Source organism: Pinus tabuliformis, chromosome 1_2 (assembly GCF_031772625.1).
Source record: "Pinus tabuliformis cultivar Carrire ecotype Pingquan chromosome 1_2, CPIR1, whole genome shotgun sequence".
NCBI classification, from domain to species: Eukaryota; Viridiplantae; Streptophyta; class Pinopsida; order Pinales; family Pinaceae; genus Pinus; species Pinus tabuliformis.
The window spans coordinates 1264478540-1264550628 of record NC_142298.1 but is presented as its reverse complement, the minus strand read 5'-3'; positions in this window follow the sequence as shown (position 1 = coordinate 1264550628).

Below are 72089 nucleotides of genomic sequence, written 5' to 3'. Positions count from 1 at the left end.
TGCTAAAAATAGTAAATTGTGCTAAAATTAAGGAAACTGAAAAAAAGAAATAAACAATGGTGGGAGTCCAAGTGGAATTGGTGGGTGGCCACCAATATCCACCTAGATCATTCCTCCCCTTTAGGAAGAAATGGTCCCCATTGCGTTGAGTTCCTCCATGAGATGAGGAAACTTCTGTTGAACTTGGTCCCTAGTGAGCCACTTGCCCTAGTGAAGGAGTTGGCCTGCTTTGACAACTCGATACAATTGGATCTTCTGCTAGTGAGTGTGCTTGATCTATGTGTCCATGATCTGATCATTTGCAGCTTGTTCCATGTAATCTGGATTTTACTCTGTTGGTGTGAGTTGTTCTACCATGTCGGATGTGTCTAGTAATGGTGGAAAGTATGGCCGCAGGCGATCAACATTGAACACTGGGTGTAGGCCAAGGAATGGGTGTTATAGATATATTTGGGCACTACAACCTCAATTTTATATTTCGATAAACCAAGGGATTTTTAACCCCTAAAACTGTTGTTTCATACCCTAAAGGATCATGGTCAACTGATTACATCATTCCCCAAAAGTTCCACCTAAAAAACCACTCAGAACTGGCCCAAACTGGACCATACTGACTACTTCACTATCAGGGTGCGATGCATACTGACTGCTCCACTAGCCAGGTGCAATGCATACTAAAGAATCCTTCTGTGGGGTGTGATGAGGGAGAATGAACAAATGTCTGAGATAGTTTGCTAAGTGGATGCTCATGGAATCTTCTAGAAACTTCTCCTTTGACACTTGCCTCTCTGAATTTGCCTATGGATGATTAAGAGATCCAAGAAATATCCAAGTGGGACTAAGAACTACAAGTGGAATGAAACTAATCAAAAACCCAGAGATGACTCACACCTTTGCAGACATCTACAAATGGATCCCTCACCTTAGAGATCTAGAGGCTGTAATTTTGTAATTTGTCAGGAAGTGTTGATAGTTTGTCTTTGAAAAGAAGCATTATGTTGTTGGGTGATCTTGCTTTTCATGAGGTGAAGAGGGCTTTGATGCTGGATCAGGCAACTGGGTTGTAATTATCCCTTCTATTTTAATAAAGTTCTTTTAATTTTCCTCCATACAATCATGTACTTGTGAATATTGTTATTTGTGAATGCCATTGTATGTTCAATGTATTTATGATTCTACATTGTTTATGATATAATAGATCGAGATGCTTTGATGGTGTTTTGTTACTTTGTTTCTACAGGTATTCTCTAAGCGGGACAAATAGGAGAGGAGTTGAAAGCTCTATCAAGAGGTAGAGAAATCAAGCAAGGAGTCAAGCTGAAGATCCAGGTTGGTCCCTTTGCTTCTCTCTTATCTATCATACATAGAGGAAATCACAAATTGTTTTGATTGTTTGTTTCTAGGATAGCTGCCAATCCTAGTGGGACTAGCAGATCGAAAAGACACTGGTTTTCTCGGAAACAAAATGGCGACTCCACTAGTGAGCGAATAGTTTGTTTGTTTTTTATTGATTGTTTGTTTTATAAACTATAGACGGAGCCTGAAGTTAGCCAGATAGACTTCGAACTACTCTTGCTCTACAATTGCAAAGTAGATGAATGCTTCTTTAGTCAATCTCCAGTTTGGTTTATGAGTCAAACATCTGACTTACAAACCTTCTAGATGCCCTTTTGGTAGCTCAATAACCTCCCAAGATCATTCCTCTGTACTTTTCTCTTTACTGTCCATCATAGCTCAGCTTAACTCACTCAAATCGGCTGCAAAATGGAGCCAAAACCCATCTCAGTTGCGCTCCCTAGCCCATTGCATTGTCTGTCACTAGAAGCCAGTATGCATCACACTTCCCAAGTGTAGTAGGTGAGATACTTCCTTTTTTCTGTGAAGCATGGGTGTGATGACTGAGTAATCCTATTTCTCTCCTTGAAATTTGTGGTTTTTGTCCTTGTTTTCAGCTCTGTTTAATTATTTTTTGCTGCTTATGAACACTATCTCATTGTTGCAGCCTCCTTGCTTTACATAGTTCAACCTCCATTGATTAGGATTAGTAAATGTTTTTATGTATTTTTCCATCATTTATAGTCCTTTTTCGAAACGTTGCTTGAATCGATTTGTCGTTTTGGTACAAAAGTGTCGTAACTATTGTTTTGTGTCAAAAAGAGGAGTGTTGTAAAGTCTTCCTTCTCTAGAAAGTTGATTGAACTTTTTGTTGTGTATTTGATTTTATTTGTTGATATTTGAAGTGTCGAAAGCATCTTCTATTCGAAATTGAAAAGTGTCATTTAATTCTTCCTTTCATTTTGAAAAAGAAATTGTTGAAATGTCACTTTGAAGAAAATATTTCAGATCTCTAATTAGTTTTCCTTTTTGGCACTCTTCACATTAAGGGGAACGAAAAAAAATACATGCATTTGCATTTGCATTTAGACTATGTGCGAAAAATGATTTAGGAAAAGTGCATTTAGTGTGTGCTCTTTGTTCTTTGTTTGAAAGAATCGTAATCTTCTTTCCTTAGTAGCTAGGATTTTCATTGCTAAAAAGTAAACAACGATTGTTTATCATTTTAGATTGCATATTTAGGAATTTTACATATACATCACGCTGTGAACCTTGAAAGGCAAACTTCTAAACAATATCAACTCTAAAAAAAATTTCAATGAAATTAACAATGCTTTGGAACCTAACGCAACACAATTAGATAACTAGACTAGAGACATGTTCCGGCGTCGTAAAATCTAGTAACTATCGTTTTCATCGAAGGTTGGGTGATTCCTCCTCTTTGATACAACAAGTGCTCGCACGGACTTGTGCTTCCCACACCATCGAGTATATATTGGGACACCACAATAGGCTTATATCCTTTATCCATAGGAAGTCGTGTCTGTCGCCCTATCGATCGCAATGCACTGAACACAACATTCGGGAAGATTGATTGTCATACATAAGTCCATGGTAATTTCTCTTTAATTTATCACCAAGGTCTATATTGCAGTTTTGTGATTGGTTTGGTAATTCATCTGTCTAGATTTCCAGAGTTGTCACTTTCGTTCCTTTTCGACTCGTTAAAGAAAAGGTCCATTTGAGCACTTGTCACTTCAGGCTCATTAAAAATCGAAGGGGACTAGAGTCATCTTTAGCTTTTTCTCGACTCTTAAAAATTGAAAAAGCAAAGTTGTGTCAAAGCATCACTAAAATTTATTAAATTCAGAATAACATCATTTCCCTTTAATTTTGAGTTGATCAAGTAATCCGTAATCATGGAAGAAAGTCAATCAAAACCCCGTCGTTCGTGGAGACTAGTGAGTCAACCATCTTTGACTCTGGAAACGAAACCATTCCGGGCAAAACGGTCTCATTTAACTGAGTCCAATTCACCTGGTTTATTTGAAACTTTGGTTTCAACATCATCAGAGACTACAGTTACTCCAATCATTTCCGGTAAATCTGCCTTTAGAGGAGAAGTTCTACAGTTGCAAGGGGACATTAGAATTGATCTTATAGTAATGGTAGACACTTCTATACTTGAAAAAGCTCTAGCTAGAGCTGATCCAGGGACTGAAGTTCACTTACATGAACATCTGTAAGTTGAGTTCTAGAATTCAGAAGGTGTCACCCCTCTAGTATCTGTCACTGCAGAATAAATACCTTCTTCGGCTCTAGAAATATTTTACGGACCTGACGGTCTACCTCTTCCACCTGCACTGATTGCTATAAAGGAGATAGTAGAGGATCTTCCATCCAATACCCCATTACATTTTGGAACTGGGATCCACTTATATCCTTGTACTACTGAAGTCACTGCTTTTAATCATCCTTCATCGCAAGTTCCTATCGAATCACTAGGAAATCTTTTGGATAGACTAAATATGTCTGAGCAACCATCAACCTCTAGGACTGCGACATCTGATACAGCCATAGCAGAAATTTCTGTTGCCATTCCTATGATGTTTGCTAGTATACCATCCATCCCAACTAGTTGCCAATCACTAGCTATAGTCCACTCAGGGACTGTTTCAACGACATATTCTGTTCCTATTTGTTCATCCAGAATTCCATCTGGTATTTCTTATGTTGAAACTCAACAAGTTGATCCTGCATGCTAGTATCAATTTGGGCAAACTAGTCTTCAAATAACAATATATCCTTTGAACACTGGATTGCCGCCATATGGAGGGCAATATGGTTTCTCATTGTTCCCTCCTGGAGAACAACAATATGAGAGTTCACAACAAAATTCAGGTCAAACTAGAATTATATCTAGTGGTTGGGTACCAATACTCCCTCAACAACCAAGGGTTGTATATTCAATGCAACCAGTCTCACCTGTGTCTAATATTCCCACTAACCTGCTATTGTGACTTTATCACAAGTACAAGCACTACCCGTTGTGTGTCAAACTCAAGTCTTTCAGGTTGCCATACAACAACCTCTTGTCTCTACGGCTAAATCACAACCTCAGGTTAGTGCTTCCTTACCTGGAATGACTCAGGCTCAAACAGGTACTATCACTCTGCATCTTGGTCAATCATCCAATATTGGGCAACAACAAATGGTCCAACAACCATGGATGGTACAATATCAACAACCATAATTCCAGCAAACTTACGGAGGACCTGAGCAACAAGGTTTTGTAGGTAATGGACAACCGCATTTTCAAAACGGTTATCAACAACCATACTATAATGGTTATGTCCAAAAACCTTATCAAAGTTACCAGCATCAGATACATTATGCCAGTATGCAAAGACCTACTGCTCAGGCGATCCCATCTTATCCTGGATATGCTTCGCCAAACCTAAATCAATGGTTGCCTTTTGTAGCAACTCTAGAATTACCAGATTTGAACCGGCTAACAAATGATCCAATTGCATATGCCCCTTGGTGGCCAGCGATTCCTCATAAGATTCCCTCTTATATTCCTAAATTCAATGGAAATCTAGGTGAAGATCCATTGAATCATGTAATGACTTGTAATTTGTGGTGCTCATTTAACACCCTAAATTATGATTCGATTAGGCTTCACCTTTTTCAGAGAATGCTCATTGGTCCAGCAGCAAAATGGTATATTGAATTACCTAGAGCTTCGTTTGACAACTTTAGTGCCCTTGCCACTAATTTTCTAACCCTCTTTTAGCTACCCATAAGGTACGAAATGGGAACAGAACTCCCTACCAACTTTAAACAAACAATATCCACTCACATATCTGATCATATTCATGAGTGGCGACATCATCGTCGAATGGTAAAGACGTATGTCCCTAATCAGCTTCTAGCTGAGTGGTTTATTAAGTCATTATTGCCTTCCATTACTGAATATGTGGTGATGGGAGGAGTTTTCACTGAAGAGCAAGTCATTGCTCGTGCTCAAAATTTAGATTTAATCTATACTCAGTCTGGCACACTCTACGATAAAATCCCTGCTGCTTCTAGACTAGAATTTTATGTTCCTCCCCCTCCTAAATCGAATAGGGACTCTCACGCCGGTGATGGCATGATCGATACCTCAAGTACACAAACCGTAAAGGCTCCATCTGGTAAAGCCCTTGTAGTTTCTAGTCAAAAAGCAAATGACAAACCTCTTGCCTCGAAGATTAATGCCGTGTCATCTGGCAAGGAAAAGAAAATAAAGCAACCAGGGGGCAAGAAAAAAGGGAAAAATAATCAGAAGAAACAGAAAAATTCAACTCCTGAAAAATCTTCTGAGAACCCTACTAGGCAAAAGAAACCTCATGATCCACGTTACATTTGTAATGAGGACCATTTCACGAAGAATTGTCCACATCGAGTTGAGGTTATGAAATTTTTGAAGACTTCAACTACCTTAGCGGTGTTGACTGATCCATTTCCAAACCCAGAAACTAACCTAGTTGCTATCGATCATGCTTCCACATCCCAAGTGCTTATGCTATCCATATCGAAACAACAAAATGATGCTTTGATATTGACAAGGAATAAATATTATGGGAATCCACAGTCGTTGAACAATAGAGCTATAGATCAACCCCATAGTTCGACAACAACTTTGCCAGAAGTTGTTCCACCCATCATTCTTGAATTAACTATAAAGCCGCCAAAGGGAGTAGTACATAATTTGAAATTTAATCCTCATGCTCGAGTAGCACATAATTATAATATAATGGAGGATCTGGCTCAATCGCCATCCGCTATGTCAACACTTGAAGTACTACAAAATTTCCCCTCCCAAATACAGGCTTTGTTATCAGCAATAGGTGGGATTGATCCAGCAGATTCCAACCTTGTGGTATTTAACCATAAAAGATACGAACCTCAGTTACTGGCCCAACTCCCTTTCCTTATATAGGTAAAATCCCTCTATTCATTGAACAATCATTAATGAGGGGGCATCTAGCTATATTATGTCAATGAGTTGTTGGAAAAATTTAGCCTCACCACCCTTGTCACGATCATCAATGACATTAAAATCATTCGATGGAAGAACATACACACCATGTGGGATATTAAGTAACTTGCAAGTTTAATTGGGGGGCAAGACAATAGAAATTGAAGTCGAGGTCATTGATGGAAACCTTGACTACAATATCTTACTGGGAAGGCCCTAGATTTATGCTATGGTTGCTGTTGTGTCAACATATTTTAGAAAGATTTCATTTCCCTTCCAAGGTGGAATTACAATCGTTGACCAACTAACCTTTTTCCCCAATAGTTCACAAGCTACTGGAAGCATTCCATTGATCCATGGAAGTTCTCAATCGCTTCAAAATGTCGGAGTAGGTCTCCTAAAAGACCCTTCCTTAATGGGTACTTTTTCCCTCCCGCCTCCAACTAATGTGGCGGAAGTGGCCACAATGGAAACCTGTCATATGATATCTTCTACATCATCAAAGATTAAGAAGAACTCTGACCATTTTGATAGTGTGGATCATCGCGAGGTGTTGCTCCCAATCCCCATAGAATCTTTGTATCCATCAATTTTTTGGGCCTAGGTAGTGAACCCAAATCAACACTCAGTGAGTGTTTGGATAGATAGGTCTGTAGAGTATGGTACCTCTTCCGATCCTTGGTCTCATATACATTCTACAGACGAAGGAATCATTCAATCGATGATGATAGGAGAGACACCGTGGGAAGATTACCACCATCATTTCCACCTTCAAGATAACAATGAAGATTATTCAAGTGACCTTAATCATCCTTCAGTTTTTTATTTTCTATCAAATATTGTAAATATATTGGATTCCGAGCGAATCTATCCAATATTGAGAAAACTATCGCCATTAATATCTCAACCAAACCTAATGTTGTATAGAATATTCATGTTGGCAAATCTTGTTCTCCTTCAGAACTGGAAATATACTGCGCTCTCTTTCATGAATTCAGAGATGTCTTTGCATGGTCATACGAAGAAATGCTAGGCATTGACTTGAGCATCATTGAACATGAAAATATGTATCCAGATGTCAAACCAGTACGACAACGGCTTTGACCAGTTCACCCGAAGAAAGCCGCTACCATTAAAGCAGAAGTTGAAAAACTTTTGCATGCTGGTTTCATTTACCCTATTCCTCTCACTGATTGGGTATCGAATATTGTTCCTATGATGAAAAAGAAAGGAATGACTAGAGTGTGTGTCGATTATAGGGATGTAAATCAAGCGTGTCCAAAGGACAACTACCCTACAACCTTCATCGACCAGATAATTGATGAATGTGCCGGATGCGAAATATTTTCGTTCATGGATGGATTTTCCAGGTACAACCAAATGAATATCTGCCCACAGGACTAGTCGAAGACTACATTTATATGTCCATGGGGCACATTCACGTACCGTAAACTACATTTCAGTTTGAAGAACGCAGGGGCAACCTTTCAGAGGGCAATGAACTATGCCTTCCATGACATCAAGCACATCGTTCAACTGTATCTCGACGATCTACCAGCTCATTCGCAAAAACAAATTGATCATCCGTAGCATTTTAGAGCCATATTTCTATGTTGTCGACATTACAACATACAACTCAATCCACATAAGTGCTTGTTTTGTGTTGGTTCTGGTCGATTACTTGGTTTCGTAGTTTCTAAGGACGAAATTCGACTTGACCCATTTAAGGTTTAGGCAATCCTTGACATGCCTCCACCTTCAAATTTGCTTCAGATTTAGAAACTCCAAAAAAGAAAACTTTCTAAGGAGGTTCAATCCAAATTACACCAAACTCACTAAAGGTTATATGCGTCTTTTGAAAAAAGAAGTCCCTTCAACTGGGATCAGGTTGCGCAAGCTTCCTTTGATGCTTTAAAAGGTTCCGTAGTAAAAGCATCATTAATGTATGCTCCTGACTATCAAAAAGACTTTAACCTCTATCTAGCCGCCACAAATACAACCATCGCCATGGTTTTAGTGGAAGAAGACAATGGAATAGAACATCCTATCTATTATTTAAGCCACAACTTAAATGATACAGAAAGCAGGTACACCTCTGTTGAAAAGCTGGCTTTAGCAGTTGTTCAAGCAATACAGAGATTTCAACACTATATTCTCTTTCGCAAAACTACCACTTTATAAGATTGCAATCCTATGACCTACATTCTGTTGCGTCAATTACTAGGGGCAAATATTCCAAATGAATAGCCATTTTGCAAGAGTTTTATCTGGAATTCACCAAATCCAAATCAAAGAAATATCTCGTATTAACAGAGTTACTTTGTGACCTCCCATCATCGTCCAACGATTTAACATCTAAAGCATCAATCATGGATGAGACTCTGTGTCTGATATCATCAAGCGATCCATGGTACATAGATATACTAACCTATCTCCAAACCCAAAACTTCATGCCTAACAACTCTTGCTCTGAACAGCGGCATATTCGATACCAACCCAAAGACTACATGATCGTCGATGATACACTTTATCGCCACGGTGTCGATACAGTTCTGTGAAGGTGCCTCACACATGAGGAGGCCGAAAAAGTCCTAAATGAATGTCATTTAGGTATGTGTGGGGGGCATCTATCTGGTTACACTACTGCACAAAAGATCTTACGAGCTGGCTACTTCTGGCCCACTATATTAAAAGATTGCATAATTGTAGTGAGAAGTTGTCATTCTTGTCAGATTTTTTATCGCAAAACCAAATTACCACCTGCACTACTGCATCCAATAGTTGCTGTTGGGTAATTCGCTAAATGGGGCATTGACTTCATGTCATGTAACCCCACCTCGGCTAGGGGGCATGCGTATATTATAGTTGTTGTCGACTATTTTACAAAATGGGCTGAGGTGATGCCTACATTAAACAACAACAATGAAATGGCTGCTCTTTTCTTTTTTAATCATGTAGTCTTTAGATTTGGTGTTCCACATGTTATAGTCATAGATCATGGATCGCATTTTTGCAATCACATGATGGTTGAATTCACTGACAAATTAGGACTGTCCCACGATAGTTCTACTCAATAATATCCGCAAGCTAACGGATAGGTTGAGGCAATCAACAAAGTCCTGAAGCACATGCTACAAAGAATGATTAGAGTCCACAAACAGAATTGGCATTTAATCATGTACTCAACACTATGGGCATATATGACATCAATGAGAAATGCGATCGGATTTACGCCCTTTCAGTTGGTGTATGGTATGGAAGTTGTCTTACCAATTCATGCAAAATTTCATCTATCAAGCTCGCAATTGATCTGCTTCCTAAAACTTCGGAGGAAGAGGCTCGTTTCTTGGAACTAATCCACCTGGATGAAACCCATCATGATGGCACGCTAGCTAACGAAGCACATAAGAAACGTATCAAGGCACAATTTGACAAAAATGTCAAGCCACGTGTCTTCTCGGAAGGTGACCTGGTCTTGCTCTACGATCAGGACTCTGATAAATTGGGAGCGGGTAAGTTCGAACCATTATGGATGGGCCCCTACGTTGTTAAACGGGTATTGAGAAAAGGAGCCTATGAGCTGATCGATTATGATGGAATTCCACTCTCGCAACCCCGAAATGGGTTGTATATTAAACATTACTATGCTCTATTAAGTGTAGTACGCTCTTTGTATATATGCTTTTGTTACATTTTTGTTTTCTTTTAGAGTTGTCATTTTGTTTAGGTAATCCACTTTGCATTTTTTGCATATGTAAAACTTTTTGGAACCATTTGTTGGGTATGTTGATGGAGCTAGTCATAGTATGCAGAGCCTAACTTCTGCAGCCTAGGCCATTTCGCTCCAAGCGGAAAGTTAGTAAGTTTTATGGGGATATGTATTGGTCAATCAACGAACAACATCGTTGAGTATAGCGCATTGATTGAGCTTCTCTCTGACGCCATTTGGCATGCCATACGTGAACTCATTGTCAGGCTAGATTCTCAACTCGTCATTCTACAGCTTACTGGCGTTTATTCCGTTTAGAACCCAGCTATTTATCACATGTTCCTAAGAGTCATGATTTTAGAAAGACAGTTTGATTCAATTCCACATTTCCAGAAACTTAAACACATTAACTTATTCATTAGCAAATTATGTGTTAGATAGACATTTGCAGCATTTGTAAAGAAAGCATTTTACATTAAACATTTGCATTAGGATTGCATAACTTAACCAAGATAAAAATCTGAAAATCAAAAATATATAACTGTTTATAGTTTTTACAAAATGTTTTGTGTCCAAGACAAAATTGGTCACATGACCTAGAAACTCAAAATTAATGCAAAAAGCATCCTAGACTAATGATGTTGGTGATAACATGTCACCACCTGTGCAATCATGTGCAAAAGCTGGGTCCATAGACTCGGCACACCAGTGGTATGGCATGTAACCTCAAGGGTAACTCATTGGTCCTAACATCCTGAATACCAAGAGTGAGGCCGTCGATCTGATCTTATAGCACTGCTAGGGTCTCTGATATGTCCAGATCTCGAAGGATGGCCCTCCCTACAACCTCTCCTGCTGGAGTGTCAGCTGCCACCTATGGGCATGCCGCTGGTCGCAATGGCCGAATATCTGCACACACATAGAGTTCAATTAGTCTTGATAACATTTAAAAACACAAAAACATTGGTGTACTACATGTAAGATCTGTTGGCCAAGTGAAGAGCCGCGCTGCCATCCAATCTAGCAGAGGTAAATAAAATGGTCCTCAAGGGCCAATCAGTGACATCTCGGATATTGATCTTGCCATCCCCGCTGGACTGAGATCCATCTCTACAAAACTGGCGAATATAATCTCTCACAGATTCACCCCCATGGGCAGATCCTGATAGTGAGAGAGGGGAATCACGCCTCGATAACCCCGTCAGAAAGTAGATATCCTCGACTATCAATGGAATGGGTTTTCCTATAATCTAGAATACCTGGTTGATTGGATCCCAAGCATCGAGAAAATACTACAACAAACTGATTTATTGCCTCATGCTGGATATGCAGAAGAATTTGAGCAAACCACAGTTTCATAATGCATTAACTGTGCCCTGATCGTGTAAAGAAATCATGTCCTCTTCTTCATGTTTGTGTTCACGCCATGTGACGACCATCTTGATCCAACAAATATTTGAAACACAGACAAAATACGAATTAGGATCCAAATTTGAGAAAGAACAGGCAAAAATTTCATGAAAAATCACTGTGTAAAGTTTCCCTTTTGCGCCCATCGCACATTGCCTTTGAGCAAGGTGAGATGCATATTTACTGGCCAGTGTGCAACTCAGTATGCATCACCCCTTTCGATGTAATCCAGGTGCGATCATGGGAGAACGAATTCTTCAAACCCCAGGGGCCCAGAAGAATGGGAAAACTTGCTCAAAATCAAGAAAGGATGGAATGAAAATGAATAGCTCAGGGTTAGCTCCTACCTGGTCCTGACAGTGCGAAGAATAGGCCACCAGATCTTCTGAAATCAACTGATGAAATTTGAGGGGGAAAACCACTCCAAAGCTCCAAAATCCCAAGTTTAAAATGAAATGATGAAAGTGAAAGCTAAAAATACTTTTTATGTTACTATTCACGTACTTCAAGTAAAATGTTAGTTTCTTAATTCATTTTTCATGTGTATATATGTATTCCTAATCAATTTGATGGAGTGATTGAGCAGGTTGAGTGACTGATGAAAGAATATAATATACTAAACAGTGAATTGAACATTTTTGGCCATTATAATGAGCAATGTTTCTGCAAGGTTCAAGCTCGTTAAAAAATAAACCCGTCGCTGAGCATATGTTCCCCCAGAGTTCAAGCTCGTTAAAAAATGAACCCACCTTTGATAAATAACCTTTTTTATTGCAATTCTATAAGCCTTTTGAACCTTGGTTGTGTTCTTGCCATCACCTCCATTCTTTTGGCCGATCATACACTTCCACTTGATTGTTTACCTTTTTGAGGAATAGCTACGATGAGTGGTCCTATTAGCCACCCTCTTCACATCACCATGTTTTGAGAAGTTCCAAGATTACCCGGAACCAGTAAATACCCTAAACGCCACTTGTTCATCACAAAATGAGTCTACTTTAAACTCTTTCCAATCTCGCTAAATATGAAAATATTGTCGAGCTATTGGCCTTTCCAGCTCACTAAAGTGATTGGAAGTGTCATCCCTCCTGTATATTTTAATCTTTTCAAACATGAGGGATTATCTCATGAAAACGTTTGAGCGCTTGTCTTTTCAGCTTGCTAAAGCTATAAAAAACTCATCCCGTTCATATTATTTTATTCTTTTTCGGACTTAAGGGATTATGCTACGAAAAAGAATTGTTGGAGTTTCCGTTTTGTCCCTTTTCAAACTCTCTAAACATGAAAAGGACCAAGTTATCCTTGTCGTTAAACTTGTTAAAGCAATAGCGACAAACTTGTCCACCCAGACAAGAATGAGTTTCACTATCGCTAGGCTCGCCAAAACATAGTGACAGGTTTTCCCGAAGGGAAAATTATAGAAAAATCATATGTTATCTTCCTCAAGCTTGACAAAAATAAAGAGGTACTGGTCAGCAATGACTGGTGAAAAATGGAAGAAAACGTGAAGAATTTATTGGTAGCAGGTTTCTCTTGAACATGACACTTTCACTCCATCACCATGATTGAGTCAGGTTGGGTTATTTCATTCATCGGTCATATAACCATTGGTCCTCCATACCATCCATATTTTGGGGTTAACGATACCAATCCATCCCAGTGTCACCAATATGTTCATGAGAAGTCATTCAAAGAATTCACCATCCAGTTAATGCCTCATCAACTGCAATACCTTCACCCTCCATTTTTCATGACCGCCATTCCTGAACCTTGTATCATCAGATCGTTTTCACCTCCAGAAAATCATTTGCTTCGTTTCGTGTCGTAGATGTGGGATACATTAAGGCCCTCCTATGACGGGTCACTTCTTGTCAACATCAGCTCATTATCCAAGAAGTTGACTTAGAAACAACTCTTTCAGTACTTTGAAGCTTGCATGCCTCAATGGCAAGTTTCTCACTTTCGACGACAGGTTTACATCAATGGCCTTTGACTGAAAGATTTTGCATGGTGTTCGACATCAGATCATATATTCACACCACGTGAATTGTACTGCAACACCTTGAGGGTCATTATCATTATCGGTGATTCCTCTCGTGCCTGTTAACAACTTACATCATTGGCTAGTAATCAGGTGATGTCTTTCCATGTTCGACTTCAGGACATCTTTTCACGTGGATTGACTTGTACATCAGGCGAATATTGAACAAGTTTGAAGACCCCAAATCTAGTTTCATCCATCCGGGTTGCCATATCTTTAGGAATATAAAGACATCAAATGTACACAGATGTTGCACAGATGATCATCCAAGCTAGGGATGATGACTCTACACATAAAGAATCACCAGTCTGCAACTGCAGATGATTATTTGTCCTATGTACATGAAAATGAATTTATAAAACTGAGCATGGGAATGCTTGCCTCAGCTATATCATGAAAATAATATGATGATGATGTATTGTATTGTACCTTATACAGGTCACCTTCTAGTTTGAATACCTCGGATCCTCATAATAAAGCATTTCACCCGACATCTAAATATTTACGACTTCATGCTTTAGGGGGCAACTATTATAGACATATTTGGCCATTACAACCTCAATATTATATGTCAATCAACCAAGGGTTTTTTAACCCCTAAAAGTGTTGTTTCATACCCTAAAGGATCATGGTCAACTGATTACATCATTCTCCAAAAGTTCCACCTGAAAAACCACTCAGAACTGGCCAAAACTAGACCATACTAACTGCTTCACTGTCAAGGTGCGATGCATGCTGACTTCTCCACTAGCCAGGTGAGATGCATACTAAAGAAGCCTTCTACGGGGTGTGATGAGCGAGAATGGACAAATGTCTAAGTTTTCTAAGTGGATGCTCATGGAATCTTCTAGAAACTTCTCCTATGACACTTGCCTCTTTGAATTCGCCCAGGGATGAGTAAGAGATCCAAGAAATCTCCAAGTGGAACCAAGAACTACAAGTGGAATGACACTAATCAAAAACCCAGAGATGACTCACACCTTTGTAGACATCTATAAATGGTTTAGAAATTTTGAATAATATGACACTTATTCACAGAGATTATCCCGATTATACACTATTGCGGAATGAATGCATAATACATAACCTCCTCTACATTGATCATCAATTTTGCAGAATTAAAAACAATGAAACATCAATCACATGCGCACATTAACACACTATGTAACCTAGGGACAGCATATAGCTGAAAACCCCACACTATCTGTATATTATAATGATTGAGAACATGTAACAATACATAGTACAATACTCCTCGCAAGTACTCAGTACTATCTCCACCTGTTACACACAAACTAGCTCAAATCTGAATGAATCACAAGTTCAAATCTCCTCCACTGCTTGCATACCTCCACTGTGAAATCCTGCATGAGAATAGATGAGTATGGCTGATCCAAACTCGTATTTTCCTTGGCTGAACCATGCAATCCTCATTGGAAATTTCAAATCTCCTCCACTACTTTCCTACCTCCACTGCGCAATCCTGCATGAGAATAGATGAGTATGGTTGATCCAAACTCGTATTTTCCTTGGCTGAACCATGCAATCCTCATTGGAAATACTCAATCCATTGATTGTGCAAATCTAGTGCACAACTATAGTCACAACTGATAGCAATCTCAACCTCTAACACCTATCTCCACTAAACTGTCCATGCACTGAGTTAACTGATGTATTCTTTAGTTGCTTTATGAGTTAATAATTAGTGAATTAATTAACAATTAATTCACATCACTCATCACTAGTGTATTCTACAGTTAGACTAAATACAACTAGTTTAACCAAGTCAAACTGAACACAACTCCATCAACTCCTCAATCAACTCCACCAAACTCAACCACATGAGTTCTAACTGAAGTCCACCATGCAATAGCTCAACTGATCCATAAGAAAAGCATATTTCCTTCTGACAGTTGCATGTGCCACATCTGTAGCTCAAACTGAAGTGCTCCAAGAGGATAAGATAATGTTTATAGTCCAAATATTGTTATGAGCTAATAATATTGGACTGTTCTATTTTTAGCCTGGCAGTCAAAAAATAGAATCCGCCCATATGTCTAAAAATAGAAGTCCATCTATTTTTACCAACATGACCAATCATCCACAAATAGCATCTTGCAACTCATAGACCATGATCCATATGTCTAAAACTAGACTTTGCGCCAAAAATAGCCCGCGGGCCCACTTAGTGAAGGCGACTTCTTTCCACTAAGCTCCATCATCTTGTTGCATTCTCAACAAACGAATCCCTCATCTTAGAGATCTAGAGGCTGAATTTTGTAATTTGTAAGGAATTGTTGATAGTTTTTCTTTGAGAAGAAGCATTATATTGTTGGGTGATCTTGCTTTTCATGAGGTGAAGAGGGCTTTGATGCTCGGAGGATGATGCTGGATCAGAAAGCTGGGTTGTAATTATCCCTTCTATTTTAATAAAGTTCTTTGAGTTTTCCTCCATACAATTGTGTACTTGTGAATCTTGTTATTTGTGAATGCCATTGTATGTTCAATGTATTTCTGATTCTGCGTTGTTTATGATATAATAGATTGAGATGCTTTGATGGCGTTTTGTTACTTTGTTTCTACAAGTATTCTCTAAGCGGGACAAGTAGGAGAGGAGTTGCAAGCTTTATCAAGGGGGAGAGAAATCAAGCAAGGAGTTAAGCAGAAGATCTAGGTTGGTCCCTTTGCTTCTCTCTTATCCATCATACATAGAGGAAATCGCAACTTGCTTTGATTGTTTGTTTCGAGGATAGCTGCTAATCCTAGTGGGACTAACAGATCGAAGAGACACTAGTTTTTCGGCAAAACAATGGGGGAATGTTGAGCTCAAATGTATTGTCTCCCACAACATCAGTAATGATGTAAGGACCATATCGGAGTGGTCTAAGTTTTTGATAGGCTTCAGTAAAGCATTCCTTTTGCAATGGCAACCAGACTTTATCTTCCACCTCAAACTTGTGTGGCACCCGATGTTGATCATGTTGTTGCTTGTACTTGGCTTTTGATTTCTCTAGAATGTCGTGAACCGGCTCGCAGATATGTTGGATGTGTTCAATAAATTTGTTTGCCTTACTTGTTTCGAACTGGACATGAGCCAAATCTTCCTAAGTAGCTGCAAATGGCACGGTCACATCAATGGGACATAGTGGCTAGCATCCCAAGCCCACCTGAAAAGGGTTGTGGTTAGTCAAGCTGTGAAGAGCCCGATTATAGTTGTGTCGAACATAGGGGAGGCTCTCATCCCATGTGCGTGGATGATTTGAGTTGTACATGTGCAAAATATGTATGATCATCATGTTGAAAACCTTTGTCTGGCCATGAATTTGGGGATGGAAGGCTGTGGACATAGTGAATTTGGTGTCTAGCATCGACCAGAGACTAGACCACAGTTAACTGAGGAAACTATTGTCCTGATTTGAGATGATAGACTGTGGGATCCATAAGTGTACCCACACTCATTCAAAGAAGAGTTTAGTAGTGGCTTCTGTTGTGATATTCTTCTTGCAAACCACCATAATGGCCATCTTCGAGAACCTGTTGACAACCACAAAATCACAATCATTTCCATGCTTAGTAGAAGGAAGCCCCAACATGTAATCCACAAAGATGGATTCCCAAGGTTGACCAGGGGTAGGTAGCGAATTATAGAGGCCTTTCTTCTTGATGATTGGTTTGGCAATGGTGCAGGCAGTGCAAGATCTGATGTACTTCCCGAAATCCTATTGAATATCGACCAATAGAAATACTTCTGCAGTATTGCCACCATTTTCTCAACCTCAAAATTTCTAGCAACCCAAGTGTAGTGTGCTTCCCAAATAATCTTGGCACGCTTGCTTGAAGGAACACAAAGGTTACCCAAGTGGCATAATAGAGCATCCTGGAGGTGAAAATATGGAACATGCTGACCCTCCAAGAGTATCTGGTATGTGTGGCCAAATTCTGGGTTGCTTTTATAGAGAAGTGGCCAATCAGAAATCGCATGCCCACAAAAGTTGAGCACGGTGGTTAACACCATGATCAGTGGTCGACTAAGGCAATCTGTAACATTATTGGTGTTTCCCTTCTTATACTTGATCTTCAAATGGAACTATTGCCCATATGTGGACCACTTCTGATGGTGATCATTCTGCAACTTCCTTTGCGTCTGTATGAACTGCAGGGGCCAATGGTCTATGTGGATGATGTTTCCTTCCCCAAAATGTAATGCTTCCATTTTCAGCAGGCCTGCACAATGGAATACATCTCTTTATCATAAGTGGGATGCTTTTGGAATGTGTCTGAAAGTGTTTCACTATGATATGCCATTGGATGCCCGTGTTGAGTAAGGACTGCCCCAATAGCATAGTCAAAGGCATCTTTCATGTCCTCCCTTGGTGACTTGACTCAAGGGCCAAGTGATATGAAAAATCCCAACACGAACCTGCGATAGAAGTTGGGAAGACCTAGAAAGTTGCGAAACTTTGTCAGAGTGGTTGGAGATGGCCAATCCCGAATGACTTGGATCTTCGCTAGATCCACATGCACCCCACATTCATCAATAATGTATCCCAGATATTGGACTTGGGTCATGCCAAAAGTGAATTTCTCCAAATTGGAACATAACTTGTGTTGCCGCAGTGATTGAAGAACCTGTCGAATGTGGTGGAGGTGCTCATCCCAACTCTGGTTGAAGATCAGGATGTCATCAAAGTATACCACTACAAATGAGTTGGTGAATGGCCGCAATATGTCATCCATTAGCCTCATGAAGGTTGTAGGAGCATTTATCAACCCGAAAGGCATAACTAACCATTTTAAAAGGCCCTCCTTGGCTTTGAAGGCAGTCTTCCACACATCGGAGGGTTAGATCGATACTTGGTGATATCTTGACTTCAAATCGATCTTGTTGAAATATTTTTCCCCCTTTAGTTGGTCCAGAAGGTCATCAATCTGTTGGATCAGGTACCTATTCTAGACAGTGATCTTGTTCATCGCCCGATAGTCAATACAGAGTCTCCAAGTCCCATCCTTCTTCAGTACCAACACGATTGGGCTCCCACATGGTGATGAACTTGGTCAAATGTGAGATTTCTATAGCAGCTCCTAAATCTACCTCTTGATTTAATTGTTCTCCAGAACAGAGCACTGATAGATTGGTCCATTGGGAAGCAGTTCACCTTGGGGCAGATCAATGGAGTGTTTGACTTGACAATGCAAAGGAACCCCTACAGGGGAGGTGAAGATGTCCTTGTCCTCCTCCACGACCTTGTCCATCTGTAGTTGTCATGAAAAGGAGCCCTGTCTAGAGGTCGTGGCCACCATATTCTTCTTTCCTTGAGAGCGTGTCATCATGAAAACAAATTTCCTGGTTTTGAAAATGAGCTTGCTGCATGGTTTTGCAATAACCAAAGAGATGGCGGTAGGCAGTGCCACCTCCGGTATCCTATAAAACTTATTTCCCAAAGTAACAATAACAACACGAAGCCTTGAATTGTACACATCATGTCTCTTCCACAAGTATGGTTGGCCTAATAATACATTAGAAACATCAAGGGGAATAATGTCACACAATACCGCATCCGTGAAGGGATTGATTTTGTATGGAAGCTGACACTATTGGCTCACGCGAAGATCTCGTCCTTGGTGAAGCCACCCAATGGTGTGCTTTTGTGGATGTGATGTGGTTGGTAAGCCTAGCCGCTTCACGACCTCTGCCAAAATGAGGTTATTTTGGATCCATCTGTTGATAATGAACTGTAGTTGGGAGCCCTTTACCCACATCTGGGAGTGGAAGAGGTGCTCCTCCTCCTCTGGATCTTCAGGTTCCTCCTTCTGGAAATTTGTGGTGGCAACGGTGGCATTGGGCTCCACATCTATAATATGCTTCCATTTGTCATTCCCCTTATCAGTTTCTGACTTAGAATTGGAACATGCATCTGATTCTGAATACTTTAGCTCATCCACCAGTGACTAGTTGGCCCTACACTCACTTGTGTTGTGATTGGAGCTCTTATGGAACTCACACCACTTTCCCATGTCCTTCTTTGACTTTGCGGTGTTGTTGTTTGCTTACGGCTTTAGCGGGTTGTCCTGGGCCACCCTGCCTTGGATTTGTCCTTTGTTCAGTGGTTTGGGGGTGCCTTTCCCTTGCTTTGGATTTTCAGATCCAAAGTCTTGCTTCTTTTGTTTAAACTTATGCTCGATCTTGACATTGTATCGGTACGTTGTGCCAAGTGAGGAGATGTCCAGGAACTCCATCTCATCTTGGATGTACCTGTGTAGGCAGCCACAATATTTGAGTACCAAATGCAGCTCAGAATCCTTGATACCCAACTTTGTGCGAAGCGTATGAAAAATATTGGTAAACTTTAGCATGTCTTGGTCCCTTCCCTACTGCAGCATGGTCCACTTTATGTATTTATCCTCATAGCTTATTACAGGGTAGTACTACTCCTTGATGGCATTCCGGAATGAATTCCAAGTAGGTGTGGCTAAAAATACTGAGGTCGTACTTTCATCCTTCTGCTTGCGGTAGGTTTCCCACCAATCCTTGACGTGGGGGGTGGCTTTGAGAAGAGCGAAAGTAATATTTTCCCAGTTGGAAAAATCATGAACAGAAAAATACCCTTCCAGCAGATTTAACCATTTATCTACAACATTTGCATCTATCTGACCCTCAAATATGGGAATGTCAAAGTTAACTTGTACCTTAAAGGGTGTGGCACTTCCAGAGTAGCTGCTGGAAGTAGAAGTGTTGCCCCTGGGTAGCTATTAAAGGATCTAGGCAAAGTTGTCCATCATTGCGTTCCTTTGTCGCTTGAGGGTCTCTTCGAGCAAGATTTTGATAGGATCTCCTACCCCCTCATCTTTATTTTCATTTTCCATGGGAGGCTGTCGGGATTTACGAGGCTAGTTTTGCAAAGGTTCGACTAGTTCAAGCCCTAACTCCTTATATCCTGACCTCGTTGGGAACATGCAAAGAAAAATAGAGAAATAACAGAGCACTCCGATACCATTGATCTGGTTTAAACAGGAATGCAACAAATTATAGGGATAACCATAAATACATAGATGCATCATAAATAATACTTCATTTCATTAATGTAAAATACTGAAATATGCTTACAAATAGAAATGGAAATAAATTAGCTCGAGTGAGGGTAGCTTATCTCTGAGGAGAGATGTGGTGGCTACATGCCTCTGAACTGTCTTACAATGAGGCTCAAAGGCCTATTTATGGTTGAGAAGCAATGGAAAACCCCAGACATCCAAAAACCTAACCCTATGAGATGAAGCACCAAACTATGGGCCCCGTTTGGGTAGATTGGTAAATCAATTTCTTGGGGTCGTAACTTTGGCATGCGATCTCTATTTGATGTGCACAATATCTCATTAGAAATATTTATCCAAGGACTACAACTTTTGAGTGAAAAACAATGGTACATGGACCCATGTTGCTCTTAATTTTCCCAAAAAGCATCATTTAGGACCTCAAAAAGGCTCTAGATGTTTAGGACCTGAAAAATTGCTAAAAATAGTAAATTGTGCTATAATTAAGGAAACTGAAAAACTGAAAGAAACAATGGTGGGGGTCCAAGTGGAATTTGTGGGTGGCCACCAATATCCACCTAGATTAGGGAGTCATCCATAATATTCTCAATATTTTCCTCAATATCCTCCATACCCAACTCCATGTTATCCCTACCATTCACCTCCACCAGAACCACATCCATCTCAAATATACACTCCCACTCAACTACCTATACCATTGTTTCCAAATCCACACATTGAAGTAGCTCAGCCCACTTACAATGTTGAGGTACAAGACTACCAAAGATCTCCTCTTGAACTAAATGGTATTTACCATAACTCAAGAAGGACATTACAAAAAAGTGATTCTTTTGATGCCATCGAGGGACAACATGAAAAAAAAAAGATTTGAAAGAGAAGATCAAAGAATCATGGGTTGCACTTGATGAAGAGTGGACATCAAAATCAGAGATTGAGAAAGCTCCCTCATGGTTACCATCAAATCCTCCATATATTCAAGAGATCAATCCGCAAAAAGAGAAAGACTTGAAGGTCATGGTAGAAGAAGACATCCAAGATGATACAAATCAGCAAGTGGACTAGAGGCATCAAAAATATATTGAAATATGGTTCTAGAAAGTCACTAAGTTGCAACAATACTCTCTTCTTCAATCGTGCTTAATATCATCTAAGTCAAAGCATTTGATTACTCAAATCCAGGTACATGTCAAAGCATACATTTCAAGCCTACACATCAGTTTCTCTGTCATATTGATGTGCACATGTCTCCATTGGAAGTATTCATATACTTGAAAGTAATTTTGTTTTTCAAGTAGGGTATGGTAGAAAAAAGAAAAAACACAGGTGAAAACCTCCTTCAAGATGCCTCATATTGGCTCATTGATCGAAAACCTCCATGATGTGGTCAATGGGTTGAAAAGAAAGAAAAAAAGAGAAAAAAAGAAAAGAACTTAGGTGAAAACCTCCTTTGAGGCACCTAGGCAGACCTACTAGTTGAAAACCTCCTTTGAGGTGCCTAGGCAGACCTACTAGTTGAAAACCTCCTTGAGGTGGCTAGTAGGCCTAGAAAAAAGTAGAAAGGAAAAAAATAAAAAAATCCTTGCTCCATGTATTTCTTTGATGAATGTAGGTGCTCTCCAACATCTATAAGGAACAAAAACAAGTTGCCACCAAAGAAAGAAAAAATAGGTCAAACCTAGTCAAAAGAAGCCAAATTTTGAATTTCTCCTCCTTTGCTCAAATGCTCCAACAAGGCCAAGGCCATTCCATTCCATCACCCTCATATATTTCCACTATCCACCGATCATTCTCAATCTTTTCCCATTCAGTTTTCTTGCTGTCCTAAAAAACTATAGGAAGGCTTTGTTTAACTACAGGAAATAAAAATACATAGAGCAGAAATTTATTTTTACCATAAATTGAAAACCACGAGTCCATTTAAAAATATGTTTCATGGGGTGATTAATATGGATGATGGTAACATGTCGAAGCCATTTCAGCAAATTCTGATGGACGGTTTCCAAGAAATAGACCTCCATCACCTTCAGCCATTTTTAGTTTTTCTTGAGATCCATACATCCATGGACCAATTTTATTTTCTGGGTAGGTGCATAATGATGGTGGAAACATGCTCAAAACATTTCCAATCAATCCATTCTACTGTTTTGGAGATATGGACAAAACAAGTCTACTACAAGAGGTTGTCCTGAATTACTACAAGAGTTTCCTATAATACTACAGGAAGTTCTGAAAATCTACACGAAAAGAAGTCTGATGGAAAAATTATGATGCAGACCTACTTTGGGATAAGAAAAAAGGACATTAAATTCACCACATCTCAACTAACACCTAGCATGACCATGTCACTCTATGGCCACACCTTCCACTCACTCCAATACCTGTTTACCCTTCAATAGAGAAAGGACACAAACATAAAAAAAGGACAGCTACAATAGCCTATTTGGAAGTAACAGCAGGCTCGAGGCCTAACCTTCAACACCATGATTTAAAGAGGAGAAGCATAACTACAAGCACAATGAAACTCCTCCAGAGCTCAAAAACAATAGAGAAATCCATCACCTGCACATCAACAAGAAGACAACCCATCAGCAAAATAAGATCAACAAAAAATAAAAAGGCAGTCAAGAAGATGTACCTGAGTCATGAGAAGCACAACAACATCAACTCAACAACAACATTCATATTGCTATATGGAGGCTCATCAACTACAAGGGATTCAAAAAAATTTACCACCTCTTGTAGTTCATGCATGCATGCCTCCACAAATCCACAGGTTTATGTGCTCAATGGCAGATCCCATGGTTTAAAGACACCAGAACGCATATCTAGCCTAAAAACAATTCTACAAAAATTGGATGCACAACTGGCCCTCAAAAGTGCTATGATACCACTTGTTATGTAGTTGACCTGTGAGAATAACAGAATGCTAAAAATACAAAAAAATTGCCAGAAACACAAAAATATCACTTGAATTAAGACAAGCTACAAAGATATTTTATTATTTAGAAGTAGATTACAATGTTCACTTGCCTCTTCGAAGGGGAAACCTTTAACAAAGCAGAGCTCAATTACAATACAATTCCATGATTCTCCCATTTATATATAAGACTATTTATAGCTTTATGACATCCAAAACCTTAACTACTAGTGGTCCCTTGCATAATATAGGTTAACCACGTTATTTATTAACTATGGGCCGTTTGTAACTAAGTTTGGTCCTTTTTCTAATGTGGTTCAACCACTTACAATTATTATTAATGAAAATAACAAATTGTTGGATTTATTGACTCAACTAACTAACTATGACTCTGACTAGGCCCCTTGGGCTTATTACATAAATAAAGGGGTTAGGTTTGGACCCTAACAACTATGTGATGAGGGTTGTTCAGAGTATTGAAAAATAATTATGTAGTGGTCTATGTACAGTGTGTTGGAGGCCTGTTAATTGATGCCTATTTTCCCTAAGTGCTATGGACAAGTAGCAGTCTTGTCACAATAAATGGGATTTATTTTGATACCCTAAGGCTTGACTTTTGGAGTAGCCTAAAGAAGTCAAGTGGGTTGGTTTCGCTACCCTAGTTCACTGGTTTGGTGTTTTACAAATCAAACATAAGAGGAGTCATTGCAAAATTCATAGATCAGTCAAGGAGTGACTGTATATGGGTACATCTAAAATCCCTAAGAAGAGTGATAGTAATAGATGATATGTCACAAAGATAGGGAAAATCTAGAAGGCTGATAACTATTCACAAATGTAGTTGTGAATAGTGAATTTCGTATGCTGTATGCAGTAGCTTTAAGACCTCAAGTAGGGTAGGCATGAAAGGAGCCATGGAATATTAGGAGGAAGATTGATGGAGCTCTAGTTGTGGGTAGGTCCAAAAGACCCTATGTGCAAACTTCTTAATGGAGTTAGAAGGATGCTAGTGGTAATATCAATGAGCCATTTCAGTGACAGAAAAGGATCTGTGATCATTGATAGTGGCAGATTATGGACTTGCAGAACATGGTGGGAAAGAATAAGTCTTCAGAAAAGGTTCTGCAAAATAAAGAAAGGAAGCCTTCTAGTTCATAGGGAGAATCTAGAATAGTGGAGAGCTTGGTAGAGTTGAATACAGGTCTCGGTGGACTAAATTCTTCTAGGAACACCTTCCTCGCTAAGAGGGAGTGTTGAAAATGTTAGTGGGAAAAGGGTTCCTTGATTTGTGCCTTAATCATAGGAGCTGGAACAAGTTCCTTCTTGTGCATGACTCGAGTTCTTAAAAATTATGATATTCCCTATAAATTAGGATGAGTTCCTATCATTTAGGAATAAATCCCTAAAAATTAGGGTGAGTTAGGATGAAGTTAACTAATGTTTTGAAATTGAAAGTTGAGTTCTTGATTTTCTAGTGTGATTTGATTAAGGAAAAACAAAAGTAGTTGAGCTTCTAGGGGTTGACTTGAAATAGGACACATTGCATGAGCAGTTAACTCATGCTAACTCAATCAATCATAAAATATTTCCTTAATTAGAAAACTAACTAATTTTGACCATTTTAAATGCCTTTAAAAGGAGGAACTAAGGTACAAGTTTAATCATTGTCTTTGTGAGCATGAGTTGGTGAGAACAAGAAATAGGAAGCACAAGTTCATGTGTGGATCTAGTAAGAGGAAGAGTGTTCAAGAGAAGTTTGTGCACAAGTTGGTAGAGTGAAATAGACATAAAAAATCTTGAAATTGTTTCAATATTAGATAAATTAGGAAAGACAAGTGTATATTTTAGATTGAAATGGTTGTATTTTGTAGGAGATTAATTGCTTAGATTTTTCTATCAATAAAATTCTTATCAAGCAAAGGGTTTTCCTAGTTGCGTTCCCTAGACAATTTTTTTTTATTGAATTGTGTGATTGTGCTTTTATTTCTTTTCCTATTCTGATGCATCTAGTAGATAAATTTTGTGTTTATGTGAGAATAAATTTTATTTCATATTGCTCATATTAGCATATCATAATTTCATGGCAATTCTACATAAATTGCCTTGGAGCTTCTTCATTTCAACTTTTGAGAGAGAAAGTTCATCCATCACTTATGTTAATTTACCTAAAGCATTTTCTAACACACTCGATACTACAATTGTGCATACATGAATCTTTATATTTTTCTCCATATCTTTGACCTTCTCCTTAAGGGATACCACCTCATTTTTCCTATCCATTAAATCAATCATTAACTACTCTTTTTCTTTCTCCACATGGGATAGTTCATTTTTTGTCATAATGATTGCATTTCAGATTCTGTGCTTTGCATCAAAGTTGTAATTGCCTCTTTGTCATCTAGATCAACCCCTAGTTTGATAATCAATTTTTGAATCCTTCATTTTGTAAATGTAAAGCTCTAGAATTGGATTTCTCCTACTTAATTCTATTTGAAGCCTTCATTGTCAGCCCTACTAATTGTTAATGAATTTGTACTTGGCACTGTACACCTCTCCCTTTTTATTATTTAAATTGATTTTATCATGCAAAGTGATATCATCTACATTTAGATACAAATCAATTAATTTAAATTTAGAGCCTGGAGGAAGTGGCTGAACAATAGGATGTAAGAGGGAGAGTTTCAATTGGCTCCTCTCCAAATACATTATTGAGAGTAGCCTTGTTTGATACGAGGGAGTTGCTTGTATATCCATCTGAGACGTCATATAATTTTTCACCCTAGACTCCTTTCTTCAGCTGTGTTGTAATTCTTCAATGTTGAATTCACTACAAAGGAAGCTCCTTCAGTTTTTGGCATTGCTAGTTCGATAAAACTAAAAGGAGTGGTAAGATCAGGATTTTCCAAGTGCGCTTGAAAACTAGGTTAACAGGATAATTGTTCTCTTAAACTTATTTGAATTTCCTCTCCATCCCCAATCTACATTTTAACTTTCTTTTGCACCTGAACATCTTCCATCTCAATATCTATTTTGTAAACAATATTTCTCTTCAAAAATTTCTTTCACTAAATGAGTTTCAACTTCTAATTTTAAATTGACTGGGAAAACATCTTGATGTTATTTCTTTTCTAGTTTTGGTTTATTATCATGGATAAACGACGTATATTTTATCTCCTTTCTTCTATTTGAAATTATATGGTATGTGTCATAGTGCCATTTCTCACCCACATCAAGTTAATTCTTTCACCATATCCTCAACTTGTTGAAGAGGTTACATGTAATTAACAATGAAAGGACCAACATGTCTTTCCAACTTCAACAATACCCCTTACGAGTTAGAAAGAAAAAAGAAGTTGATATGTATGAAGACTCTGCCTAATAAATGCAAGTGCAAATATCCTCATAGGAAAGAAAATTGGAAAAGATTAAGGTGCCACTTATGCACCATAGATCTTGATTTCTTTACTAATCTATAATAAGTGCTTTTGTTGAGGTATAATTCTCAGTGGTTGTGAATTATTCGGGATGGTATAGGAAGTAGCCATAAACGTAGATAGGAATTGAAAAAATTCCTCATTGTTTGGTTTCTCCCTAATCACATTTGTCCATTTGAATATAGATTTCCATATATTATTAGAATAAAAGAAATTTAATCCCAAATAGTCAATTTTATAAACACGTGTATACAAGAAGAGATATACCAGAATAGAAGGATGTGTGAAGTAGTTCCCAGCTAAAAGTTCTTAAATTGGAAATTTATGACCTTATTCAAATATGAAGGGAGATCTAAGACAAATTATGAATATAGCATAAGATTTAGAAGCCCTAAATCCTTCTTATTCACATTCTCTATATCATCTTCACCTATCAAAGGTAGACTTACAACTAGAATTTCTTGTAGAATTTCAGAAAATATAGAAATAGGGTAATTCTCTATTGTTGGAGAGATTTGGGAACCTTGAGGTAAAATTAACCTAAACAAGGCCTCCTTCCTTTCTTCTAAAATATGGGTAAAATATAGGATAAAATAGTTATCATTGAACCATTTAGGGTTATCTAACTTGGATAATTAAAAACCCTCTCAATTGATTCAAGAATGACTTCAAGAATAGTCTCCCCTGTTGAAGAAATGAAGTAGTTTCTTTGAGAAACAAATGCAGACTCTAACAAGGATACAAATTCACGGAAATGATAGACAATAGGGGTTATAATCTGGTACAGAGCAAAGGATGTAACTCTGAAAGAATCTTCTCCTTGAAGAAAATGACCATAGTTGTTAAAACAAACTTCTATAAAATCTAATGGACAGAAAGGGTCATGGATTTTGTCTTTGGTCTCCATTAATTGAGAAACTTGGGTAGAATTACTACTGACGACAATTTTATGGACTATTTTGGGGGTTTTCTTCATTTTAATCATCTTGAACCAACAAAATGTAAACTATGTACTTAAAATTACCTAGTTAATAGCTAGTACATAATGCTAATGTGGAGGGAGAAAGTATGTGATTGGGCACTGGTTGGAAGGGAATTCTCAAGCCAAAGGATGAAAATGACATGTAAAAAAACATTTTATTCTTTTAGTATAGGCAGGAAAATGAAATTTAAGAATTCCACGAGTACAACAAGATGATATGGACAAGATGATGTGTTGGATGATGTGGTAGGTATGATGACATGAATGATGATTTGATGAAGTTGGTGATGACATGTGACCGAGTCACACTTGCTATAAGTTTGTCTTTGATATAGTGATCAATTGCTTCCTCCTTTCCGCCCCTTTCGATGGATGGCCTCCTTTTAAACTTTGTGCGTTTTACCTTGTCGAAATCACTTGTGATTATGTCCCTATTATAATACATGAAGACCCACTCTAAAGCTACTCGAATTTAGAATGACTTAATAGGGATAAATCAATTTGATTGATTAGTCCTTATTACACAGTATTTTGTCACACCTCCTGCACTTCCTTGTGACATACCTTGAAGTGCCAGAAACATGACCATCATGCAGTGTACTTATTCATATATGTAGCTCATATCCTCCCTAGAAAATTGATTGGAAAATGCATTGAGCTTTCCCCTAAATAAATAGCTCTAAAACCTTGACTTTCAGACTCATCACTCTTATTAGGTTAAAAACCACGATCGTCACTTGTTGCATCATGCGTGACCCATGATGGCGTCACTATGTTCCCTTGTAAACCTACATTGATCCCCAAAAAGGAGATTTTCCTAAAGAGGATGAAAAGATTCGTGATCTATAAGCTTCCAGAGCAGTGAGCTTGAGGTTGTTTGGCATAGATGAGGTTGAATCCTCCCAACTTGGCCTCTTGGTATTATCCCTATGACCTACCTCCTTGAGATGAGGACCTACTCCTATCTTTGGAGAGATCCTAACTCCCTTTCTGAGCCTATATATTCATCTTTTCCCATTCACAAATGGTTGGTCAGGTTAGAGGCTGGTTGGTTTATGTCTATTTGTCGTGCCTAGAGGCTATTCATTAGACTTGGAGAAGGAGTGATTGTAGAGTTCTTGGTTTAGACTTGGATTACCACTCAAGGAGAGCCTTTCAACATGAAGGCTTTGGTTGTAATATTCCCTTTATTTCCTAATACTATACAACTTCTAGTTCATCTTCCCAAAATATATATGTTCATGTATTATTTATCTTAACATTCCTTGATCAGTTAAGTAGGTTGCTATTGGATTTGCTATTGGTTTTTGCATGCTTTGGTTCCTCTTGATCACTTGTGCAGATAGATAAACACTGAGAGAAGCAGGAGAAAGTTCATGACACAATCGGTTCGAGGTCCTCAACAAGGGAAACCAGAATAGCATAAGATTGAGGTAGACCCTCTATTTCATTCTTCTTTTCAGTTATAACCTAGGAAGATGTCTAGTTGATTATCACCTCAGTTTCTAGACCCACTCATTGGGCTAGAGGGACCATATTTGTCTGTAGAGCGGATTAACCTTGTTAACAAAATGGCAACACTGTTGGGGAACCTATGATCTTTTCCATCCAATCCTTCACCCTAATATTTTCACTAGTTTGACCAACCATTAATTTTACGGCTTACCTGCATCAGCTTGGATTTATACCATCACAGATTACTGCCTTAGAGTGCTAAGTATGGATTTTTTCTTATAATCTTTTTAGTTTTTCCCCATATTCCTTGCCCATCATGGGTTTAACCTTCACAGTTGTGATGGCATCACGGTTTCTACCTTTAAAGTTGTGATGAATTTTTTTCTTCATTATTTGGTCGTACTGAGATCATCACTACTTTTTCTATACAAAGTAGTGATGCCATCGCGGGTTTTCCTATGAAAGGTAGCGATAATCGCGAGTTTGGGTATATATGGTAGAGATGATCCTTGAATGTGATAATTTTTTAGTTTTCTTCCTAAGAATCCAGTGTGTCTTGGCCCCTAAGGTCTTTCCCCATCCTGTATGCTTAGATTTTTCAATTTTTTGATTAATTTCCTTGATTAGTTTGCAAAATTTGTCTCGTTGGCTTCGAAGTGAAATCTGACTGAATTCTAGGGTTTCTAGTCATTGGTCATTGTTTTATGCTTATTGATGTCAATGAGATCTTTGCTTTGCTAATTGATTGAGTGTTGTTTTCTGTAAAATTCATTGAAAACATCATTTTGCATTGGTTTTAGCTTGTATTTTGAAATTTACTTTTCATGAAAATGCATTAGATTAGTTGCATTAAGAAGTTATTTTTTGAGATTCGTCATTGAGAATAGATCACATTTTTCAATGATTGAAAGTTAGATGCATCAAATCATTCAAAGCAAAAAGAAAAGTATGATTCATATAAGTGCATCTTTGTAAAGTCAAAATCATCTTTCTTTCGAAAAGTTGCATTTAGGATAGTGAAAAGTGAAAATATTTTTTACTTTTGGCATTGCATTTGGAAGAAGAAAGTGAAATTTAGTGGAAGGCATTTTGCATGATGCATTTTGTTTGATGCATTATTGGTTGAAATTTCTTCCCTTGGTTAGTCTAGCTTTCATGGAAATGACATAGTTGCATCTTAGGTGTTCAAGTGACATTGTATTGAGCCTTAAAACCAAAACATAATATCAAGATCAACTCTAAAATCTATTAATTAATCTAAGGATCATTTGAAACATTAACACTTCATAATTAGTGGTCTAGGCTAGAGACGTGTTCTAATGTCTTTAAAACTTAGCAGTTGTCGTTTGCTCTTGCATTATACAGTGCTATCATGGACTTGTGCTCCCCGTACGGTCGAGTATATAAAGGGAGACCCTTGTAGGTTGCAAACCTTTATCCATAGGAAGTCAAGTATACTGCCATATAAACGAGATACACCGAACACAACATTCAGGAGAGATTCCCTACACATACATCAAGTCCTTGGTAAATTTATTTGCTAAGGTGCATATTGAAATTCACAATTACTTGGTACTTCTTTTTCCTAGAGACACTTGAGTAGTCATTTCGATATTTTCTGACTCTTTAAATTTGAAAATATCATCGAGCAACTTGTCCTTTCAAGCTCGCTTAACCAATGAAAATGACTAGAGTCACCTTTTCATCCATTTCTCGACTCTTAAAACATGAAAAGGCAAAGTTTTTGTTTCAAATTCTAAAATTAATTGACCGTGGAACAACGTCCTTCCTATGGAAATACTCCTTAGTAGATATTAGGTTGATTCAAATGGCAACATTTCCTGAGTCCACCAATCAAGGAAACCCCTCTGATGAGAATCCTAGTCCTTTTCCTTCTTTTTGAAATATTTGTACTCCCTAGATGTTGATGTTGTCCCTTCCTAGATTGATCATTGTTTTGTCAATTTGGTTGTTTTTGACCTTGGTGGTTCCAAGTGTCCAAACTACTTTTCAACCAATTTCTCCCCCACTTGAACAACATCAACCTCATGTTGATCCTAAAGTTGACCCCTTGCCTTCTGCACCTATTTCTTCACCTCGTTCTTCCTCTTTACCTGGTGAAATTCTAGTTTCTAGTAAATAAGAAGCTAAGAAGAAGAAGAAGAAGAGGATGAAGAAGAAGAATAAAAATAAGGGGGCGATCAAACAACTATTTTTATCGATGAAACTAACGAAGAAAAATCTTCCAACGAGACTCAGAAAGTAAAATTCCCTTGCATGTTGTGTAAGGGTGACCACCTTCTTTAGAATTGTCCTAGTATTCCCAAGGTCTTAGAAGTGTGGTCCACATCTTCACATCGACCTTTGTCATTATCCTCTGGCAATTATGCTGGTGACAAACCCTCAAATAGTAACAGTAAAGCTTATGGGAAAAATGGAAAGGTCAAATTTCCGTGTAAGTTGTGCGAAGGTAATCATCCCATTCACCTTTGTCCTCTTATGGATGAAGCTTCCAAAGAGTTGGAAAACCTTACAGCTTCTCAACCTCGTCTTCTAGTTAGTTATCGAAATATTTCCCCTGATAATCCACTAGTTGATCCAATGATTGATCCAAATTCATCTTTGGTCAACCCTACTCTCTATGAAAGTGAGTCTCGTGAGTCTATTGTCGACCAAACATTGGTTGAGAAACTGATAGACTTGACTCCACCTCTTATTGCTTAGGTTCTTCTCATTTCATCAATTTCGAATCAAATGCAGGGAAATCCTCCTATTCTCAAGGTGCATGAGAGAATTTCTTCTGTTCCCATCAAGGAAGAGGGTAGCTCTCATGTTCCTATAACACCCCCTCTGAGTAGTTTGGTCAATTCTTTTGATTGGAGTCGGCTGATAGGATTTCGCCTTTCATCTTATGTGCCTTTCTAGATTACAATACAAACCCACCATATGGTCATACCTAGCACAATCATAGACAAGGGAACATTTGATGGCATTCTATTCTCAACTGCTTGGCAAGCTTTAGGGTCTCCTCAGCTTGTCCCCGTCACCCAAAATATGTTAGCTTTTAACAGAGGAACCATTCAACTATTAGGGATCCTTCCTAAGTTACCTATCACTTTGGGAGGAAAGACTATCTATATAGATGTGATGGTTGTCCAAGGCCCGTTAGATTTCAATATACTCCTTGGTCATGACTATGTTTATGTCATGAGAGCTCTTGTTTCTTCCCTCTTTCGAGTGATGTGTTTCCTACATGAAGGAAACATTGTGATCATTGATCATCTTACATTCATTGGTCCCGAATCAGCTCCCACTCAACCATTATCCCTAAATGGTTCTCATTTTCAAGAAGTCTCACCCCCGCCATAGGTTAATTATGTCGCCCCACATCTACTAATGATCTAGTAGGTGATGTAGTAGACCATGTTCTAGGGGCATTGGAACCCGATTTTTCAACTAGATACCTGGACATGTATCCCTTCTAGAGTGTTGTTCTCCCACATGATGAGAACCTTTTGGAAGCCATGGCCTCTTTTGGTTTTTGATGAGGTATGGAGTAGAGTTCCTTGTCTTGTGTCGAGCTCCTTAAAAAATGAAACAAGGGATGGAAGAAAGTTCCTCATCCTGTGTCAAGATCATTAAAAAATGAAACAAGGGATCTGAGGATAGTTCTTTTACTATGTCAATCTCTTTAAAAAATGAATTAGGTATCTATGAGTAGAGTTATTTTACTTATGTCAAGCTTGTTAAAAAATGAAACAAATCCCCTTCCAATTCAAGTCTTTGATTACATCTCGTAAAATTCCAGTCGAGTCTTTCATTTGATCTCGTAAGTCAACCTTCATTCCAACCACCTATTAGTAACCTATATTCTACTTAGGTGAATGAAATGAAGCTCAATGGGGGGCATGTAACCTGAATTGAGTCATTATGCTAGGGGCATGCAAACTTATCCTGAGCATAGTTTATCATTGTTTCAAGCTTGTGTAAAAATGAAACCAAATCCAAGCATAGTTTTCTCCATATTTCAAGCTTGTGAAAATTGAAATCACCTTCAAGTATACTCAAGCATAGTTTTTGATGTTTCAAGCATGTGTAAAAATGAAACCATTCCCACTTTACATCTCGTGATTGCTATTTTTATTAGCCGATTTTTGTTAGATGAGCCTTGGTTCTTTCATTCCATCGTCACCATCTCTTTGGCTGATCGCACACTTTCACTTGGTTGTTTTACCCTTGCTTGAGGAAAATTTGTGATGAGTGGTCTTATTAGCCAGCCTCTTGACCATTACATGTTTGAGCAGTCCCATCATTACCGGAACCAATTTATATCCTTTTTTACCACTCACTCTTCTGGGAGGATTCATCTTTTAGCGCTTTTCAGACTCCAAAAATATGAAAAGATTGTCAAGTACTTGTCATTTTGAACTCATTAAAGTAAATGAATCAACGTCGCCTCAATATATGTTTACCCCTTTTTCAAGCTGAGATTGGCTATTTATGAAAAAGTTACACCTTAGTCGAACATGGCTAGGAGGTTCTCTCGAATAATATTTTCTACATTTTTAGATTGAAGAGACAAATTGCGAAAAGGAACCTGGTGGAGTTTTCTTTTTTTGTCTCTTTTTTAAACTTTCTAAATATGAAAAAGATACCAAGTTATTCTTCCATCAGACTTGTTAAAATTTTTAATACGAAAGACTTGTCACCATGATGAGACTGAGTTTCTCCTTCCTAGGGCTCGTAAAAATTACTAGGATGGATTCATCCGAAGGATGAACTTATATGACAAGCATATGGTATCCTCTTCAAGATTATGTAAAACTAAATAGGTACTCACTAAAAATAGTGGGGAAAAAGTGAAATTGAAACATTTGTTGTATGGGCAGCATGTCACTCTTGAACATGACACTCATATGTTTCTCGTGTCAGGTTTGGGACATCCTCACTTATTCACTTGTCCTTCCGAGTTTGGGTAATCCATTTTTCCTCTCATTTGATTATTCCACTTCATCATTATGACCCTTGGTCCTATGTTGAGTCAAATTATGCCACACTCCAAAGTTGTGTCACTGATATGTTCAATAAAAGTCCAATGTGAAGTTAATTACCTATACATTGTCTGACCTTTTGCTACAATCTTGGATCTTATTCATTTCACTCCACTTTATTCCTTGTTTCGTGTCGATGATGGGGGACTCATTATGACTCTCATTTAACGGGTCACTTCCTATTGACTTCAACTCATTATTCGGGAAGTTGACTTAGGAACTCCCTTTCAGTACCTTAAAGCTTCCATGCCTTAATGGCAAGTTCTTTGCATCTGACGACAGGTCTTCATCATTGGCTTTCGATCGGGTGATTCCACGAGTGTTAAACTTTAGCTTCATTTATCACATTCACATATTGTACTATCATACCTTGAGCGCCATTGTCATTATGGGTGGTTCCTCTCGTGCCTGTTAATGGTCTACATCAATGCCCAGTAATCAGGTGATTTTCTAGCATGTTCGACTGAAACACATTCATTTGCATGTTAGAGTTCCTACTTTTATCGAGTCTGGATGGAGCACAAGACCCTGAATCTTATTTGATATGACTTAGGCTGCGTGGAGTTATATGTTATTCATGATTGCACACATGTTTCTTTTATATAGATGGCTATGACCATACCATGGGACTTTATATTTATGATGATCATTATATATTGGATGGCTGCGTCTATACCTTGGATCTTATATTTATAGATGATCCTTCTTATTTGGATGGATATGCCCATGCCATGGATCCTTTCATATAGTCCTTATTATTCGGATGGCTACACCCATGTCGTAGATTCATGTCTTGATCTCGAATATGTATATGTATATGTGTCCTTCATTAGCAGGCCTCCTCACAGCGTGTGTCCTCATCCTTGCAAAATCTCACAAAGCATCTCATCCATCACTTCCCATTCTACCTTCATGCTTTAGGGGGCATCTGTTACACAATATTTTGTCACACCTCCTGCACTTCTCTGTGACATACCTTGAAGTTCCCGAAACATGACCATCATGCAGTGTACTTATTCATATATGCAGCTCATATCCTCCCTAGAACATTGATTGGAAAATGCCTTGAGCTTTCCCCTGAAAGAATGGCTCTAAAACCCTGATTTCAAACTCATCACTCTTATGAGGTTAAAAACAGTGATCTTCACTTGTTGCATCACACTTGACCCATGATGGCATCACTTTGTTCCCTTGTATACCAACAATGATCCCCAAAAATGAAATTTTCCCAAGGATGAGAATCTTCATGATCTAGAAGCTTCCAGAGCAATGAGCTAGAGGTTGTTTGGCATAGATGAGGTTGAATCCTCCCAACTTGGCCTCTTGGTCTTATCCCTATGACCTACCTCCTTGAGATGAGAACCTACACCTATCTTTGGAGAGATCCTAACTCCCTTTCCTAGCCTATATATTCATCTTTTCCCATTCACAAATGGTTGCTCAAGTTAGAGGTTGGTTGGTCTATGTCTATTTGCACCCTTATGCTAAGCTTGTGCCTAGAGGCTATTCATTAGACTTGGAGAAGGAGTGCTTGGAGATTTCTTGGCTTTGGCTTGGATTGCCACTCAAGGAGATCCTTTCAACATCAAGGCTTTGGTTGTAAGCTTGCCTTTATTTCCTAATAATATACAATTGTTGGTACATCTTCCCAAAATATATATGTTCATGTATTATTTAGCTTCACATTCCTTGATGAGTTCAGTGGGTTGTTATTGGATCTTCTATTGTTTTTGGCATGCTTTTTTGTCTCTTGATCAATTGTACAGGTACATAAACATTGAGAGAAGTAGGACCGAGTCCATGACACAAGCGGTTCAAGGTCCTCAACAAAGGAAATTAGAATAGCATCAAAATGAGGTAGGCCATCTCTTTCATTCTTCTTTTCAATTATAACTTAAGAAGATGTCTAGTTGATTGTCACTTCAGTTGCTACACCCAGTCATTAGGCTAGAGGGATCGTCTATATCTATAGAGAGGATTAACCTTGTCAACAGTCTTGCATCATCATTCCTCTTCTTCCATGTTTTGAAATTTGATACTCCATCAAGTTTGTTTCTTTCATTACAAGAGGGAACCATTTGCGCAAAAAAATTGGACATAGACAAAATATTTCTTCCTTGAGACATATTTTCAAGGGGTGATCTTCAAATTTCTTTCTTCACCAAACCTCTAATACCATGTTGAAAATTCAAGTGCAATAGAGACTAGCACTAATTTTTGAACATTATAATTAATTCCGATGTTTTATGCCTTATAAACAATAAACTGTTAGCATTATGATGCATGTGTTGTACTTGATGGCAACCCACTTGTAGAAAAACAACTCACTTGTATATGGTAACTAGATGAATCTATAGGAGAGATATCATATGGGGTAGAATGCATGGCAATTGTGTTTGCAGAAGTGAAAAAATGCAAGGAAGTTCAAAGGAATAAATTTCAGAAGTTATATGGAAAATCTCAGTGTAACAGGTCTATTCAGAGGTAACATGGCATTGGCACAGAAGAACAAGAAGATGGAACTAAGGGCTACTGATCAAGAAGTTGAAGGAAAAGGATGGCGTAAAGCAGTTTAAGATGCATACGTAGGTCCACTTAGTCAAAACAGCGTATACACACTAGTTCACAGAACAAAAGTAGTGTATACGTATGCATGCACTCTCACATAAGGAAAAGCATGTATGGGATGGAAAACCAAGGTTTTGGTCCTAGGTATTGGTCCTAGGTTTTGGTTTGAGGTATTAGTCTGAGGTATTGGTATGAGACTTTTGGTTCGAGGTATTGGTCCGAGGTTTTTGGTTCAAGGTTTTGATCTGAGGTTTTCGTCCGAGGTTTTGGTCTGAGGTATTGACAAAAGATCTAAGTATATAAGAAGGAGAAGATCAAAAAGCTAAGGGAACAAGTAATGAATATCTTATGAAGTGTTAGATCAAAGGAAAATATGCATGTTATGGGTTTCTGATGCTTTGCGTGATCTAGACTAAGTATGCACCTGAGTGTTTGATGATGGATGGGATCTAATGATGGATAAGGATCATAATGACTTATCATTATGTGATCTGACAATGGATAGGCTAGCACATATTTTATCCTTTATATGTGATGATCTGGGTATATCTGAAGTCTAGAATTGCAGTGAAGTTATAAGTAAGTATTTGTAGATCATACGTTTGTTCGCTTTGGTGAAAGTGCGTATACATGTTGGTTCGGCTCTTCCAAGTAGCGTATGAAAAATAAAAGCATGGTGTTCAGGGATGACTGATCTATCATATCAATACTATTGTTTTGCTGCATTTTTACTATTGTTTGTCAATGATGTCTTCTTTGGTTTGAAATTAGAACTCAATATATAAGGAAATTGAGTCTGATTGATTGATTGATTGAGAAATAAGGGTGATCCTTGTTGCTATCTATTTAGATCTCTGTAATATGATAGTTGATCCAGATTTAAACAGGAACACAAAAAATTACATAGATAACCATAAACATAAAGATGCAGCCGAAATATTACTTCATTTCATTAATGTAAAATACTAAAATATGCTTACAAACATAAATGGAACTAAACCAACTAGGGCGATGGTAGTGTATCTCTGAGAAGAGATGTGGCGGCTACATGCCTCTAAATTGTGTTACAATGAGGCTCGAAGGCCTATTTATTGCTGAGAAACAATGTAAAACCCTTCACATCCCAAAACCTAACCCTAGAAGATGAAATGCCAAAATATGGGCCCCATTTTGGGTAAGTTGGTACATAAACTTTCCAGGGTCGTAACTTTGGCACCCGATCTTCATTTGATGTGTACAATGGCTCATTAGAAATATCTATCCAAGCACTACGAGTTTGGGAAGAGAAAAATCAGTCCATGGACCCATGTTGCTCCCATATATCCCAAAAAATGTCGTTTAGAGCCTCAAAACAGCTCTGGAAGTTTAGGACCCGAAAAACTGCTAAAAATAGTAAATTGGGATACAATTACAAACTAAAAGAGACAGTTGTGGGGGTCCAAATGGGATAGGTGGCTGGCGACCAACATCCACCTAGATCATGCATCCCCCCTTAGGAAGCAATGGTCCCCATTGCGTTGAGTTTCTCCATCTACTAAACGTGGTCCCTCGTGAGCTGTTCTACAACCCCTGATGTGTCTAGTATTGGTGGGAAGCATGGTCGAGGGTGGTACACAATGAACACTTGGTTCAAGCAAAGGAATTGAGTAATGTTGTGCTCCAAAGAATTGTTTTCCACAACCTTGGTAATGCTATAAGGACCATGTCAGAGTGGTATGAGCTTCTAATGGGCTCTTGTAAGGCATTCTTTCTGCATATGTAACCAAACTTTGTCCACCACCTGAAACTTGTGTGCTGCCCCTGTGGGCGAGGAGAAGTTATTCCTGTGTTCTTTCATGTCTGTATCCCTCTACTGCTGCTACTGCATGGAGGAACCATTCACAGGGGTCATGGATGTGGCGATGATATTCCCCTTACTTTGGGAGCGAACTAGACATAAAATGAATTTCCTAGTTTGGGAGACGATCTTGCTGCATTTCTTAGCAGAGATCAAAGAGGTGGCGGTATGTGGGGCTACCTCTGGTATCCTGTATAATGAATTACCCAAAGTAATAATAACAATACAAGGCCTTGACTCATACACAACATGTCGCCTCCACAACTATGGTCGGCCAAATAGTACATCAAAAACATCTAAAGGTGCAACATCACACAATACCTCATCTGTGAAGGGTTTGATGTTGTAGGGAAGGCGACATTGTTGGCGAACTCGGAGATCTCATCTCTGGTGAAGCCACCCGATACGATATGGCTATGGGTGTGGTGTAGTCGGTAGGCCCAACTGCTTCACAACCTCTGTTAAAATGAGGTTCTTTTGGTTGCCACTATCAACAGTGAATTGCACCGGTGAACCCTTAACCCACATCTATGAGTGGAAAAGACGCTCCCCCTCCCCTGAATCCTTGGGCTCATTCTTCTTAATATTGGTGGTGGCAATAGTGACACTGGGCTCCGCATCAATGGTCTTCTTCCCTTTGCTATTCCCCTTGTCGGGTTCTGACTCAGGGTCGGAACATGCATCTGATTTGGAAGCCTTCAACTCCGCCACCAATGACTGCTTGGTCTGGCACTCACTTGTGTTATGAGTGGGGATCTTATGGAACTCACACCACTTTCCTGTGTCCCTCTTCAACTTCGTGGTGTTTTTCTTTTCTTGTGACTTAAACAGGTTGTCTTGGGTTACCCCACCTTGGCTTTGTCCTTTGGTCTTCGGATTCGTAGATCCAAAGTCTCGCTTCTTCTGTTTAAACTTCTGCTCGATCTTCATAGCATATCAGTTTGTCGTGCCGAGCGAGGAGATGTTCAGGAACTCCATCTCTTCCTTGATGTATCTATGTAGGCAGCCACAGTATTTGAGTACCAAATGTAGCTCAGAATCCTTGATACCCAGCTGTGTGCGAAGGGTATGAAAAATGTTTGTGAATTCTAAAACATCTTGGACCCTTGCCTATCACAGCATGGTCCACTTTATGTATTTGTCCTTGTAGCTTTTGACAAGGTAGTACTGCTCCTTGATGGCATCGCAGAATGAATTCCAAGTGGGTGTGGCTGAAAATAGTGAGCCCATACTTTCATCCTTCTAATCGCAGTAGGTTTCCCACTAGTCCTTGACGTGGGGGGCTGCTTTGAGAAGAGCGAAAATAATCTTTTCCCGACTGGAAAAATCATGAACAGAAAAATAACCCTCTAGCAGATTTAACCATTTATCGATGACATGTGCATCTATCTGACCCTCAAATATTTGGGTTTCAAAATTAACTTGTACCTTAAACAGTGTGGCATTTCCAGATTAGCTGTTGGAAGCCGATGCGTCACCCCTGGGTAGCCACTGAAGGATCTAGGAAAATTTTTCCGTCATCGCGTTCCTTTGTCGCTCGAGGGCTTCTTCGAGCAAGATTTCGATAGGATCTCCTACCCATCATCTGCCATGGGAGGTCGTCATGGTTTGCAAGGCGGTTCTTGCTAAGATTTAACCAGATCGAGCCCTAACTCCTTATATTCCGACCTCGTTGGGGACATGCAAAGAAAAACAGAGAAAAAGTAAACCGCTCTTATACCACTGATTTGGATTTAAATAGGAACGCGATAACCATAAACACAAAGATGCAGCAGAAATAATACTTCATTTCATTAATGTAAAATACTGAAATATGCTTACAAACAGAAATGGAAATAAACTAGCTAGGTCGATGATAGCTTATCTCTGAGAAGAGATGTGGTGGCTACATGCCTCTGAACTATGTTACAATGAGGTTCGAAGGCCTATTTATTGTTTAGAAACAATGGAAAACCATTCACATCCCAAAACCTAACCCTAGATGATGAAACGCGAAATTGTGGGCCCTGTTTTGGGTAAGTTGGCACATCAACTTCCCAGGGTCATAACTTTGGCACTCGATCTTCGTCTGACACGTACAATAGCTCGTTAGAAATATCTATCTAATCACTCCAAATTTGGGAAGAGAAACATCACTGCATGAACCTATTTTTCTCCCAAATTTCCCAAAAAACATTGTTTAGGGCCTCAAAACAGCTTCGGAAGTTCAAGACGCGAAAAAACTGCTAAAAATAGTAAATTGTGCTATAATTACGGAAACTGAAAAACTGAAAGAGAGAGTTGTTGGGGTCCAAATGGGATAGGTGGGTGGCCACCAAAATCCACCTAGATCATTCCTCCCCTCTTAGGAAGCAATGGACCCCATTGCATTGAGTTCCTCCATCTGCTGAACTTGGTCCCTAGTGAATTGTTCTGCAACCTCTGATGTGTCCAATAATGGTGGGGGTGGTACACAATGAACACTTGGTGCAGGTGAAGGAATGGAGGAATGTTGTGCTCCAAAGCATTGTTTCCCACAGTCTTGGTAATGTTGTAAGGACCATGCCAGAGTGGTCTGAGCTTCTGATGGGCTCTTGTAAGGCATTCTTTCTGCATATGTAACCAAACTTTGTCGCCCACTTGAAACTTGTGTGGTGCCCCTGTGGGTGAGGAGAAGTTGTTCTTGTGTTCTTTTATGACTGTATCCCTCTTCTACTGTTGCTGCATGGAGGAACACTTCCTGGGGGTCATGGATGTGGCGACAATCTTCCCCTTACTTTGCGAGCGAACCAAAAAGAAAATGAATTACTAGTACGGGAGACGATATTTTTGCATTTCTTATCAAAGGTCAAAGAGGTGGCGGTAGGTGGGGCTACCTCTGGTATCCTGTATAATGAATTACCCAAATTAATAATAGCAATGCGAGGCCTTGACTCATACACAGCATGTTGCCTCCACAAGCATGGTTGGCCAAATAGTACATCACAAACATCTAGAGGTGCAACATCACACAATACCTCATCTATGAAGGGTTTGATGCTGTAGGAAAAGCGACACTATTGGCGAACTCGGAGATCTCGTCCTTGGTGAAGCCACCTGATACTATACGAATGCAGGTGTGGTGTAGTCAGTAGGCCCAACCGCTTCATGACCTCTGCTGAAATGAAGTTCTTTTGGCTGCCATTGTCAATAATGAATTGTAGTGGTGAACCCTTTACCCACATCTATGAGTAGAAAAGACGCTCCCCCTCCTCTGGATCTTCGGGCTCATTCTTTTGGACCTTGGCGGTGGCAACAATGACGTTGGGCTCCACATCAATGATCTGCTTCCCTTTGCCATTCCCCTTGTTGAGTTATGACTCATGGTCAGAACATGCATCTGATTCGAAAGCCTTCAACTCGGCCACCAGCGACTTCTTGGTCTAGTACTCACTTTTGATATGAGTGGCGCTCTTATGGAACTCACACCACTTTCCTATGTCCTTCTTCGACTGCATGGTGTTGTTCTTTTCTTGCGGCTTCAACGGGATGTCTTGGGTCACCCCACCTTGGCTTTGTTCTTTGGTCTTCGGATTCGTAGATCCAAAGTCTCGCTTCTTCTATTTAAACTTCTGCTCAATCTTGACAATGTATCAGTATGTCGTGCCAAGCGAGGAGATGTTCAGGAACTTCATCTCTTCCTCGATGTATCTGTGTAGGCAGTCATGGTATTTGATTACTAAATGTAGCTTAGAATCCTTGATACCCAATTGTGTGCGAAGGGTATGAAAAATGTTTGTGAATTCTAGCACATCTTGGTCCCTTACCTCGCTTCATGGACCACTTTATGTATTTGTCATCGTAGATTTTGACAGGGTAGTACTACTCCTTGATGGCATGTCCGAATGAATTCCAAGTTAGTATGGTTGAAAATAGTGAGATCGTACTTTCATCCTTCTACATGTAGTAGGTTTCCCAATAGTCCTTGACGTGGGGGGCTACTTTGAGAAGAGCAAAAATAATCTTTTCCTGACTAGAAAAATCATGAACAGAAAAATAACCCTTTCGCAGATTTAACCATTTATCAATGGCATGTGCATCTATTTGACCCTCGAATATGGGGATTTCAAAATTAACTTGTTCCTTAAACGATGTGGCATTTCCATAGTAGTTGTTGGAAGCCGATGCATCACCCTTGGGTAGCCACTGAAGGATCTGGGAAAAGTTGTCAATCATCGCATTCCTTTGTCACTCGAGGCTTCTTCGAGCAAGATTTTGATAGGATCTCCTGCCCCCTTGTCTTTCTTTTCATTCACCATGGGAGGTCATCGGGGTTTGCAACGCTGATCTTGCAAAGGTTCAACCAGATATAGCCCTAACTCCTTATATCTCGGCCTCGTTGTGGACATGCAAAGAAAAACAGAGAAAAAGAAAACCACTCTGATACCACTGATCTGGATTTAAACAAGAACACAAAAAATTATATAGATAACCATAAACAAAAAGATGCATCGGAAATAATACTTCATATCATTAATGTAAAATACTAAAATATGCTTACAAACAGAAATGGAAATAAACCAGCTAGGGTGATGGTAGCTTATCTCTGAGAAGAGATGTGGTGGCTACATGCCTCTGAACTATGTTACAATGAAGCTCGAAGGCCTATTTATTGTTGAGAAACAATGGAAAACCCTTCACATCCCAAAACCTAACCCTAGACGATGAAACGCCAAATTATGGGCCACGTTTTGGATAAGTTGGTACATCAACTTCCCGAGGTCGTAACTTTGGCACCCGATCTTCATTTGATGTGTACAATATCTCGGTAGAAATATCTATCCAAGCACTACAACTTTGGAAAGAGAAACATCGGTCCATGGACCCATGTTGCTCCCAGATTTCCCAAGAAATGTCGTTTAGGGCCGCAAAATGGCTCTAGAAGTTCAGGACCCGAAAAATGCTAAAAATAGTAAATTGTGCTACAATTACTAAAACTAAAAAACTAAAAGAGACAGTTTTGGGGGTCCAAATGGGATAGGTGGCTGGCCACCAACATCCACCTGGATCAACAGTAGATCTTCATAATATCACTGATTGGTACAGTTTGTGGTTCAAATGTTTTATGATTCAGTATCTTTAGAGGTGTACATAGGTTGGGCTAAAGGAAGTGGCATATACATGCAGGTTGGCTTCATTGAAGGAGCATATACATTCTAACACATTCCTTTTGAGGTTAAAATTAGTTATGGTTGTTGATGCAGTGATCTAGGTTCAGATCTATGTACTGGTTATAATGATATGTCTATTCTAGTTGATTAGTTTAATTTTGAATGAATGGTTGATTAAGTTGTGTCAGAGGTTCAATGATTGTTTGATTCAGTTGTGATAGAGGTTCAGAGGTTTCAGTGATTGATTGTTTCAATTATATAAGAGATTGATCATTGAGTTTCAGTGATTGGTTGATGTAGATGTATTTGATGGTTGTATTGCAGTGGTGATCAATTTTGAGATTCAATGTTATCAATCGGTTTAGTATGAAAATTTGATGAAACACGGCCTTCATATTGTAGTATTGTGTACCAAGAGTATCCAGTGTGAAAATTTATGAAACGTGGTCCCTAGAGGATACTAAGGGTTGGAGTTGTTATCTCCTAAAATAAAATTGTCAATTTTATTTCATTAGGTGATAGAAGGTCTTTTTAGGAAAGAGTTTTATTTAATTTTTAGACTCATTTAATTGAGTCTTAAGCTTGTAATCATGTTAATAAACTTTCTAGTCAACTCATTTTTGAAAAATCAACTTTCGATAGCTAACCTACATTCTCAGCAGACCTCTTAGCTATTGAAATCGCAGGTTTTTCAAACGATAAACTGCTTTGGAAAACTCAATTTTCTCAGCCGTGGAGAGGCCGTTTTACAAGCTTAAATAGTCGTTTGACAACTAGACATCCTAAGCTATATAATGGTACTTTTATATCCACATTTATAGCTTAGGAAGGTAGTAAAAGGTCCCCCTCAAGATGAGGCAACGTTTTTAGAAATGTGGCATTTCTATTGTGCTAAGTCATCATGATTCCGAGTGACTGAAGGATCATTTTGAGAAAAAGTTGGAGGCTTTTGTGCCTAAATGTTCAAAGAACAATAACCTCTTTGGGTTTATCCATAGGTGTCACAGATGTGGAGAACCGAATCCATCTCTGATCCCCATGTTTTCAACAATCTAGCCCAATTTTTGTGGCAGACAGTTTCAGAAATTGATTGTAACTGATTGTTATCTTCGATATTTGGGAAGATTTCGACCTCATCCATTAGATCCCAAGAAATCTGTAGCTATTGAAGATTATCAAGACCATTTGTACAAGAATTGACCAGTTAAATAGGATCTATTCCTATCTATTTTAACTTTTCTATTTTAGGTGTTTCAAATCCATTTTTATGGGATTTTGACTTTGATGTAATGGATATAAAGCCTATAACTCTAAAGATGAGAAGGGTTCGACTTTGGAGACTTTTCATACGTCGTAACCTCAAGCTTCTCATTTTCATATTAGTAATACAAGCTTCTTTTGCTATTATCTATTCATATTTACATCTTCCTATATGTTCTTTGCTTGCACCTAAATATATTATTCATGTTATTCCTATTTGTCTAATGCCAGATAATTGTCACCTTATCTTTGCATTGATGAATTATAATTGCAAGTTTCATTTACGTTTTGTAATTTTCCATTCATATGTGTTAATGTATGATTCTGCTGGTATAGTAAGGATTCTTCATACATCCACTTATTTATAAACCCTATGAACAATAGTAGTTGAAAGCCTTGTCAATCTAAGAGTGTTTATGTATGTCTTGAGTGAATAAGATTTGATTCAGTCATCCGAATTGATCCAAACACATTCCCATAATTGAGAGAACCATTGAGGAATATTTATATGTTACCATGCATCTTCAAACTACAACCTAGAAAAGTTTCCTGGAGTGCTAACATAATTGGCGTCGTTGCTGGGGAACGACGATTGAAGCTCAGCTTCCCTGGGAGACGAAAAAGACCAAACTTTGATGATAGACAAAGTCTAGATACTATCTCGGTTGTAATCATCTATCTAGCGACTCCACTGGGGGACAAATCTATTGGTGACTCTAGTGGGTAATTTTCGCTCAGTGTAGGAGGCATACTCGGTGAAATTCTCAAAAGCCACCAATTGACCCAATACCTGATGCTGAAAAGATCATCAGAGAAGGAAAAGAATTATAGAAAGGAGCTTCAAGTTCAGAATCATCTCAGTCTAAAATTGAACGCCACTTAGCTTACATTCATACCAATCTTCCTGCTATTGAGCTTGCTATACAAGAATTGTCATCAAAAGGAGAAGAAAGCTTTGCAAATTTATTATCTGGCTTTTATAGAGCTTGTTACTCTTTATATTCTTCTTTCATTGTAAGTCCAAAGAAACATTCCCCTCCTATCCATCATACTCCCTTAGTCATATCAGCTCCTCCTCAACCCTCGGTTTTTCAAGCTTCCAATACTTTCATACCTACCACAGCCATAGCAGCACCACAAGCACCTGCCAAGATAGAAAGAATCATAGTTGTTAGGTATGGATCATTAGTATTTCCCACTCCCTTGAGTGCAATGCCTACTGGAAAATATCAAAATTACATGCCTACGTTTGCAAGGGTAGAGGGGATTACAGCTAAAGAACATCTTGAATTATTTTATAGCTATGCTGACAATTTGGATATTAGTGAAGTTGATGTATGGATGAGAGTTTTTGTTCAAAGCCTAGATGGACAGGCTAGGAAATGGTTTATAGAATTGACACCAAGGTTTATAGTAGACATTGAGGTTTTAGATGATGCTTTCCTCAAGCATTGGGGAGATAAGAAAGATCTGCTCTACTACCATGCAGGATTTATGAATTTAAAGAGATAAAGTGGTGAGTCATTGCCTAGTTTCAACAAAAGATTTAACCGTATGTACAATAAGACACTAGCCGAGGTGAAACCTACCACTACATCCGTAAAACTCACCTATGCAAATGCCTTTGATGCTAACTTTTTTTTATTGTTGAGAGAGAGAAGATGTGCTACCTTGGCTAACATGCAGGATGCGGCATTGGAGGTAGAATAAAATATTATCGCTGTAGAAAAACTTAAGGGAAAAGCTGATAGGAGAAAACAGAAGGATGAATCCTCATCATCTTCAGATCCTAAGATTGATAAAATGACTAAGATGATAGAGTCATTAACCTCTGAAATCTCCAAATTGAAGATTAAGAATCAACAGCCTGGAAGAGGAAGAGGTCTTAATAAGTTTGCTCCTCGGAACCCAAATACATATAGGAGAAACAATGAGCAGTTGCATATTTTGAGAAGAAAGAGAAACACCAATGAAGATCAAAAGGTAAAGGCACATTTCCAAAATGCAGTAATGGAAGAAGAGCGATCTGAAGAAGATGACGAAATCCATTCTCTGGAAGACAAAGGTAGTGCATCCTTATTGACCTTAGTTGCTTATGAAGAGTCATTATTCAATGACCAGATTAGTCAAGAGTGGGATGATGGAGTTGTTCTACAGGTTGATGATCAACACAATTATAATCTTAGGTCAAAGACAAATACTACCAAGTAAGCTCCTGTTTAGAAAGTTGTTGTCCCTGCAAAACAGCAAGCTAGTAAGTAGCAAATTCCATCAACTGATCCAATCATCCTCAAAGCTCCAGCTCATGAGGTAAGAGGCTTTGACAAGATTTCTTCTCCTTCAGTTTTGAAGTAGAAATTCAGAAATTAAAAATACATATACCTCTGGTTGAACTAATCAAGAATGAGGCTTTCAAAAGAATTAATTTCAAAGCCCTCGAACCTAAAGCTACCCAAGCCACTACTGATTATTTCAATCTACAAGATGACAAAGCAGTTGTTGTTCTCAATCCTATGGTTGAAAATTGTGATGAAAACTCCCCATCATTTTATGTCTCTTTAAGTATCCATGATAAAATCCTACACAACTACCTTCTAGACATAGGAGCTAGTCATAATCTAATGCCCAAGGCTGTCATGGATGAGTTAGGTCTTGACATCACCAAATCTTATCGTGACCTATTCTCTTTTGATTCTAGGAAAGTAAAATGTCGGGGACTAATCAAAGATTTAGCCATCAACTTGTGTCAGTTACCCATGAAAGCATGATGATGGATATTGTCGTAGCAAATGTGCCTCCCAAATTTGGCATGTTGTTATCTAGAGGTTGGAACAAGAGATTAGGGTGAACATTGCAGAATGACCATTCCTATGCTACTGTTCCAGTTTTCAGAGGTCAAAATAGGAGATTGTACAGAGAGGCTCAATTGGCTTACATCATTAGTGATGAAAGGAATCCCACAAATCACCCCATTTATTTTGTTGACACTGATTTTGGAGCTTGTATTCTTCAGATTGAAGAATCCCATTTGTCCTCTATGCAGGTTAGAAAACTAGTTTGTCAAATTACAGAGAAAGAGGGCACACCAATTTGGGATATGTTCTTTGATGGAGCTTGCTCTAAGGAAGCTACAGGAGCAGGTGTAGTTCTTGTGTCATCCACAAAAGAAGTCATTCATTTATCTTTCGAACTAAATTTTCAGGTCACCAATAATATAGCAGAATATGAAGCCTTGATATTGGGATTAAATGCTTCTAAAGAAATGGGCATCAAAGGTCTCAAAGTGTTTGGGGATGTAGATCTTATCATTCTGTAAGTAAACAACACTTTCCAGGCAAAGCATCAGAGGCTAAAGGCATACAGAGATGAGGTATGGAAGCTCAGGGATTCTTTCAGTGATTTCAATATTTCTTATATCCCTAGAACAATGAACCAGCTGGTTGATTCCCTTGTTGTATCTACTAGCAGGTTTATTCCTCCTTTACCTCCCAAGTTGACTTATGAAGTTTAGGTGAAAATATAGACCATCTCTGCCTGATAATTTCAAATACTAGAAAGTATTTGAAGATGATGATGAGATTAATAGATTTCTTCAAGTCATTGATGAGTTTTCTGAAATGCACATTGACCAAGATAATGAAACTGTTGAGGAGTCCAACAAACCCAAGTTGAAATATAAAATTGGTCAGCATAATATTGTTCAGTTACCAAGTAGCTATATACCTAGAGGTTTAGTGCCTCTAGAGAAACTGTTTGATCATAATGATGTACCTTGTAAACCTATCAAACAATAAAATGAGTCTATTGTTCGTAAACATAAAATTGGAAGTCAAGCTCCTCCAAAGTTCATAAATCTGTCTACTCAGTTGTCTTTTGCCCAAAGTTCAGATTATTGCACCTAGATTAAGAAATTTGCTGATGGTTTTGCTTAGGAGTATAATGATCTTAAAACCTATGACACCAACAACATTCAGCATAAGATTCCCCTTGAAAAGAACACCATTCCTTTCAGGCAGAAATTATGGCCTATGAGCCCTCTTTTATTTCCTTTGATTGAAAAGGAAATCAAGAAGCTTTTGGATGCCAAGATCATAGTTCCACTAAGGTATTCAAAGTGGATAACCAGCCTTGTGATAGTGAGAAAGAAGAATGGGGAAATCAGGCTTTGTGTTGACTTCAGAAATATGAATAAATGTTCTAAAAAAGATAACTACCCCCTGCCTAAGATGGAACACTTGCTGCAAAAGGTTTCAGGGGCCAAAGTCATGTCTTTCTTAGATGGATTTTCATGTTATAACCAAATTTCTGTACATCCTGATGACTAGGAAAAGACTTCCTTCACTACTCCTTGAGGTACTTTCATGTACTCCAAAATGCCTTTTGGAGTAATGAATGTTGGGGCCACCTTTCAGAGGGTCATGGACATAGCATTTGTGGGAGACAAGGACAGGGTTGTCCTTATTTACCTTGATGATATTACTATATTTTCTAGCAGTCACAAAGATCACTTACAACATTTGAAAAGAGTGTTTATGAAGTGTAGACAATTCGGGATTTCTTTAAACCCAAAGAAGTCTCAGTTCTCTCATGAAGAAGGTAAACTTCTGGGACATATTTGTTATAGACATTTTTGTGCCTTACAACATGAAGCATGAAATGCCCATAATCTAAGGGATCCAAAGTCCCTAAACATTTTGTTCCTACCCCTAGAGGAACAAGGTCAGAAAACCACAGCACTAAAAATCAGTTCTCCACCTGAAAACACTCAAAAACAAGCAATTTCGGGATCATGTCAACTGCTCCACTGAGCATCTGCGCTGAATGTCAACTGCCCTTCTCTGTACCTACGTTGAATGTCAAATCCAACAAAGGCTACTTGCGCTGAGCGAGATTGGACAAGTGGCACAGTCATTCTTCAAGGTGTCAATGCCCAGGAAGCTTCCAAAATGACACTTGGATGAGGGAATTCGCCTAGTGATGAGTAATACGTTCTTAAACTCCAAGTGGAAGCAATGATCTCCAAGTGGACTCAAGAACTGAAGTATAACTGGAGTTAGAGAGGACACTAGTCACACATCAAGCTGACTCATGCTCTCTCCAAAACTCTATATAAGGATCTCTACCCTATGAGATCAGGAGGCTGGAATTTTGTGACTGTAAGGAAGTACTGTTGGTTTGAGTTTAGAGCTATTGGGTGATTTCTTTGAAGGAGGTGAAGAGGATATTTCTTTCTGCTGGGAGGTGTTGCTGGATTGGACCTCTTATGGTTGTAACACTCTCAGAACTTTACTTCTTCCATTAATAAAGCATTTGAGGTTCTTCTATATGCATGTGTCTCAATGGTGTATTGTTATACTTGTGTATTTGATTTATTCTAATCCTTGAATCAATTATGAATGTATGCTTCTTGTAGTTTCCCTCTCTTTCCTTTTTGCAGGATCTTTGTGTAGCTGGGCCAGTGAAAGAGCAAGGAGCTGGGAGCAAGCAGCAAGGAGAGAAGATTGGATCAACCATTAGCGAAAGACATCGGTTAGTGGACCTCTTTCTCCCCTATTCTACTTTCATAAAGAAGAAACCTTAGATAGATTTGCTTCGGTTGTTGCTGAGGTACTATCACCCTTAGAGTGGGATAGGGTCATTCCGTATTGGATACTTTTCCCTACAACAAATTGGCGACTCCACTGGGGAGCATATCTTGTTGGTTGTTTGTGTTTTTGCTATTCATTTCATAAACACAGGGAGTACCGAATCGAACTGCATTTGGATCTTTCAAATGCAAAGTAGAGGGCAGCTACTCTAGCTCAGTTTCTGGGCATGTTTATGATTTGAAGAGCTGATCCACAAGGACTCTGAACAGCTCTTAGTGATAGATTTTCATCCTCCTAATTACCCTTTAGTGTGTACTTGACTGATAGCTTCTGATTTGGCCAAAAACTGTGAATTTTTTAGCGATCTGTGACCCGAAAACCAAGAGAAACGAAAGTTTCGTTCTTCAGTGTAGGCTGTGTGAAGGTTGTCTGCATTTCAGCGCAGTTCCCGAAGGGGCTACCTGCGCTGAATGTCAAACTGACAGTGACCTGCGCTGAACTAGTCTTGCCTTGTGCTACTGGGGTTTCCTGCTGTTTCTTGCCCTGTTTTCACCCTTGTTTTTGCAGCCTGTTGCCAGTCAATGTACCTATCTGAAAACAACTTTCCTTGCCACTATTCCGCCTCGGTTGTATAAAGAAACTGTACTTGTTCTTTTTGTATTTCTTACATCATTTACAGTTTCCCATAACGAAAAGCGAACTAGTCTTGCTGTGGCCTCTTAGATCCAGAACTGTGATAAGTGTCGTAGTGATCTTAAGAGTTAGTTTGTTTTCTTTTCATAGCTGATTGATTTTTTTTTTGCTTTCGTCATATGGTTTGAATTTGTATATTTCTAGTGTCGAAACAAGTAAATCTTAAGGTGTCTTTTGATTTTGGACAAGCTTGTTTGCTTTCACTTGAAATTGAATTCAAAGTTATACAACAGCTTTCTTTTTGTAATACATCAACATTAAGAAAGAGAAAAGAAATACCTGCATTGTGCATGTGCATTTTGACAGTTTGCATGTTGATTTAGGGAAAAAGTGCATTAGTGTGTGCTCTATGATCTGTGTGAAAAGATGATGTCTTTCTTTTCCCTCAATAGTTAAGATTTTCAAAGTTGAAAGATTGAAAAGCTTGCTTATCATCTTAGACTGCATTTAGGAAGTTGTATATACATCTCGTGGTGATCCATAAAGGCAAACTGCTAAACAAGATCAACTTAAAATGAATTGAATTTACATAACAATGCTTTGAAACATAACGCAAACACATAGAGGTCTAAGCTAGAGATGTGTTCCGGCGTCGTTAAACGTGATATCTTAGCGTTGAGTAGTTGGGTGATTCCTCCACGATGAAGCGATAAGTATCAATACGGACTTGTGCTCCCACGTACCGTCGCGTATATATTGGGAGACCCCTATAGGAACAAAGCCTTTATCCTTAGGAAGTCGTGTCGGCCGCCCTACTGATCGCGATGCAGTGAACACAGCATTCACGAAGATCGACCACCCATACCGTAAAACATATTTTGTGGTTTCGCGAAAGGTTTGGCACACCCTCTGCCTAGATCTCCAGAGCAGTTTCTTTTGGCCTTTTTCAAACTCTATAACTGAAAAATTCCATCCGAGCATTTGTCACTTCGGGCTTGTTAAAACATCGAAGGAGACTAGAGTCATCTTTAGCTTTTTCTCGACTCTTAAAAAGTGAAAAAGCAAGTTGTGTCTAAAGCGTCGTTATAAAATTCATTTTAAACGGAACAAAATCACCTCTTATTCCTGCGTTGATCTGTAGGTTGAGAACATGGAACGCCCCAACCAAGGAATTCCACATGACGGAAATCCTAGTCCTTTCTCCTCTTGGGGAGAAGTTGGTGCGACCCATATGGCCACATTGTCACTTCCAGGATTCACAATTGGCCTGCCAATTTGGCTATTCTCAACTAATGTAGTTCAGAACACCATGGTTCCTGAGTAGTCGAGTCAATAGTTAGATCAGTCTAGAGCTGCCCACCAGCCTTCGACTTCCTATAACTCTTCCTCCAATCCCTCGTCTTCGCAAGGTAGAGCCGGCAAAAGCCAAGCTCCCATGGAGAAGAAGGAGAAGAAGAAGAAAGAGAAGAAGAAGAAGGAGCCTAAGGCGACTGGGGGCAAGCAAAAGACATCTGACAAAAATCCGCACCCAGCACAGACCGGGCCTAAATCGCCATGTGTCATATGTAGAGGAGACCATTTCCATAGAGATTGTCCCTGTATTCCTCGGATACTAAGGGATTGGTCCCCTCGTTTGCACAATTCGGGAGCATCAACCTCTGATATCCATGTTGAATGCTTACCGTCATCCAGCAGAAGTGAAGGATCAAGACAAAGAGGAGGAGTAAGATCCCCCTGCAGACTGTGTGAAGGCGATCACGCCATCCACCATTGTCCCTTCTTAGATGAAGCGAAGAGAGTTTTGGAAGATCGTCTGGTTTCACCGTTAAGACTTCCTCCTGGATACAAAAAACTCGTGCCAAGTCCTTTGTTGGTTGAAAATACAGCTGGCCCGCTCAAGTGGTCAGCTGAAGCGCCAGTCACTGAAAATGAACCTACTGAATCCAGACCAGACGAAAGTCCAAAGGTCGATATGGCAGTTCACCCAGTTCTCCCTTCAGAAGTTTCATCTTCAAATGACACTGTCACTGAAGATTCGTCTTCAAATGACACCCTCACTGAAGAGAATAAGGATGACACCATCCAGATTCTTTTCATCAACACACTCTGATGAGCATCAGGGCAATGCGCCCATTCCTTTATCGCAGGAAGGAACATTGTCAGGGTCATACCCGGCCGTATATTCGGTCCCACCACCAAGCAACCCGGTTGTATCCTTTGATTGGAATCAACTAGGCAAACCCCGTTTGCCAGCCAGTATACCATTCAGAATCATTGTCCAAATCTACAGGATGGTAATGGCTGGCACTATCATTGATGAAGGGGAATCTGTGAGTATCCTTTCCTCTATTTCTTGGAAAGCACTGGGTTCCCCGGCGCTTTTGCCTGAGATAAGAAATCTCTCGGGTTTTGATAAAGGAACCAGTTGACCATTAGGGATCCTCCCCAATGTGCCTGTTACATTGAAAGGGAAGACCGTTCAAATGAACGTGATGGTCGTTCAAGGACCCTTGGCTTATAACCTACTCCTTGGACGAGACTATATATATTGCATGGGAGCAATAGTCTCCTCACTCTTTAGAGTAATGTGTTTTCCACACGAAGGAAGAATGGTCAAGCTCGTAGACCAACTTTCATTTCCGGGATCACGCATCGCAAATAGTCAAATACCAACCCTGAATGGTCTATTCACTCAAGAAATGTCTCCGCCCCCAGTCCTCCATCCCGATGAGTGCGAGTGATTCGGAAAGATAGGACTGGAACCCAGGGGGCATGCATCCTGGTCTGCTTTAGGCAGAGAAAACCTTGGGTATAAGGTAGAATTTCCACGGAAGAATATGACTAGTCCATACCCCGTCCGTGGTTGGAAGAGGGGTTGTTCTAGAACAAGATTCTTTTGTCAAAGTTACGTGTTTGACAACAGTCATTCACCCTTGTCTATTTCGGTAGACATTGCCGAGGAAGTGTTTTGTTTGAAAGATTAACGAGACAATCTTTGGGTAACCTGAAAGAGGTAAGCCTCTCTCGATTAAAACAAATGTTTTGGCTAAGGGTAAGTAGAGGTAACCTTGAAACTCTATTTTATACCTGGGGGCATGCGACCTTTTGGAGTGCAAGCAAGGGACGACTATTTATTTTTTTAAATTTTTAGGTCCTCCCTTTAAACCTGTAGGTCTAACCCTTTAAACTCGTAGGATTAGCCGTTTCCGAACTTGCACAAAGAAAGGATGAGAGGGAGCATAGCTTTGGTAAGGCGCAAGCTCTATAAAAAATGGAATCTTTCAGGAGACATTCTTATCTTATGACTGGTATATCGAGCATTTTTAGCATAAAGTTCATGCTCGTTAAAAAATAAACGCAAGATCTGAGCAGTTTTAACGAGGTCTTCATGCTCGTTAAAAAATAAATAAAAGCAGTGAGCAATGTTTCCTCCAGAGTTTAAGCTCATTTTTATCTAAAAAAAGAACCTATCCCGGTAAATAACCTCTGTGATCATAAATTTATCAGCCATAAAAAGCCTTGGTCGTGTTTGCACCTGCCACCTCCACCGTCATTTGGCCAATCGTTCACCTCCATATGATTGTTTACCCATTTTGAGGAACAGCTGCGAAGAGTGATTTCACCTAGCCATCCTTGTGACACTGCCGTGATTGGAAAATTCCAACCTGTACCTGGAATCTGCTGCTATCCCTGTTTATCACTCGTTCCTCAAAAGACGAGTCTTCTTTGAGCTCTTTTCATTTGACTCGTAAAATATGAAAAGTTGGCCGAGTTTTGGCCTTCCATCTCGTTAAAGTAACCGGAAGAGCTATCCCTCCTCTATATTTTAATCTTTTTGGACCTGAGGGATTATTGCACAAAAAGGTCGAGCGCTTGTTTTGTTCGGCTCGTTAAAAGTACCGAACACTCATCCCTTCTGTATTGTTTTATACTTTTTCGGACTTAAGGGATTAGATGACGAAAAAGGAATTTTGGAGTTAACTTTTTGTACCTTTTCAGACTCTCTAAAAATGAAAAGGACCGAGTTTTCCTTGTCGTTAGACTCGTTAAAATGATTAAATAGCGACAAACTTGTCTTTAGACGAGAACGAGTTTCCCTATCGCTAGGCTCGTTAAAACATAGCGATGGGCTTGCCTGAAGGGCAGGTTATAGAACAAGCATATGTTATCCTCCTCAAGCTTGACAAAAATAAAGAGGTACTGGTCAGAAATGACTGGGGAAAAATTGGGAGAACCTCAAAGCTTTAATGGTAGCAAGTCGCTCTTGAACATGACACTTTTCCTCCGTACCACATCGGGTTGGGTTGTTTCATTCACCGGTCTCATCACCATGGTCTTCGCCAAACCATCCATTTGGGGTAATGCTACCGATCCATCGCATCAGTGTCGTTATATGTTCAAGAGATGTCGTTCAGAAAGAGTCAACCGTGTCCCATCCATTGCCATACATTATCCTTCATCCATCCATGATCGCCACCCTGAATTATATGTCACAGATTGTATTCACCTCCACTAAAATCATTAGCTCCGTTCCGTGTCACTAATGTGGGATTCATTAAGGCCCTCCTTTGACGGATCGCTTCTTGTCGACTTCAGCTCATTATCCAAGAAGTTGATCTAGGAACAACCCCTTCAGTACTTTGAAGCTTGCATGCCTCAATGGCAAGTTTCTCACTTCTGGAAACAGGTATACATCAATGACCTTCGACCAGAAGATTTTGCGTGGTTTTCGACGCCAAGTCCTCTATTCACACCACGTGAATTGTACTGCAGTACCTTGAGGGTCATTATCATTATCGGTGCTTCCTCTCGCGCTTGTTAACGGTTTTCATTATTGACCGGTAATCAAGCGATGTCTTTCCATGTTCGGCTTCAGCGCAATTCTCACATGGATCGACTTGTACTTAGAGTGAAGATCGAACGAGTTTGAAGACCCCGGATCTAGTTTCATCCATCCGGGCTGTGATATATATTCAGGAAATATAAAAACATTTGTCATGTACATCATTGCAGCAGATGATCATCCTACTCAAAGGATGATAATTTCAGCAGAGAATTATCAGTCTACCATCAGACGATCGTCTGTTCTATGTACCAAAATGAATTTATAAAGCTGAGCATGGGAATGCCCGCCTCAGCTAGATCATGAAAGAAGAATGAAAAATAATGTATTGTATTGTATCTTATTACAGGTCACCTCTCAGCGATTGAATGAACTTCGGATCCTCTGGATAAAGCATTTCACCCGATAAATGACCTCATACTTTAGGGGGCAACTGTTATAGACATTTTTGTGCCTTACAGCATGAAGCATGAAATGTCCATAATCTAAGGGATCCAAAGTCCCTAAACATGTTGTTCCTACCCCTAGAGGAATAAGGTCAGCAAACCACAACACTAAAAATCAGTTCTCCACCTGAAAACAATCAAAAACAAGCAATTTCGGGATCATGTCAACTGCTCCACTAAGCATCTGCGTTGAATGTCAACTGCCCTTCTCTGTACCTGCGTTGAATGTCAAATCCAACAAAGGCTACCTGCGCTGAGCGAGATTGGACAAGTGGCACAGTCATTATTCAAGGTGTCAATGCCCAGGAAGCTTCCAAAATGACACTTGGATCAGGGAATTCACCTAGTGATGAGTAAGAGGTTCTTAAACTCCAAGTGGAAGCAAGGATCTCCAAGTGGACTCAAGAACTGAAGTATAACTGGAGTTAGAGAGGACACTAGTCACACATCAAGCTGACTCATGCTCTCTCCAAAACTCTATATAAGGATCTCTACCTTATGAGATCAGGAGGCTGGAATTTTGTGACTGTAAGGAAGTGCTGTTGGTTTGAGTTTAGAGCTATTGGGTGATTGCTTTGAAGGAGGTGAAGAGGAGATTTCTTTCTGTTGGGAGTTGTTGCTGGATTGGACCTCTTATGGTTGTAACACTCTCAGAACTTTACTTCTTCCATTAATAAAGCATTTGAGGTTCTTCTATATGCATGTGTCTCAATGGTGTATTGTTATACTTGTGTATTTGATTTATTCTAATCCTTGAATCAATTATGAATGTATGCTTCTTGTAGTTTCCCTCTCTTGCCTTTTTGCAGTATCTTTGTGTAGCTGGGCTTGTGAAAGAGCAAGGAGCTGGGAGCAAGCAGCAAGGAGAGAAGATTGGATCAACCATTAGCGAAAGACATCGGTTAGTGGACCTCTTTCTCCCCTATTCTACTTTCATAAAGAAGAAACCTTAGATAGCTTTGCTTCGGTTGTTGCTGAGGTACTATCACCCTTAGAGTGGGATAGGGTCATTCTGTATTGGATACTTTTCCCTACAACAATATTGTTTCCACTAAAGGTGTAAAAATTGATCCAGCTCGAGTTGAAGCAGTTCAAATATTATCTATTCCAAGTAAAAAAAAGGACATTCAATCTTTTCTTGGTAAGATTAACTTTGTCAGAAGAATTATTCCAAACTTTGCTGAACTAGTAAATCACATCACTTCTATGTTGAAGAAAGGATTAGAAATAAAATGGACAGATAGTGCAAGAAGCTCTTTTGAAGCCATCAAACAGGCTATCATGGAAGCTCCTACTCTGATAAATCTAGATTATACCAAAGAGTTTTATATTTTATCTTTTGCTTCTTATGATACACTTGCAACAATTCTGTTATAGAAAAATGATGAAGGGATAGATCATCCAGTGGCCTTTTTCAGCAAAACTTTGAGGGATGCTAAACTGAGGTATGGTATTATTGAATAACAAACATATGATCTCATCAAATCTTTAAAAGCATTAGGAGTTTATATTCTACATTCCAAGGTTATTGCATATGTTCCTTCAGCCTCATTGAAGGATGTTTTAACTCAGCCAGATATTTATGGAAAGAGAACTAAATGGATTGCAAAATTCATTGAGTTCAACATAGATGTGAAGCCCACTAAGCTTGTCAAAGGCCAAGGCTTGGCCAAGCTTATCACTGAGGAAAATTGCAACTTGTTAGGTATTAACTTTATTGGTTTAAGTTCAAATGATGAGAAGATAGAGAGAACAATAGAAAATCAGGACCACAGTTGATATTTGGCTGAAAATTTAGCCACATGTGAATGGTATTCCAACATAGTTCATTTTTTGAAAAAATTAGAAGTTCCTCTAGGGCTTAGCTCAAGTCAAGCTCGAGCCCTTAAGCTCAAATCGATAAAATTTTGCATAAGAAAAAATATACTTTATTGGAAAGATCCATCAGGAATCCTTTTGAGATGTCTAGACAAAGAACAATCTTTGGAAGTCATGCACCAACTTCATTCTAGAACTTGTGGAGGTCACCACTACTGGAAGACTACGGCCCATAAAATTCTAAGGGCTGGATGTTATTGGCCTACTCTCTTTTCTGATGTATGTGCTTTTGTCAAATCTTGTGACAAGTGTCAGAGGTTCGCAGGGAGACAACAGCTAAAATCTCTGCCCTTAAAACCAATACATGCCAATGGTCCTCTCCAGCAGTGGGGCCTGGACTTCATAGGTGAGATCAATCCACATTCTAGTGGTCAACAAAAGTGGATATTGGTAGACACTGATCACTTTACCAAGTGGATAGAGGCTATACCCACTAGAAATGCTAATCATCAAGCTATTATGAAGTTCTTGTATGAAAATATTTTTACTAGATTTGGTTACCCAAATAAATTAGTCCCTGATAGTGCTGCAACTTTCAAAGCAGATGAATTGGTTGATATGTGTGAATCAATGGGCATTCAGTTGGAACATTCTACTCCATATTATGCTCAAGGCAATGGCCTTGCAAAATGATCTAACAAGAGACTTGTGAGGATCATCAAAACATTGTTAGAAGCCAATCAAAGGAGCTGGGATTCGAAGTTGAAGATTTCCCTTTGGGATGACAAAGTTACCAACAAAAAGTCAATAAGAACTTCTCCATTTAAGTTGGTTTATGGCACTGATGTTGTTTTCCCTATCCAGCTAATTCTCCCTGTGGCCAAATTATTTCAAGAAGAACAGGATGAAAGAAACGAAATGGTGAGGAGAATGAATAACCTAGTTGAATTACAACAGATTAGAGAGCAACTAGTTGAGAAGTCAAAAGTTCATCAAAAGAAAATCAAAGAAACCTTTGACAGGAAGGCAAAAGTGGATGATTTCCAAGTTGGTGACTGGGTTCTCAAATGGGATGCATTGAAGGAAAAGAAAGGTAATCATGGTAATTTTGACTCCTTATGGACAGGTATGATTGTCATCGCTCAAATTCAGTAGAACAATACCTTTATTCTGCATAGTCTAGAAAGAGAAGATGTTTATGGTGGCCTGGTCAATGGGTGGTTCTTGAAACTTTAATTCATTTAAGGCTTTAAAGCCTTGATATTTTAAATATGTTTTTCAATTTTTATTTTCTATGAAAAATAAACTCCATGCCCAATATTTTCACAGGGAGGCTTTCATCCCCAAAAAGAGCCAGTGTTATCTCTTGAAATAAAATTGTCAATTTTATTTCATTAGCTGATAGAAGGTATTTTTAGGAAAGATTTTTATTCAATTTTTAGAGTCATTGCATTGAGTCTTAAGCTTGTAATCATGTTAATAAAATTTCTAGTCAACTGATTTTTGAAAAATCAGCTTTCAATAGCTAACCCACATTCTCAACAGATCTCTTAGCTACTGAAATCACAGGTTTTTCAAACGATAAACTGCTTTGGGAAAACTCAATTTTATCAGTCGTGGAGAGGTATTTTTAAATGCGAAAATAGTCTCTTGACAACTAGACATCCTAAGCTATATAGTGGTACTTTCAGATCCATATTTAGAGATCAGAAAGGTAGTAAAATTTCCCCCGCAAGATGAGGCATCGTTTTCAGAAACGTGGCTTTCTACTGTGCTGAGTCATAATTTTCAAATGATGATTCTGAGCGACTGAAGGATCATTTTGAGAAATGGTTGGAGGCTTTTATGCCTAAATTTTCAAAGAAAAATAACCTCTTTGGGTTTATACACAGGTGTCACATAGGAGAAACGAATCCATCTTTGAGCCCCATTTTTTCAATAGTCTGGCCCAATTTTTGGGGCAGACAGTTTCAGAAATTGATTGTAACTGATTGTTATCTTCGGGATTTGGGAAGATTTAGACCTCATACATTAGATCCTAATAAATCTATAGTTATTGAAGATTATAAAAACCATTTGTACAAGAATTGACCAGTTAAATAGGATCTATTCCTATATATTTTAACTTTTCTATTTTAGGTGTTTCAGATCCATTTTTATAGGAACTTGACTTTGATGTAATGGCTATAAAGCCTAGAACTCTAGAGATGAGAAAGGTTCTACTTTGGAGACTTTTCGTACTTCATAATCTCAAGATTCTCATTTTCATATTATTAATACAGCCTTCTTTTGTTATTATCTGTTCAAATGTACATCTTCTTTTCTATTCTCTGCTTGCACCTGAATATCTTATTCATGTTATTCCTATTTGTCTAATGCCAGAAAGTAGTCCTTATCTTTGCATTGATGAATTAGAATTGCAAGTTTCATTTACCTTTTGTAATTGGCCATTCATATGTGTTAATGTATGATTTTGCTGGTACAATAAGGATTCTTCATACATCCACTTATTTATAAATCCTCTGAACAGTAGTAGTTGAAAGCCTTGTCAATCTAATATTGTTTATGTATGTCTTGAGGGAATAAGATTTGATTCAGTCATCCAACTTGATCCAAACACATTCCCATAATTGAGAGAACCATTGAGGGATATTTATATGTTACCAGGTGTCAGGAGGAAAGAGTCGATAGTGCGGACACAAATCAACCTCCCTAGGAGCTTAAGACTCTCTAGTGACAAACAAGACAAACAAGAGCAATCCTTCTCTAAACATGCATTTACTATATAAGAAATCAAGTGTTTAGATCCTACCTGTAGTCCCACGCTGTTGTAGCAGTCCAGCTCCGCTGATCCGGATGAGCTCCTCGTTCACTTTGAAACCTGCATCCACTAACAATCAAACGATTAAATAACACTTGATAATCTCATAGAATAAAACATGTTTAACATATAGACCAAGGAGTACATGAAACAACTCATAAATAACAAGTTATTGAGAAGAATGGACTCATTTGCATTAATAGGTAACAAAAGGAACAATTACAACCTGAGCCTTGGTGTTGTGCAAGTTCCTCCCAGGGTCCATCAAGAGTTCTCCTTTACTTTGACAAAGCTCACCCACTTCCAAATAGAACAAGCAAAGATGGCAATCTCTCCTCACAAGCTTCTAAATGGGAGTCCTAATTCCTGCAGCATCTACCCTTAGAATTGTTTAGCTTTCAACCTCCCCTCCTTCTGGCCCAATGCCTGTATTTATAGTGCTCAAGAGGAAGTTAATCAGGTCCACCATCAATGGGATAATCCCCTCTTTGGATGGGATAGCTCCTCTCTTGATGGGATAAGTTCCTCTTTGGTAGGGGTACATGAACCATCTCGAGGCGCTCAATACACGTCGAACAACCTTCTAGAATGCTCTAGAAATGACCACAAGTAACTTTTTAAAGATGAAACTTGCGCATTTTGACCTTTACAGGAGGACGCACCTGCCCCTTTACATACAGAGCGTCCAAGGACGCAGTTATTATGAACATTAGGTGCGTACCCGCAGGCAAGGTTGAGAGAACCTGCGTACCCAGAGATAAATTCATTTATAAAGACTTTTCTCTCTTTTTGGAGTTTGACATGGAGAGCAGAGGCTTAAGACTTGCCCAGGAGGATAGCATGACTGTTGATAGAGCCATACTAACTGTACTTAGCCATGGTGACATTTTTTAGTGGAACAGATTTCCCCCTAAAGTGCGAAGCCTGTAGTAGATTAGGGTTTTGTAAATCTAGGAAGGGTGAAGCGCTTTATCATTTCAAGGATTATCTCGTGGAGAGCCTGGTCAGAACCTGCAATTTTCAACACAAAATACATGTATAAGATTATATCATCACTGAGGTAGGCATTCCCATACTCAGATCAAAACTTTAACTAACAGACTAACTACTCTGATACAGGAATGATCTTGTAGTACATCATAATCATAGACTTTTGTAGACACAGTATGGGCGCAGCCATCTGTTTATGATTAGTCTACTTAGACAGTGAATACAAAACTCCTCGCAACCTGGATGGTGGAAACTGGATCCAGGGTCTTCACTTCTGCTTCCCGAATTGGTACGATTCTATCCATGCGATTAAATGAGTTGATGTCGAACATGGTAGAAACCACTTGATTACCAGTCAATGATGTAAACTGTTAACAAGTGTGAGAGAGACCACCAGTAATGTCAATGGTTCTCAAAGTACCCAGTACAATCCATGAGATGTGAATGAATGAGTTGATGTCGAACATTTCACGGAGTCCTTCGATCGAAAGTCAATGATGTAAACTGACGTCAAAGGCGAGAAACCTGCCATTGATGCATGCAGACTTCAAGGTACTGACGATTTCTAAGTCATCCCTCTAGATAATGTGTTGATGTCGATAGAAAGCGACCCGTTGTAGGCAAGCCCACAACACGAAATCATAGTTCAAGTTGAAGAAATATTGTTGTAAGGACTGACTCAGGGATGGTCAAAATGGATGACAAGTATTTTGTAGATGAAAGTTTTTCTTGCAGACCTCTTGAACACATAATGACACGACAGATGGCTTTGTGATAAATAACTCAAAGTTAATCCCCGGAACCCGGCTGAAGACTTTCAAAGTGGTTTGATCAACTGTGAGGCAAAGGATTTCCCAACCCAAGTGAATGAAAAGTGTCGTGTCCAAGAGTGGTAATAAAGTTTCTTCTGAGACAAAAGATAGCAAATAGGCTCATTCTCCTCTCTTTTCCCCCACCATTTCTGGCAAGTACCTCTTTATTTTTAACAAGCTTGAGGAGGATAACATATGCTTGATTATAAGCTCATCCTTCGGATGAGTCCAACCTAGTTTTGATTCGAACCCTAGGAAGGAGTGGTTCGTTCCCGTTTGTAATTGAATAGGTCCTTTACTGTGAAATGTTTAACGAGCCCAGTATAGGAGAAACTCGACGTTTTTCAATTTTAGAGAGTCTGAAAAACTTAAGAAGACTCCAAGTTGAACTTTTTCGTAGATTTGTGTCCCTCAAGCCCGAAAAAGTATAAAATAATACCTGGGGGAACCGCTTGATCTTGCGACCAAGGAGTACTTTCATAATTAGTGCCACTGACCTAAAAAGTAAAAATCGATCAAGGACACGTCGTTTTATTTCCATATCGAGTTTGAAACGACAAAAACCCGGCAATCTTTTCCTGATTTTACGGTCAGAAAAGAGCTATAAGGGGACCGTCTTTTAATTCCGTTTTAACGAGTGTAAAAGAAACGCTCGGCAATCTTTTCATATTTTAGGAGTCAGAAAAGAGCTTAAAAGATGACTCTGATATTTTAGTTCGTGAAAAATGACAATTTTCCCTCTAAATCCCTTTGTCCTGCACAAAAACAACACATTACTCATACCTGTTTAAGATAGGCAAAAATGCATTGAAAAGTATCCTTCCATGGTGAAAAATGAACAAACCTAGCATTCACTCATCCAAAAAACCTATAAAAAGACTTTTTACCATGTCATTTTTACCATTTTACTGTTGAGGTTGAAAAAAGGGCTTTTGGCAAGAAACTTCCCGTGGTTGCTGCGGAGAATCCGACCGTCAGAATCGAACGCCGTCTCTTCCAGGTATTTCACAACATCCCCCTCTTCAATTTCATCCGATTAAAAGTTTGTTTTAGGTTTTAGTTTTGATTTTTGGGGGGTTTTGGGTTTCAAAAATCGCTCTGCGGGGTACGCAGGTGCCCTAAGGGTGACCTGCGTCCCCCGACTTTTTCCCACACAGGAAAAAGGTCGGGGGACGCAGCCCACCTTCAGGCCAGCTGCGTCCCGACGCTCTGTGTCCTGAACGCGGGGTGCGTCCCCCGCGAAAGGCGGAATTTGAAACCCCAAACTCCACAATCAACCATTTGAATTTTCCTAAATCAATTTTAATCTTTGTTTCTTGGTGTGTAGGGCACTCACCATGTTGGATTGGAGAGAAAGAGAGCACGAGGACGTTGATTTAGCCGCAATTAATCATCAACCTTCCATTGATGCCCTAAAAGCATGCGGACTATATAAATACTGGGCCATACCTGGCATGAGGGCTCAGGTGAGATTCTTGGAGTGGCTAGTTGAGAGATGGAACATTCATGAGCAATGCTTTTACATCGGAGGGCACCAGCTCGAGATAGAGCCCTCTGACATATACTTTCTCACTGGCTTGCCAAATAGGGGTGAGCAACTCAATCTAGCCGGGACTAGGCCGGGTGGCCAATCCCTTGCTAGTCTCCGGGCAGATTGGTGCATACCCAATGCACACCATGCGAAAGGCATAGAAATCAAACACATCTCTCTGCGTGAACTCAAGGTTATAGCTTTCACGGTTACCAGAATTTGCGGCTCAGCCACTTTACATATTGCCACCAGGTCCCAAATGCGGATGGCGATTGACTGTTTCCAAGGCACCATTTTCAACTGGTGTGATGTTGTGTGGGCCAATATGAAGGGCCAACTGACTAGGGTAAAGAACGGACAACTGAAGACCTTTGGATATGGGCCTCTAGTTGTGAGCTTTACCTTAGAGAGAATTCTGATGCTGATCCCTCAGCACCTCACTGTTGAAATCTTGGGTCCTTGGTAGCCAAAGCTGATACGATGGGTTACGGTGATGGCCCGGCATCCTGACGAGGGCGCGGCGGTTGTTCGATTCCCTGATAGTTATTTTCGCTGGTTAGAGGATCAGGTTTTTTCGATCCAGGTCTTTCCGTATGCCGGAGTAGATTTTCGGGGTGATCCGAACATGGTTCTTCCATAGGGAGAACAATGGGATGACAGAGGTACTTTATTTTTCACAAGTTTTCAAATTATATATATATTTTTTTGTTTTTTATATATATCGTCTCAAAACTGACAATAAAAATTTTAAAATGCAGATGTTGGTCCACAGCGCCCAGCCAACCTCCGGCCTTTTGAGAGGAGACATCCAGTTGCACCGGTACCGGCTCCACAGGACGCGGCTGCAGAGTCACTAGCTGAGTTGGAGCAGGATCTAGAGCGCCTGACGGTGGATATACCTGAGACTACCATAGATGATATTCCTATCAGACTTCAGCGCTATGTAGTCGCAGTCCCTGGGCCGTTTAGGAGGTTCTTGTGTAAGGTAGCCCGTGCAGTGGTGTCGTATAGAGAGCACCACCAGTGATTGGCTAGTCACTTTGTAGACACATATGACATTTTTGACTTTTTGTACTTATCATTTTGCCGATCATAAGGTGTTTTTCAACCTATGATCGAAGACGATGTATATTTTTTGACACACTCCTATCTATATATATATCATTATTACCGGCTTATCTTGTTTAACATATGTGATGAAATGCTTTTAAATTTACTTGCATGATTATCGTAAATGTCTGTCCAACATTCGAGAAGCAATTGCATCTGCTAATGTATTTAAAGACCTTGGAATATGCTGATATTCAATGTAATCAAATTCACGTTCCAAGAGACGCACTCTCAAAAATAACCTTAATAACACAGGATTTCTAATGGCATATACTATATTAAGATGTAATACAACAAGTTCAAAATCTAACCTCACTATCAAACGTCGAATTCCAAATGAAATAGATTCGGATAATAATTCAACCACTGCACTGTATTCTGCAATGTTGTTCGTTGTTTGACCGAGGCTTACCCCATGCATAGAAACTAACTCGTCAGAGGGCGAATAGATAACCCAGGCTGCGGAAGAGATATTTCGTGTACTACGACAAGCACCATCAGCAAATCCGATGTATGTTTGGAGAGGTGTCGACATCTGCAATATCAAGAGTAAAACCAAGATAAACCAGAATAACGACGAAAAAGACACTCTCTAAGCAAAGCACACTGACTAAACTAACAAACATACTAGCTGGAAAGAAAACCTAACCTAACTAAAAATTCTCCATACCCACCATTTAAGCAAAATACCTCTTTAGGTAAAGTCCATTTCTGGGTTTACCCAAAGAGTCCCCATCAAAATCTACCAGCTCATAAGCCCCTTTTGCTAGCTTTCTCTTTACAATGTAGGGTTCGTGCCACATAGGAACGAATTTTCCAGCACCTAGCTTATCGTTAGCTTGATCATATAATAGCACTAGGTCTCCCTCCGAAAAACTTCGAGGAGTCACATTTCTATCATACTGAGCTTTCATTCGGTTCGCGTGAGTCTCGATTGCCAATGTAGCATCACGTCGAGTCTCATCTAATTTAGCTAAGTATAGTAAACGCTTCTCCTCTTCAGAAGTAGCTGGAAGTAATTCGACAACCATTTGAAGTGATGGGATTTCGCATTCAATGGGTAACACAGCTTCCAAGCCATAAACTAGCTGGAAAGGAGTGAACCCTATTGAAGTTTTCACTGAGGTTCGGTATGCCAATAGCGCCGAAAATAACATGTTATGCCAATTTGACCGATGAATACCAATGGTTCGTCGGATCATGATAACCAGAACTTTGTTGATAGACTCAACCAAACCGTTGGCTTGCGGATAATAAGGAGTAGAACTGTCGTGGCGCAAACCAAGCTGGTGTTGTGGGGGAAAGTATCCAACTCGGAATGACCCTAACCCACTCTAAGGGTGACAGTTCCTTAGCAACAGCTGAAAGCAAAGCTATCTAAAGTTACTTCTTTATGACATGCAAGAGATAAAAGGAAGAGATCCACTTACCGATGTCTTGCGCAAATGGTCGATCCAATCTCCTCTATTTTCCGCTTGCTCCCGGCTCCAATTCTTTTCACGGGCCCCAGCTACACGAGATCCTGCAAACAATACAAAGAAAGGAAACTACAAGAAGCATGCATTCATAACTGATTCAAGGATTAGCATAAATCAAATATGCAAGTAAGACAATACATCATTGAAACACATGCGAATAGAAGAACCTCAAATGCTTTATTAATATATGGAAGTAAGGTTCAGGCGGTGATACAACCATGAAAGGTCCAATCCAGCATCACCTTCCCGACGGAGAGAAATCTCTTCTTCACCTCCCTCAAGCAATCACCCAATGCTCACAACTGTAAACCAACAGCAATTCTTCGCACTAAATTCCGCCCTCTAGATCCCATGGGATGAGATCCTTATATAGAGTTTTGGAGTGAAGATAAGTCAGCTTGATGTGTGACTTGTTGTCCTCTTCAACTCCAGTTGTTCTTCAGCTCTTCACTCGGAGTTTCTACCTTCCACTTGGAGTTTTAGAAGCTCTTAACTCATCATTAGGCGAATCTTTTGATCAAGTGTCTTTTTGGAAGCTTCCTGGGCACTGGCACATTGAGAAAAAGATTCCTCCACATGTCAAAGTACGCCCAGCGCAGGTAGCCTTTGTTGCACTTGCTATGCAGCGCAGGTACACCATAGAGCTTTTGACATTCAGCGCAGATGCTTAGTGGAGCAGCTGCTTTGATCCAAAATTGACCTGTTTTTGAGTGTTTTTCAGTGGAGAACTGATTTGCAGTGCTGTGGTTTGCTGACCTTGTTCCTCTAAGGGTAATAACAACATGTTTTAGGGACTTTGGATCCCTTAGATTATTGACATTTCATGCTCTATGCTGTAAGGCACAAGAATGTCTATAACAGTTGCCCCCTAAAGTATGAGGTTGTTCATCGGGTGAAATGCTTTATTAGGAGGATCCGAAGTCCATTCAATCATCGGGAGGTGACCTGTAACAAAATACAATACAATACATTATCTTTTCATACTTTCTTTTCATGATCTAGCTGATGCGGGCATTTCCCATGCTCAGCTTTATAAATACATTTTTTGTACATAAACAGACGATCGTCTAATAATAGACTGATAATTCTCTGCTTTTAATTATCATCCTTTTTTAGTAGGATGATCATCTGCTGCACATGTCTATGTTTTTATCTCCTGAATATATATCGCAGCCCGGATGGATGAAACTAGATCTGGGGTCTTCAAACTTGTCCGATCTTCACTCTAGTACAAGTCGATCCATGTGAGAATTTCTTGAAGTCGAACATGGAAAGACATCGCTTGATTACCAGTCAATAATGTAAACTGTTAACAAGCGCGAGAGGAATCACCGATAATGATGATGACCCTCAAGGTACTGCAGCACAATTCACGTGGTGTGAATATAGGATCTGACGTCGAACACCACGCAAAGTCTCCTGGTCGAAGGTCATTAATGTATACCTATCGCCGGGAGTGAGAAACTTGCCATTGAGGCATGCAAGCTTCAAAGTACTGAGGGGGTGTTCCTAGATCAACTTCTTGGATAATGAGCTGATGTCGACAAGAAGTGATCCGTCAAAGGAGGGCCTTAATGAATCCCACATCAGTGACACGGAACGGAGCTAGTGATGATGGCGAAAACGATCTGTGAAATATGATTCAGGGTGGTGGTCATGGAAGGATGAAAGATGATGTATGGTAGTGGATGGGACCCGGTTGACACTTTCTGAATGACATCTCTTGAACATATAATGACACTGATGTGATGGATCGGTAGCATTACCCCATGTATGGATGGTATGGCGAGACCATGGTGAAGGGACCAGTGAATGATAATAACCCAACCCGATATTTACAGAGGCAAAAGTGTCATGTTCAAGAGCGACTTGCTACCATTAAGCTTTGAGGTTCTTCCCAATTTTTCCCCAGTCATTTCTGACCAGTACCTCTTTATTTTTGTCAAGCTTGAGGAGGATAACATATGCTTGTTCTATAACCTGCCCTTCGGGCAAGCCCATCGCTATGTTTTAACGAGCCTAGCGATAGGGAAATTCGTTCTCGTCTAAAGACAAGTTTGTCGCTATCTAATATTTTAACGAGCCCAGCGACAAAGACAACTCGGTCCTTTTCATTTTTAGAGAGTCTGAAAAGGGTACATAAAGTGGACTCCAGGGGTCCTTTTTCGTCATCTAATCCCTTAAGTCTGAAAAAGTATAAAACAATACAGAAGGGATGAATGTTCGATATCTTTATCGAGCCGAACTAGACAAGCGCTCGATATTTTTGTGCAATAATCCCTCAGGTCCAAAAAGATTAAAATCTAGAGGAGGGATAGCTCTTCCAGTCCTTTTAACGATTTGGAAGGCCAAAACTCAGCAAACTTTTCATTTTTTACGAGTCAGTGAAAAGAGCTCAAAGAAGACTCGTATTTCGAGGAACGAGTGATAAACAGGGATAGCAGCAGATTCCAGGTACAGGTTAGAATTTTCCAATCACGGCAGTATTACAAGGATGGCTAGGTGGGATCACTCTTCGTAGCTGTTCCTCAAAATAGGTAAACAATCAAGTGGATGTGAATGATCGGCCAAATGAAAAGTGGAGGTGACGGTGCACAAACACGACCAAGGCTTTTATGGCTGATGAATTTACGGTCTCAAATGGTTATTTACCGGTTCATTTTTCTGGATGAGCTTGAACTCTGGGGGAAGCCTACTCACTAGCTTATGTTTATTTTTTAACGAGCATGAATTTCCACATTAAAACTGCTCGGATCTTGCATTTATTTTTTAACAAGCATGAACTTTGCCAAAACTGCTCGTTTTTACCAGTCATAAAGTAGGAAGGTCTCATGGAAGATAGCTATTTTTTAAAGAGCTTCATCTCCCTACGTATTGCTCCATATCCTCTCTTTGTGCAAGCCGGGTATCGACTTATCTACGGGTTAGCGGGGTTAGTCTTACCTAAAACTAAAAGTCGCCCGTGCTTGCATTCCAAGAGGTTTGCATGCCCCCAGGTGTAAGTCTAATTTCAAGGTTGCCCCTACTTTTCCGTTAAAAACCTTTGTTTTCAACAGGTGAGGCTTACCTCTTTCAGGTTACCCAAAGATTGTTCTGCTAATCCTTTCAAACAGAACTTTCTTCGGTGATGTCTATCATTAGGTTATCCAAAGATGGTTACAATTTGTTTCAGCAATAGAATCTCTTTCTTTGGAGGCTGCGCCTACTTATCCTTTAAAACATTTGTTTTAATGGGTGAGGCTTGCCTTTAATCCAAAGATGGTTACTACTTGCTGCTGCAAACGGATCCCCTTCTTTGGCAGAGCCTACTTATTTAGACAAAGGTGAGTAACGGGCCCCCGTCCTCCCACATAACTTTAACAAAAGAATCTTTTTCCAGAACAACCCCATTCCTAACTGCCCCTTCTTCCGCATGAGAGCTCTTGCCGGCTCTTCTGTTTTACGAGGATGAAGGAGGGGACGGGGTACAGACTAGTCATATTCTCCCGCGGAAATTCTACTTTACATCCAAGGTTTTTTCTGCCTCCAGAGCAGACCAGGATGCATGCCCCCTGGGTTCCGGCCTTCCTTTCCCGAATTACTCGCATTCATCGGGAAGAAGAACCGGAGGTAGAGACCTTTCTTGATCAAATAGACCATTCAGGATAGGTATGTGACTACTTGCAATGCGTGATCCCGGAAGTGAAAGCTGGTCTACGAGCTTGACCATTCTTCCTTCGTATGGAAAACACATTATTCGAAAGAGTGAGGAGACTATTGCTTCCATGCAATATATGTAGTCTCGTCCAAGGAGTAGGTTATAATCCAAGGGTCCTTGGACGACCATCAAGTTCATCTTGACAGCCTTCTCTTTCAAGGTAATTGGCACATTAGGTAGAATCCCTAATGGTCGACTGGTTCCTTTGTCAAAACCCGAGAGATTCCTTGTCTCGGGCAAAAGCGCCGGGCAACCCAGTGCTTTCCAAGCAATAGAGGACAGGATACTCACAGATGCCCCTTCATCAATGATAGTTCCAGCCATCACCATTTTGTATATTTGGACTATAATTCTAAATGGTATACTGGCTGGTAACCGGGGTCTGCCTAGTTGGTTCCAATCAAAGGACACAACTAGGTTGCTTGGTGGTGGGGCCGAATATATGGCCGGATATGATCCTGACGATGCTCCTTCCTGCGGTAAAGGAGTGGGTGCATTGCCCAGATGCTCATCAGAATCGGTGTTGATGAAAAGAATCTGGACGGTGTCATCCTTACTCTCTTCGGTAGGGGTGTCAACTGAAGATGAATCCTCAGTGACTGTGGTATTTGAAGATGAAACTTCTGAAGGGAGAACCGGGTCAACTGCCGTTTCAACCTTTGGACTTTTGTTTGGTCTGGATTCAGTAGGTTCACTTTCAGTGACTGACACTTCAGCTGGCCCTATGAGCGGGGCAGCTGTATTTTCAACCAACGAAGGACTTGGCACGAGTTTTTGATATCCAGGAGGAAGTAGCAACGGTGCAACCGGTTGATCTTCCAAAACTCTCTTTGCTTCGTCTAAAAAGGGACAACGGCGGAGGGTGTGATTGCCTTCACACAGTTCGCAGGGGAGTCTCATTCCCCTTCGTCGTCTAGAACCTTCACTTTCGCTGGTCGACGGTAAGCATTCAACCTGGTTGTCAGAGGTTGATGCTTCTGAACTGTGCAAACGAGGGGACCAGTCCCTTAGTATCCGGGGAATACTGGGACAATCACGGTGGAGGTGGTTTCCTCTACATATGACACATGGCGATTTGGGGCCGGTCCGTGCTGTGTGTGGATTTTTGTCAGATGCCTTTT